Source organism: Physcomitrium patens, chromosome 21 (genome assembly GCF_059467195.1).
Source record: "Physcomitrium patens ecotype Gransden chromosome 21, ASM5946719v1, whole genome shotgun sequence".
Lineage (NCBI taxonomy): Eukaryota > Viridiplantae > Streptophyta > Bryopsida > Funariales > Funariaceae > Physcomitrium > Physcomitrium patens.
Genome location: NC_143430.1, coordinates 12,015,086 through 12,087,174, shown reverse-complemented (window position 1 = coordinate 12,087,174; position 72,089 = coordinate 12,015,086). Strand labels below are relative to the sequence as shown.

The window sequence follows — 72,089 nt, the reverse complement described above, 5'->3', positions numbered from 1 at the left end:
AAAGTAAGGTATAGATGGATGAAGGCTAAGGATAAAGATTTTCATCATATTGGTTGAAGGCCATACCTAATAGGCATTCAACAGGATGTCTATGACCATAACAAAGATTTCAATGACTTTAAAAAGATCATTTTGAAAATCAAAAGCAAGAATTATAAATTTTAGGATTTTAGTTACAATTTGTGTACAAATTTTAGAGGATTTGGAATTAGGATAATGAAGTTATAGCCGTTTGAAGTTAAGGTGTCTTTTTAAGATACACTATTTTTCATTTGAGAATATAAGGAGTTTCATGATAGATTTTGGAAATCAAAAAAAGCAGTTATAAAGATGATTTTAAGATCTACATCTTTTGTGAAGGAATTTTTGTATTTAGAGTTTTTATGAAAAAGTTTTAGAGCATTGAAGATAGCACATGTAATTCAAATGCAGTAAGTGAGATGTTTCATTGATAGTAATAGTCGGAGCCATATCTTGAGTTTTTGAATGAATTTTTGGCTCAAAATTTCTAAAAGTGTGTCTTATTAGATTAAAAAGCTATAAATCAAAGTTTTATGGTATTTGAGTAATTAATTTGTGAGTTATGAAAAAAATTGCATATGGATATATGTAAGCAAGGATTTGAAGTTATTGTTAGGATTTTAGCAATATCTGTCATAGATAAGAACTTGATAAAAGAAAATAAACAAGTAAGACTTTTCTGAAAGAAAGATAAAAAATAGAAATAACTAAATATGTATAATAAGAAAGAAACTAGAATGGCTATTGTCAAAAGACAAGAAAACTAGAGACCGTTGAAACTAGACTAGAAGTAAGAAAGGATTTGACAAGAGTGAAGAAGGCTTCACTCTTACTTCTATATATACTATCTACCTAGGAGCTATGTAGCAACATTCTATAGGACCTCTAAAAACGTGTTGACTTTGAACAACATGTATCTTAACTTGCAAGGCAAGTTTTCTGTGTGAGTGCCACATAGTTAGCTTGTTCTACAAGCTATCAACATATGTGGCACGTGATTAACTTGTTGACCAATTTTCTAACCTACCAATCAAGGATAAATACACGTAAAGTCAAAGCAGCATCTATAAAGCTTTTAAGAAGCTTCTCTAGAAGATATTCTAAAATTAATCTACCTTTACCTACTTCTACCTATTCATATCATCTAAATAAAAATTACAATAAATATATGTCCATGACATTACCTCTCTTCTAAGGACGAGTTCCATGAAGAGCGGTGATCACATATCAAGGAAGTTCAAGATGTGATGAATTATATTTGCAACATACTTTGATTTTTGTTCTCATCGAAGATGATTGATAGGGCCTTTCAACCATCAATAGTGTCCCAAATGAAGGCAGGAAGACCACCCAATTATTTGATCGTTGTTGAAGCCTTTGTAATTTCTTTCAAATAAAATATTTGAAACACTATCAAGAGTTGTTCCTACCTCTAATAAAATCACAAAACATTGGGAGTCCCTTCAAAGGTCGTGATACCAAACGTATTATATCTCGCCATCTATTCAAGGAAAAATATGTCGTTCTTGAGGATCTTCATCTCGATTGCATTATCTTGAAGGTTGTGACAATCGTAATGTCTTGTCTAGCATGTCAGCAAATGAAGGCTCTTGAATCAAATCCGCTAATTATTGGTTCTCTATCTCTTTAGCATCACAACTACAAAGAAACTACAAACAAAGATTGAAAGTAGAATATTATCTTGCCTAGATCTTATTTCTTTTATAGAAAAGGATATCATCTTAATTTTGATGGATGTCATAAATGAAAAGCCTCTACTGCCTTTGTTGCATTTGTAAGATTTTTTTATTGGCTCCCATAGGCATTCACTAATATCATATCCATACTAATGGACAAGATATTCTAATTTATTTTGGTGCCGCCTTGAATCTAAGACTTCTTCGACTTCCAACTCTTCATTATTATCCACTTCTATAAGAGGAGGTAGAGCTTGTCTTCTTTTTGATATGTCTACTATCTTGTATGGTTAAAAAAGAGACATGTGGAATATTGGATGAATTTTCATTGACTCTGGTAGGTATAAATGATATGCAACTAGATTGATTTGTACAGAAATAGAAAATAGTCCAAGCCTCGATAGTCCAAGGACGAGTGATCTTAATATTACGACAAAGTAATCATACCTTGTCACCCATGTGAAATGGTGGTTGTTCCTTTTGATAGACATCCGCATTGATCTTTTGTTGTTCTTGAACTTCTTTTAACTGTGCCTTCATTGTTACATATAGCTCTAATAAATGATTTGCTAAATCTTTTGCCACATGATAATCAGCTTTTGAAAAGTTAAAAGTATCAAGTCATGGATGATAACCATAATTGGCAAAGAAAGGTGTTTATTTTGTAGAAAAATGTACCGTGTGATTATAAACAAACTCTGCCAATGGCAAAAGAGTTGTCCAATCATCTTGTTGGTAGTTGATAATACATCTTAAATATTACTCCAAAATGTGATTAACCTACTATCATGTTGTAACATGACTATATGGTGAAAGATGATAATATGGATTTTATTATAAAAGAGTCAAGTTAAAAGATAAAGAAGAAAAATATGAATAAAAGATAGGGAGGTAATAAATCTTTTCGTAGTAATGCTACCTTTTTTAGAAAAGTAGCTTCTACTTACTTTGTAGGGCCAAAAATAAGGCAAAATAAGGTAGATTGGAAAAATAAATGATATAGACATCTTTAGGAGGAATTTAAGAGTAAATTCTAGTAAAAATTACTTAGAAAAATTAGATGTTGATTCCCAGAGAGGGCCGGTTATGAACTAGGGTCGAAATCAGACCCTGAGGCACAAAACCGAGTCTTGATGACGACTCCGAGAGATTACCAAATACTTTGGCAAATTGGAGAGTAGAGTTTGATAGAAGATTAAATAAGGTTTTTATGGGCATTGATTTTGGATGATATGGAGTTGTTATGACTTTGTAAGAGCTTTGCAAAGTCAAGGTTTATTTTGGATGACTTAGATTTTGTGAAATAAAATAGGATTTACGTTTTGGGTGATTTCAAGGATGTTGTAATAGATCTATGGATGAAATTTTTTGGATTTATGGTTATAGTTGTGTTTAATATGTAATGTGAATTTGAGCTCGATCTAACGGTTAAATTGAAGGATATTAAGGTTTAAGTGGGTCAAGGTCTCAGAAAGTAGAATTTTAGGACTAGTGGGGATTTTTAAGATTTCTTGCAATCTACTAGTAGGATTGGAATGAAACTTATATAAGAGGATATTAGACTTATTTTTCTATGTGTATGAGAATTTTGAGATCAATCGAATTGTGCAAAAGAGAGATATTAGCTCTAGAAGATTGGTATTAAGGTTGGAGAAGGAGGCCAATTAATACTTGAGCACGTTTTTGAGGTTCTCGCCTAATTGGTAATTCGGATCCTTTTCAAAATTTTAGTGATTGTTTTCAACTTAGTTTTTAAGAAGTGTGAAAAATTTGAGTTAAGATCAACGGTTTATTCATTAATTATTGAGGTTTAAATCTATTGTAGGAATTACTAGGGTTTGGTTAGGAATTGGTTTAGGGTTAGGATTTGGATAGGATTTGTTTAGGATTTGGTTAGCATTTGATTTAGGATTTTATTTAGGATTTAGGATTTAGGATTTGTTTAAAGTTTGGTTAAGATTTGATTTAGGATTTGGTTTAGAATTTAGGGTTTGGATTAGGGTTTGGTTTAAGGTTTGATTTAGGGTTTAGAATTTAGTTAGGATTTGATTTAGGATTTAGGATTTACTTAGGATTTGGTTTAGGGTTTTATTAGGATTTATTTAGGATTTAAGATTTAATTAATTTTGGCCTAAAGTTTGAATGAAGTCTAATAGGATTTTAACTAGGATTAAATTAAGATTGATTTGAGATATATTTGAGAGATATTTGTGATTATTCTAATATTTCTTTAAGATTTCTTATTATTTCTTTGAAATTTCTTTGAGGTTTCTTTGAATTTGATTAAGCTTGTTTAGCATTATTGTAGTCCAATTAGAGCATTGTTAGTATTCTATTAGAATTAGGGTTTTGTTATTGTAATTTCTATTCTTCTTTCTATAGCCAAGTACTGAAAGCATTCTCAAGTAAGACTTCACATACTACGACAACGCTCTATTTGTCAATTAGTTTGAGGATGGAATTCCATAGATAGTTTTATATCCACTTTTAGAATCTTGAAAAGAGTCTTCCAAAAGCTTCATATAAATTGGGTTCTCCTGTCTGATATAATATCCTTGGATAATTCATAATAGCAATAGATATTTTTAAGAAAGAGCTTAGCTATTTCTTCACATGTAATAGATTTTGTACATGGTACAAAATATGCTATCTTGGTAAAACGATCTACTATCATGAATATAAAGTTATAAGAACTTGAGATTTAAAGATCCGTGATGAAATCCATAGAAACAAAAGACCATGGTTGTTCTAAAATGGGTAATGGCTGAAGAAGTCTGTAAGATCGATGACGAGAAGTTTTTGATTTTAAGCAAACATCACAAGATTGTACAAAATCTTTGACTGCCTTCCACATTTGGAGCCACCAAAAATCCTTGGATATTAATTCCAAAGTTTTATTGTACTTAAAATGTCATGCCACTGAAAAGTATTGATGAGCTTGAAGAACACATAATTGAGCTTCATCTTCTGGAACATATATGCGTCCCTCAAAATATAGTAGATTGTTCTTGAATTCAAACTTTGAAGTAACATGAGACTTTAAAGGATTTTTCTTAATATTATAAATAAGAAGATTAGAAGACATACTTGACTGAACTTACTTAATGAAAGTTGAATCAATAGTTAGTAATGATTTCATTGCTCAAAGATGAAGATGCTCTATTGAAGTTTGTCTTTACAAGTCAAATGTGTAAATGGAGTGGCAACTTGAGAGCAATCTTTGATGAAGATCTAATAGTAGTTAGGAAATCTCAAAAAATATTCGACATTTCTTTCCATTTTTGGGATCTTTCAATCTATAATAGCTTAAACTTTCTTAGGATCTATTATAAGTCTATCATTTGAAATGATATATCTTAAGAAATTGACTTAAGTAGTGTAAAATATACACTTTCCTATCTTGACATAGAATCTCGCGTCTCTTAGTTTTATAATACATGATAAACATGAAGTTTATATTCTTCTGTATTCTTAGAATAGATTAAGATGTTGTCTAGGTAACAAACAATAAAATCATCTAAAAACTCCTGAAAGACATCATTCATTAGATGTTCGAATAATATTGGTGCATTTATAAGTCCAAAAGGCATGACGTTGTATTCGAAATGTCCATACCTTGTTTGAAACGCAGTCTTGCATTCATCTCTTTCTTTGATGCATACCAGATTGTATGCTCCTCGTAGATCTATTTTTGTATAGATCTTAGCTTGATTCAACTGATCGAGGAGTCTAAATATCAAAGGTAGTGGATATCTATTCTTGATGGTGATTTTATTGAGTCCTCGATAATCGACACACATCTGCAATGATCTATCTTTTTTCTTTATAAATAAAATTCGAGCTCTTGCTCGAGATTTGGAATGGCATGTGAAGTTTTTGACTAGATTTTCTTTAATATACTCCTTGAGTTTAGCCAACTCATTTTGTGATAAATTGTAGACTAATCCAAATGGTGGTTGTCCTCCTTCTTGAAGGTCAATTGAGCAGTGATAGAAACGATGTTTCAGAAAAGTATCTGCATTTTTCTTCTCAAATATATCTTGAAAATCTTGATATTGGCTTGGAATGTCACTTGAAGTTTTTCCACTAATAGAAATAGGTGTGGCATAAATGACATAAGGAGATCCTTCTTATGCAGCATGCAAGAAAGCTCTTGCATCTACAAATATAGATTTAATTGTACTAGACTTATGACTTTCTACTTGATTAACTATGCTCTTAGTTATACTTTCAAAAAAGTCAAGACTATGAGAAGTCCAATCTATTTTAGGATTATATTTTTCTTATCATGATAAATCTAAAATAATTAGATTAGAGAGAGATTTAATAATATTAAATATTATAAAGCTACTATAACCATTAGTTGCTACTTCTATAGGAAAGATTTCATGAGTAATATCTTTTGAAGACAACAGACAACCTATCTATGACTTCTATATGAACAGGTTTAGTTTTCTTCACTAATAGTATGCTTTGTCTTTTAGCAAATTCTTCATCTAAGAAACATGCTGAGGCCCCTGAATCTAACAAGGCATAGGCTTTGTGATGTTTAGGTCCTAAAATGATATTTATCGTAAAACAAGGAGAGGGTTCTCAAGAGAGAATAGGACCTTCACTAGGTGTTGTACAAGGTTCCAGCCGCACGGTCCCTATTATAGCTGGACAAATTTGTTTTCGACATACTATCTTCTTTGATATCCATACTCCTCATTTTATGGTTGCATCGCTTCTTTGGACAATATTGAGTAGTGTGCTTACGTTTTCCATAATATAAGCACAATCCTTCTTGACGACGACAAGTCTTTTCTTGCTCAGTAAGAGGTTTGAAACATATCACATTAATTTGCATATCTTCTACTTTCGAATATATGTATTGAAGAGATGTTGGTATTGCCATTGAATTATAGTAACGTTGAGGTCCACTTGAACGATTCTCAGATCAAAATTCAAAAAGACGATTGTCATACTTCAGTGCAAAGTTAATTGCTTGACTCATTGTTTGAGGATCAAGTAAGTTGAGCATTAATTTTTTTTACCTTATATTGTAATCTATAGAGAAATTGGCTAACAAGTGCAGCATCATCTTACTTGATATCAATTACAAGTTATCAAAACTGTGAAGCATATAATATTACTGATCGATTACCTTGTTACAAAATACAGATCTTATTGGTTGCAACATGAATTGCATCATGTTCTTCTTACATGGATGGAAACTTTGCCTAAAAAGCCTCTAGATTATCTAATATTGAATCTCATCATTCAAAAAAAGATAAAAACCATGATAATGCTGAATTTTAAAAAAGTATATCAATGAATCTAACTTGCGATCTTTGAATTGGATAACTTTGGGATTGAAGTTCAATTACAATTTATATTTGATTGATAAATCTTCTAAACTTTGATTTGGTACCATCAAACATCTTGTGTAGGGTATTTCTAGTTTCTCGAACATTGGAAGGACGCTCTACTATACGAGAAGTGACGTGATTTAGTGCAGATGTTGAAGCAGCTCCAATCATTTCTATATCTTTACTTCCTGCCAATCTTGTTGCTCTTTGTAGGAGTAAATTGAGTTGATGCATTACAAGCATTAACTTCCTCAATTGTTCTTGCATTTATCCCATTGCATTCTTTATTTCAACAAGTTCTGCCATGATAACACTTAAAAAAGAGAAGATGTCTAATATTGCTCAAGACAAATAGAAGAGATGACTTGAGAATAAAGAAAATATTAAGGACAATATCAGTTTAGAAGAGGGTAATCCGCAACTTCTAATACACTTATGTCTTATCAAGAGAAAAGATTAATCCACTCTTAATTAACATTAGACAAAGCTTTGATGTTGTAAGTGCATTCTTATTAATCTGTCATGGACAAAAACTTGATAAAAATAAATAAACAAGTGAGACTTTTCTCAAAGAAAGATGACAAAATAGAAATAACCAAATATGTATATTAAAAAAAAAACTGGAATGGCTATTGCCAAAAGATAAGAAAACTAGAGACACTTGAAACTAGACTAGAAGTAAGAAAGGAATTGACAAGAGTGAAGAAGGCTTCACTCTTGCCTCTATATATATTATCTACCTAAGAGCTATGTAGTGACGTTTTATAGGACCTCCAAAAACGTGTTGACTTTGCACAACACGTATCTTAACTTACAAGGAAAGTTTTCTAATTACTACATAATTAGCTTATTCTGCAAGCTATCAACATGTGTGGCACGTGGTTAACTTGTTGACTAAGTTTCTAACCTACTTATGAAGTATAAACACATGTAAAATCAAAGTAATGTCTATGAAGCTTCTAGAAAGCTTCTCTATAAGATATATTGAAATTAATCTACTTTTACCTGCTTCTACCTATTCATATCATCTAGGTAACAATTATAATAAATATATGTCCGTGATAATATCTCATGATTTGTAAAAAATTTACAATTGAAATTTATTGTGATAGTTTTTAAAAGTACATTAATACTTCATGTAAAATTTTGGTTTGATTTGATGGTTCAATCTTGAGATATGAGTTATTGAAGTTTGAAAAAAATTCACTTTAAAGATATATAAGGTTTTATAATATTTTTATCACATTTTTGGTGATCTTTGGTACTTAGGACTCATGTATTGATGTAATTGCCTCTATAGAGATAATTTTATCTGTAGACTTGGTGTTTGTTTTTATTTTTGTTTGTTTGTTTCTTTTGTTTTGTTTTATTTTGTTTTGTTTTGTTTTGTTTTTTTTTTTTTTTTTAATCTAAAAGCTTGGTTGAGCAATTAGTGACAACCAAAAGTCCATCGTCTTTTTAAGAAAAATCCTCTCTACTACAAAAATAATACATTTAAAACGTCTTAGAAAATAAGAAAAGACTTATCGTCACAAAGAAGGTTTGTACCTATATTGTTGAGAACTTAAGGACATCATTCAATATAGTTCAAAGAATCAATGCAATCATAAAATGAGGAGCATGGTTACTAAAGATGACAATGTATTAAAAAATTAGTTTCTCCAACTATAATAAAGATCATGTAGTTGAAATTTGGTATAATATCTAGTAAGAAACTTATTCTTTCCTTGGATCATTCATCTTATTTCATAATAGAAGTTTTTTTAGAACCAAAAAATCACAAAGTCTTAGACTTATAAGATTCAATAATTTTAACTTGTATAATAGACAAAGACTTTATTAAAAAATAAGAAATATCTTTAGTTAAGAAAACCAAACCTGTACATGTAAAAATAATAGATAATTATTTATTGTCTTTTGGAGATATTATATATAAAATTATTCTTTAAGATGTAACAACTAGTGATTATAATATTATGATAATATTTAATATAATTAGATCTCCTTCTAATCTAATTATCTTAGGATTATTATGACTAAAAAATTATAATCCTTAAATAGACTAGATTTCTTATAACCTTGATTTTATTGTAATTTTATTGAAGATTTTGCTAAGCAAGTAAAAATCCATAAGACCAATATATTCAAATTATTATTAATATATATAAGAGCTTTTATGCATGTTACAAAAAAGGTCAACTTTGCTATATATGCCATATCTATTATTAATAAAAAGAATTTAAGTGGCATTGTAAGCCAAAATCAAGATTATCAAAGTATTTTTAAAAAATTGAATGTAAATATTCTTCCAAAGCATCATCTCTATGATTATTCTATCAATCTTCAAGAAGAAGCTCAACCACCATTTATACCAATTTATAGCATATTTTAAAATGAATTAACTATATTCAAGGAATATATTGATGAAAATTTGGCTAAGAACTTCATATTCTATTCTAAATCTCTAATGACAACTTCTATCTTACTTGTGAAGAAAAAAGTTGGATCTCTATAGATATATGGACTATCAGGGACTCAACAAGATCACTATCAAGAATAAGCATACTCTACCTTTAATTTCAAGAATTCTAAATCAATTAAATCAAGAAAAGATCTATATAAAAATAGATCTAAAAAGAACATATAACTTAGTATGAATTAAAAAAAAATAGAAAATTATATTTTAAACCAAGTATAGATATTTTTAACATAATGTCATGTCTTTTGGAATCACAAATACATTAGTTGTTTTTCAAAATCTAATGAATTATGTCTTTTATGAATTTTTTGATGATTTTTTCATTTATTATTCAAATGTCAATTTAATCTACTTGAAGAATAGAAAAGAGCATGAAGTTCATGTTTGTTGTATATTACAAAAATAAAGAGATGGAAGATTATATGCTAAGATAGAAAAGTGTGTATTTTACACTACTTAAGTTAACTTCCTAGGATACATCATCTCAAACAATAGTCTTATGATGGATCCTAAGAAGTTCGATATTAACATAGGTTAGAAGATTCTAAAAACATTCAAAGATGTATAAATGTTTTCGGAATTTTTTAATTATTATTGAAGCTTCATTGAGAACTTTTCCCAAGTTATAACTTATCTTATAAGTTTCATTAATAAAGACAAACTTGAGTGGAGCAAAGAAGTTGGAGTATCTTTTGTAGCCTTGAAAATTATATTTATTAATATGCCAATTTTGTATTGTATTGACTTTTTTGAAGCATTATTCATAGAAATAAATGCATTTAATTTTGCTTTGGATAATATTTTGTCACAAATAGGAGCAAATCATAAGCTCCATCTACTTGCTTTTCATTCCAAAAACTTTTTAGTAGCCAAGATTAATTATAAGATTTAAGATAAAAAGCTTCTTATAATTATGGATTCAATTCAAAAATAGTATCATTATCTAGAAGGTACTTCTAATCTAATTATTTTATATATATATATATATATATATATATATATATATATATATATATAGTAAAAAATTATATTTAATAAAAAAATGTAACTTTTGATTAATAAAAAATAATTCTCTTGAATTTGGAGCATTTTCATCTTTGAGCAATAAAATCAACATTCATTATTGATTCAACTTTTTTCAAAGAAGTTCAATCAAATATATTCTCTGATTTTCATATTCACAATATTAAGAATAATTCTTCTAAGTCTCATGATACTTCTAAGTTTAAATTCAAGAACAATCAACTTTATTTCAAGGAATGATTATACATTCCAAAAGATAAAACATAATTATGTCTTTTTTAATCTTGTTATGACTTTCTAATAATAAAATATTTTGGATACAATAAGATTTTAGAGCTAATATCAAGAGATTTTTGATAGCCATAAATGTAAAAGATAGTCAATGACTTTGTACAATCATAAGACATTTATTTAAGATCAAATATTTCTTGTCATATTACCTATTCCATTACCTATTTTAAAATAATTATGGTCTTTTGTTTCTATGGATTTTATCATGGATCTTTTAGTCTCAGGTTTGTATGATTCTATATTTGTAATAATAAATTATTTTACTAAGATGGCATATTTTGTACCATATATAAAATCTATCATAGGTGAAGAAATGGCTAAGTTTTTTCTTGACAACATCTATTGCTAACATAAATTGACTCATGATAATATATCAAAAAAGAGGACTCAACTTGTATCAAGACTTTGGAAAATCATTTTCAAGATTCTAATAGTGGATATAAAGCTCTCTTTGGCTTTTCATCTTTAAATTAATAGTTAGAAGGAATATTGTTATGATATAACATAACTAATAAGTAAAAGAATAAAAAAATATTATGTTATAGAAGATCTTATCTCAAAATATTGTAAAATATTATCTTAAAAATATAGATAATAATCAAAAGGTAGTAAAATTAAAAATATAAATATTAAATTTTTTGCAAAGTAAGCTTCTACTTACTTTGTAGGACTATAAAAAAAATAGATTAAAAAAACAAAGACTGTAGACGTATAAATGAGAGAGTTAGAAGTTGATTTTATCAAAAATTATCTCGAGAAAATAAAAATTGATATCCAAAATGGAGTAATTACTAATTAGAATTGATATGTGATCTTAAGGCACCAAAACTGCATACCGATGACAACTTTGGGATTCTTCTACAAATCAAAGAGTAGAATTTGAAAGAAGACTTTAAAAGATTTTTTTGAGCATTGCTTCTAGGCAATTTGAATTTGTATTGATTTTTTAAGAACTTTGCAAAATTAGGATTGTTTTTAGTGAATCTAATTTTGTAAAATAAAAAAATAATTTATATGAGAAAATTTTGTAAGTTTGGTATTAGATCTATAAGTAATAATTTATAGATTTGTATTACAAACATATACATGTAAACCAATAATTATCTATGTGATTAAATAGAAGTAGATAAAAGTAAATAAAAGTAGGTTAATTTCATAATATATTCTATGGAAGCTACATAGACACTGCTTTGGCTTTATAGGTATCTATAATTGAATTTTTAGGTTAAAAACATAGTCAACAAGTTAGCCTTGTGCCACTTGTGTTGGTGGCTTAAAGAATAAGCTAACTATGTCGCATACACATAGAGAACTTGCCATATAAGAGACTAGTCTAGATTCAAGAGTCTCTAGTTTCCTTGTCTTTTGGAAATAGCTATTCCAATCTCTTTTTAATATACATACTTCTTTATTTTTACTTTGTTATACTTATTGATTTATTTTTATGAAGTTCTTGTCTTTGATAGATTAATAAGAATACACTTACAATATCAGAGCCTTGTCTTTTTTTGATTAAGAGTGGATTACTACTTTCTCTTGATAAGACATAAGCATATTAGAAGTTGCAAATTACTCTCTTTTAGATTGATATTGTTCTTAGTATCTTCTTTAATATTCAATCATTTCTTTTATAAGACTTGAGCAAAATTAGATATATTTTCTTTTAAGTATTATCATGATAGAACTTCTTGAAATGAAGAGTGCAATAGTATAAATGCAAGACCAATTGATGGAGTTAATACTTGTGATGCATCAATTCAATTTACTACCACAAAGAATAACAAAAATGGCAAGAATCAAAGATATAGATATGATTAGAGCTCCTTCAATATTTACACCAAAGCATGTCCTTTTTCTTATGGCAGAACATTCTTCCAATACTAGAGAACCAAGAGTTTCTCTACTTGAGAAGTTTAATGACATAAGATCCATGTTTCAAGGATTTATCAATCAAATAAAATTTTTGGTTAAACTTCAATTCCAAAGCTATCCAATTCTAGGATTACAGGTTAGATTCATTGATATACTTCTTTCAAGTTTAGCATTATCATGATTTTTATCTTTTTTTAAATGATAAGATCTAATATTAGATAATTTAAAGGCTTTTTTGATGGTGATGTAATCTGTGAAGTCTTACTTGAGAATGCTCTGAGCACCTGGCTATGGAAGGAAGAATAGAAATTATAATAATAAAACCCTAATTTTAATAGAATACTAACAATGCTCTAATTGGACCACAATAATGCTAAATAAGCTTAATCAAATTTAAAGAAACTTCAAAGAAATTTCAAAGAAACAATAAGAAATCTTAAAGAAATATTAGAATAATGACAAATATCTCTCAAATATATCTCAAATCAATCTTAATTTAATCCTAGTTAAAATCCTATTGGACTTCATTCAAACTTTAGGCCAAAATTAATTAAATCTTAAATCCTAAACAAATCCTAAATCCTAAATCCTAAATCCTAAATCAAACCCTAAACAAACCATAAATCAAACTCCAACCAAATCCTAAACCAAATCCTAATCAAACCCTAAACCAAATCCTAATCCAAATCCTAAATAAAATCCTAACCAAATCCTAAACCAAACCCTAAATCCAACCCTAAACAAACCTTAAACCAAATCTCAATCAAATCCTAAACCAAATCCTAACCAAACTCTAATACAAATCTTAAATCCTAAATTAAACCTTAATCAAATCCTAAATCCTAAATCAAATCCTAACTAAACTTTAAACCCAAAATCAAATCCTAATCCAAATCTTAAATCAAAACCTAACTAAATTTTAAACCCAAAATCAAACCCTAATCCAAATCCTAAATCCTAAACCAAATAATAATCAAATTCTAAATCCTAAATCAAATCCTAATCCAAATCTTAAACCCTAAACCAAACTCTAACCAAACCCTAAACCAAACCCTAGTAATTCCTACAATAGATTTAAAACTCAATAACTAATGAATAAACCGTTGATCTTAACTCAAATTTTTCATACTTCTTAAAAATTAAGTTAAAAACAAGCACAAAAAAATTAAAAAGGATCGGAATTTCCAAATTGATGATAACTTCAAAAATGTGCTCGGGTATTGGCTGGCCTCCTTCTCCAATCTTGATGCCAATCTTCTAGAGCCGATATCTCTCTTTTGCACTGTTCGATTGATCTCAAAATTCTTATACACATAGAAAAATAAGTCTAATATTCTTTCACATAAGTTTCACTCCAATCCAAATAATAGATTGTAAGAAATCTTAAAAACCCTCACTAGACCTAAAATTCTACTTTCTAAGACCTTGACCCACTTAAACCTCAATATCCTTCAATTCAACTATTAGATCGAGCTCAAATTCACAACACATATTGAACACAACTATAACCATAAACTTACAAAATTTCACTTATAGATCTACTACAAAACTCTCAAAATCACCCAAAATATAAACCCTATTTTATTTCATAAAACCTAAGTCTTCCAAAACAAAGCTTGACTTTGCAAAACTCTTACAAAGTCATAACAACTCCAAAGCAACCAAAATCAATACCTATAGAAACCTTATTCAATTTGCTATCAAATTCCATTCTTCGATCTGCTAAAGAATCCTAGAGTAGTCGTCGAGATTCGGTTTTGTGCCTTAGGGTCTGATTTCGACCCTAATTCATAATCGGCCCTCTCTGGGTATCAACATCTAATTTTTTTTAGTAATTTTTACTAGAATTTACTCTTAACTTCTTCCTAAAGATGTCTATATCATTTATTTTTCCAATCTACCTTATTTTGCCTTATTTTTGGCCCTACAAGTAAGTAGAAGCTATTTTTTCTAAAAAGATATCTTTTATCCAAAATTTTTTACCTTTTCTTTTGACTTGGCTCTTCTATAATAAGATCCATATTATCATCTTTCACCATATAGTCATGTTACAATATGACAACAGAGTTTTGATTTATGTATGGAGAATATATTACAATTGATGTTGCAATTATTAAGACCTGTATTTTGTGACAAAGTAATTGATCTCTAATATTATATGCTTTAAAATTTCAACAACATTGAATTGATATCAAGTGAGATGATGCTGCATTTATTAGCCAATTTTTTAATATAAAATTATAATAAAAGGTAAAGAAATTGATATTCAACTTACCTGATCCTCAAACATTGAATCAAGTGATTGACTTTGCTGTGAAGTGTGACAATCGACTTTTTGAATTTTAATCTAAGAGGAAAATAAGTAAGCCTTAACATTACTATAATTCAATGGCAACACCAATGCCTCTTTAATACATACATTTAGAGGTAGAGGATATGTATTTGATGTGATACAATTCAAACCTCTTACTGAACTAGAAAAGACTCATTGTCATTAGAAAGGATTGTGTTTATATTCTAAAAAACCTAAGCACACTGATTAATATTATCTAAAGAAGTGATGTAATTATAAAATAATGAATATAAATGTCAAAGAACATAATATATAAGAAAATAAGTTTTTCTAGCTAGAATAGGAATCGTACGGCTAGAACCTTATATAATATCTAATGAAGGTGATATTCTCTCCTCAGAATCCTCTTCTTATTTTACATTAAATATTATTTTAGGACCTAAACATTACAAAGCCTCTGCCTTGTTAGAATCAAAAACCTTAACGTGTTTCTTAGATGAAGAATTTTCTAAAAGACTTAGTATAACTATAGTGAGGAGAACTAAACCTCTTATCATGGATATACTCATGTAAGCTAGTAATTACATATACAAATAGGTGGAAGTAAGTAAAAGTAAGTAAAAAGAAGTTAATTCTATAGTATTTAATATGAAAGCTTCTTAGAAGCTTCATAGACATTGCTTTGACTTCATAGGTGTCTTTAATTGACTTTTTGGATTAGAAACGTGGTCAACAAATTGGCCATGTGCCACACATGTTGTTAGCTTGAAGATCAAGCTAACTATGTGCCCCACACGTAGAAAAACTTGCCTTGTAAGTCAAGGCATGTGTCCTACAAAGTCAACACATATTAGAGGTCCTATAAAATGTTGCCACATAGCCCCTAGTTAGATAGTATATATAGAGACAAGAATGAAGCCTTCTTCACTCTTGTCAACTTCTTTCTTGCTTCCAGTCTAGTTTCAAGGGTCTCTAGTTTTCTTGTCTTTTGGCAATAGCCATTCAAGTTTCTCTTTCAATATACATACTTGTTTATTTATATTTTGTTACCTTTCTTTGAATGAAGGCTCACTTATCTGAATTACTTTTTCATCGAGTTTTTATCCTTGAAAGATTAATAAGAGTACACCTACAATATTAGAGCTTTGTCTAATCTTGATTAAGAGTGGATTATCCCTTTTTCTTAATAAGATATAAGCATATTAGAAGTTGCGGATTACCTTTTTCTGAACTGATATTGTCCTTAGTATTTTCTTTGTTCTCAAGTCCTTTCTTCTATTTATCTTAAGCAATATTAGATATCTTCTCTTTTTTAAGTGTTATCATAGCAGAATTTGTTAAAATGAAGAGTGCAATGGCATAAATGCAAGAGCATTTGAGGAAGTTAATGCTTGCGATGCATCAACTTAATTTACCACCACAAAGAGCAACAAGATTGGTAGGAAGTGAAGATATAGAAATGGTTGAAGCTGCTTCAACATCTGCACCAAACCATGTCCTTTTTCCTATGGTGGAACGCCCTTCCAATGTTAGAGAACCAAGAATTGTCCTACTCGAGAAGTTTGATGGCACTAGATCTAAGTTTTGAGGATTTATCAATCAAGTGCAACTTGTGATTGAACTTCAACCCCAAAGCTATCCAACTCCAGGATCGCAAGTTAGATTCATTGGTATGCTTCTTTCAGGTTCAGCACTATCGTAGTTTTCATCTTTTTTTGAATGACGAGATCCAATAATAGATAATCTAGAGGCTTTTTTGACAGAGTTTCGATCCATGTATGGAAAATATGATACAACTCGTGTTGCAACCAATAAGATCCGTATTTTACGATAAGGCAATCGATCAGTAACGTTGTACACTTCACAATTTTGACAACTTGCAACTGATATCAAGTGGAATGATGCTGCACTTATTAGCCAATTTCTCTACGGATTACAATATGAGGTAAAAAAATTAATGCTCAACTTACCTGATCCTCAAACATTGAGTCAAGCAATTGACTTTGTTGTGAAGTGTGACAATCATCTTTTTGAATTTCGATGTGAGAACTGTACAAGTGGATCTCAATGTTATTATAATTCAATGGCAACACCAACACTTCTTCAACACATACATTCGAAAGTAGAGGATATGCAAATTGATGCAATACATTTCAAACCTCTTATAAAGCAAGAAAAGACTCGTTGTCATCAAGAAGGATTATGTTTATATTGTGCAGAACCAAAGCACACTGCTCAATATTGTCCAAAAAAATGACGCAATCACAAAATGAGGAGTATGGCTGTGAAAGAAGATAATATTTTAAAAAATGAGATTGTCCAATTACAATAGAGACTGTGCGGCTGGAACCTTGAACAACATCTAGTAAAGGTCCTATTCTCTCCTCAGAGCCCTCTTCTTGTTTTACATTAAATGTTATTTTAGGACCTAAACATTACAAAGTCTCTACCTAGTTAGATTCAAGAGCATTGGCGTGTTTTTTAGATGAAGAATTTACTAAAAGACATAGCATATCTTTAGTAAAGAAAACTAAACCTGTTCATGTAGAAATCATAGATGGTCATCCATTATCTTCTAAAGATATTACTCACGAAATCCTTCCTATAGAAGTAATAATCAATGGTCATAATAGCTTTGTAGTATTTAACATCATTAGATCTCCCTCTGATCCAGTCATTTTAGATTTATTGTCGTCAAAAAAATACAACCCTCAAATAGATTGGATTTCTTGAACTCTTACTTTCTCTAAAAGTATAACTAACAGTATAATTAATCAAGTAGAGAGTCATAAGTCCAATTCAATTATATCCGTATTTATAGGTATAAAAGCTTTCTTGGATGCTGCTATGAAAGAATCACCATATATTATTTATGCCACACCCGTTTCTACTAGTGAAAAGACTTCAAGTGGCATTCCAAGCTAATATCAAGAATTTCAAGATGTATTCAAAAAAAAGAATGCGGATACACTCCCGAAACATCGTCCCTATAATTGCTCAATTGACCTCCAAGAAATAGCACAACCGCCATTTGGACCAATGTATAGTTTATCACAAAATGAATTGATTCAACTCAAGAAGTATATTGAAGAAAATCTAGCCAAGAATTTCATACGCCATTCTAAATCTCGGGTAGGAGCTCCAATTCTATTTGTGAAGAAAAAAGATGGATCATTGCGGATGTGTGTTGATTATTGAGGACTCAACAAGATTACCATCAAGAACAGGTATCTACTATCTTTAATATCTAGACTTCTTGATCAGCTAAATCAAGCTAAGATCTATACAAAAATAGATCTTTGGAGAGCATACAATCTAGTACGCATCAAAGAAGGAGATGAATGGAAGACTGCGTTTCGAACTAGGTATGGACATTTTAAATACAACGTCAGGCCTTTTGGACTTATAAATGCACTAGCAGCTTTTCAACATCTAATGAATGATATTTTTCGAGAGTTTTTGGACGATTTTGTGGTCTATTATGTAGACGACATCTTGATCTATTCTAAGAATTCAGAAGAATATGAACTTCATGTTCATTGTGTGTTACAAAAATTAAGAGATGCAGGACTCTATGCCAAAATAGAAAAGTGTGTATTCTATACTATTGAAGTTGATTTTTTAGATTACATCATTTCAAATGATGGACTTATGATGGATCCTAAGAAAGTTCAAACTATTATAGATTGAAAGATTCTAAAAATGATAAAAGATGTCCAATGTTTTTTGAGATTTGCCAACTACTATCGGATCTTCATCAAAGACTTTTTTCGAGTTGCAACTCTACTTACACGTTGGACTTGTAAAGACAAATCCCAATGGAATCTAGAAGCGGAAGTTGCTTTTGAATCTTTGAAGACAGTGTTTGTTTGTGCATCAATCTTGTATCGTGTTGATTTTTCCAAAGCATTCTTTATGGAAACAAATGCATTAGACTTTGCTCTGGATGCGGTTTTATTACAAATAGAAATAGATGACAAACTTCATCTAGTAGCCTTTCATTCAAAAAAATTCTCAGCAGTAGAAATCAATTATGAAATCCATGACAAAGAATTTCTTGTAATTATGGATTCTTTTCAAGAATGGCATCATTATCTAGAAGGCACTTCCAATCCAGTCACCATATATACAGATCACAAGAACCTTAAGTATTTCATGTCAGTACCCATATTAAATTATCGTCAAGCTCGTTGGAGCATGTCTTTATCAAGATTCAAGTTCATCATTACTTATCGGCCAAGAAAATAAGAAGGTTTGTCCGATGCCTTATCTACACATTCTTATCTTGCACCAAAAGAAGGAGATGCAGCTTTTGAGCAACAAAGAACAGTTCTCTTGAAGCCGGAAGAATTTCATCTTAGAGCAATAAAATCAACATTGACTATTGATTTAACTTTTCTCAAGTAAGTCCAGTTAATATGTCTTTAGATCCTCTTATTCATGATATCAAGAATAATTCTTCTAAATCTTATGAATCCTCTCAATTTGAATTCAAGAATAACCTACTCTATTTCAAAGGACACCTATATATTCCAGAAGAAGAAGTACGTTTACGTATTCTTCAAGCTCATCACAACTTCCCAGTAGCAGGACATTTTAGATATAATAAGACTTTGGAGCTAATATCTTAGGATTTTTGGTGGCCTCAAATGTGGAAGGCAGTCAAAGATTTTGTACAATCATGTGATGTTTGTTCTAGATCAAAAACTCCTCGTCATCAACCTTTTGGACTTCTTCAGCCATTACCCATTCCAGAACAACCATGGTCTTCTGTTTCTATGGACTTCATGACGGATCTTCCAATCTCAGGTTCTGTTATGACTCTATATTCGTGATAGTAGATCGTTTTACCAAGATGGCACATTTTGTATCATGTACAAAATCTATCACAGGTGAAGAAACAGCTAAGCTCTTTCTTGACAATATCTATCGCTATCATGGATTATCCAAAGATATTATATCAAATAGAGGAACTTAATTTGTATCAAGGTTTTGGCATATTTTTTTTAAGATTTTAAAGATGGATATAAACTATCTTCAGCATTCCATCTTCAAACTGATAGACTAATAGAGCATGTTAATCAAGTTTTGGAGCAATATTTAAGATGTACCATTAACTTCCAACAAGATGATTGAACAACTCTTTTGCCATTGTGTCACGGACCAAAAATACAAACAAGAAATCTAAACAAGAAGTTCAAGAAGAAATGACAAGAACTAGATTATCAGATGAGTACAAGAGCAACGCCAAGAGAATTGAGCTAGAGCTTCAAGAGATGTGTTGTCGAGATTGAAGAACTCTTCAGCCTCGACTCCTATATATACTACTGGCCTATGGTTCTAAGGAAGCGCATCAAGAAGCTTCCCAAGAACTATGAAGCTTCTCGAGCAACTACCCAAAAGCTAGGAAGCTTCTCAAGTAACTTCTTAGAATCTACTAGAATATTCTAAGAATCTTCTAGAGCCTTCTAAGGGAATCTTTAGGAAATCTTCAAAGAATCTTTAGGGAATCTTTGAAGAATATTCTAAGAGAATATTCAAGGAATCTTCTGGAAGTTTCTAGAGACTTCTTTTTAGAAGGTTCTAGAAACTTGTCTCTAGAAAGGTCTAAGGACTATGTCCCTAACATCACCTCCTCCTTTAGCTTCGAGGTCTCCGAGAAGCAATGTTATCGTCAGTCAATACCAACGCAAGAAAATGAAGATCTGTCGCATAACCTCTGCTATGAACTCCAATTGTTGTTCACGAGGCAAGTGATTCAATGGTCCTTGAAGCCAACGGTAGTGGCCCACGCCTTCAACTTCTGACCAAGCATGAACCTCCGTGTCTTCATTGTGAAATTGTCCTGCAAATACTCCTTCTAGCTGACCATTGTAGGCAGGCTCGACCTCAAATACAATCACCAGCGATCTGTTGCTCGGAATCCTTCGACGTCGTCGTGGTGCAAGCGGTTCTTCATCTTGCGATCGTCTTCGTGAGCTAGTTGCTTGAGATGACATGACAAGTGTAGTATCTTGGCTATCCATATTCAAAGGCTAAAACAATAAGAACAAATTTGGGCTACTAACAAAGTTCTACGCTATCTTGGAGAGAATGACTACATCAACTATGGATTTTGGTGGTGCTCTCTCCTCTTTTCTGTTTTCTAGATGAGCAAGCTTCAGTAAGAAGCTATCGTCGAACCGGCTTGGGTTTCTCAGGATATCGTCGATGAAACTCCTGTACCTTTTGCGGCGCATTCGCGAGATTTTCGGCCGGCTCCCATGTTCGTTCATTAATATCGTAACCGCTCTAATACACAAAGTATTCTAATTTACCCCGTCTTTGTCGTGAATCCAGGACCTTTTCCACCTCGTATTCTTCGTGGTTCTCTATTTCTATGCTAGGTGGTGGACATTGTACTCTTCCAGGAAAAGACGATTCTCGATAAGGCTCCAACAAAGAAACATGAAAGACAGGATGTACCTTCATAGTAGCTGGTAACTCCAGACGATACGCTACAGGATTGATCTGCTTCTGGATAACAAATGGTCCCAATCTCCGATAGTCCAATTTGTCACATGGCCGCTTGGTCTTAATATTTCGTCGAAGCAGCCAAACTTTGTCTCTAATCGTGAATTTAGGTGCCTGATTCTGAAATTTGTCCGCGGACGCCTTGTAAGATTCTTGGGCAGTTTGCAATTGAAGCTTCAATGTAGTTTGAAGCTGCGAAAGCTCCTTCACCAATCCTTCAGCTGCCGGATTGTTAATCGTTGACGAACTCCATAAGTCAAGCTTTGGATGGTATCCATAATTGGAAAAGAATGGCGTTTGGTGAGTTGACGCATGAAGGGTGTTGTTATATGCGAACTCGACTAGCGGTAGATATGTGATCCAATCATCTTATTGATAGTTGATGGTGCAACATAAATATTGCTCTAAAATTTGATTCACCCATTCTGTTTGGCCGTCCGTTTGAGGATGAAATGCCGAAGAAAGCTTGATATCCACCTTCAATATTTCAAAAAGAGATTTCCAAAACTTTGACACAAACTGGGTTCCTCAATCCGATACGATATCATCTGGTAGACCATGATATCAATACACATTATCAAGAAAGAGTCTTGCTGTGTCTTCGCTTGATGATGTCTTCTTGCAAAGGACAAAATGCGCCATCTTTGTAAGCCGGTCTACGACAACAAAAATACTGTCAAATGAATTCGATGGTGGTAGATCCGTAATAAAGTCCATGGAAACCAAAGACCATGGTCGGCGCGGAATAGGCAATGGCTGTAGAAGTCCATAAGGCCGATGTCGAGGGTTTTTGGATCTTGAACAAATGTCACAAGATACAACAAAATCTTTCACATCCTTCCACATTTGAGGCCACCAGAAATCGCGGGAAATAAGTTCCAAGGTCTTATTGAATCCAAAATGTCCCGCAGTTGGAAAGTCATGACGAGATTGAAGAACTCGGAGTCGTGTTGGCCCTTTTGGGATATACAACCGCTCTTCGAAATATACTAGATCTTCTTCCATCTTGAATTTATCATCACTAGCATGTTGTTTGATATCAAGGGCTAGAGAATCTTCAATGGTTGCAGCCCGTACCTGGTCGAGGAAGTCAGCATCAATTAGTACAATAGCTGCGTTGAGCCGAAATTTCTCTGGCTTCAACAATGTCGTGCACTGTTGATTAAATGCTGCATCTCCAGCCTTTGGCACGAGATATGATCTCCTTGATAATGCATCGGACAACCCTTGTTGCTTCCCAGGCCGATAAGTAATAACAAAGTCGAACCTGGATAGCGACATACTCCACCAAGCTTGACGCCGATTCAACACCCGAGCCGACATAAAATACTCCAAATTCTTGTGATCCGTATATACGGACACTGGATGTGCAGTTCCTTCGAGAAAGTGGGGCCACTCTTGGAAAGAATCTACTATAGCAAGGAGTTCCTTATCGTGGATCTCATAGTTGATCTCAGCAGCAGAGAATTTTCGAGAATAGAACGCAACTGGATGGAGCTTCTTATCTGCGCCCATCTGTGAAAGTACAGCTCCCAAAGCAAAATCCGAAGCATCTGTCTCCAAATAAAAGGCCTTTGTAAAGTCCAGATGTACCAAGATTGGAGCTGTAGTAAATACCATCTTCAAATCTTGAAATGCTTTTTCTGCGATAGGTCCCCATTCGAGCTTGTCCTTACACGTTAACCGAGTGAGGGGGGCAACAACTTGAGAATAATTCTTGATGAAGATCCGATAGTAGTTAGCAAATCCAAGAAAACATTGTACGTCCCTAACCGTCTTCGAAACTTCCCAAGACATGATTGCTTCCACCTTCTTTGGATCCATCTTCAAGCCTTCCGTAGTCGCGATGAATCCCAAAAACTCCATCTCAGTTTGGTGAAATAAGCACTTCTCCAATTTGGCATAGAGTCCTCGCTCCCGTAGTTTTTTGAGTACCAGACGAACGTGCTTCTCATGTTCTTCCTCGTTCTTAGAAAATATCAAAATATCATCTAGATAGATGACAACAGAATCATCTAGATGCTCTTGAAAGATGTCATTCATCATGTGTTGAAAGACCGCTGGAGCATTAGTAAGACCAAATGGCATGACATTGTATTCAAAATGGCCATACCTTGTTCGGAACGCTGTCTTCCATTCATCTCCTTCCTTAATTCACACAAGGTTGTAAGCTCCCCTTAGGTCAATCTTTGTAAAGATCCTTGTACGCCCAAGTTGTTCTAGAAGACCAGAGATCAAAGGCTATGGGTAGCGATTCTTTTTTGTCACCTTGTTGAGACCTCGATAGTCCACGCACATCCGTAGTGAGCCATCTTTCTTCTTCACAAATAAGATTGGTGCCCCAGTTGGCGACTTCGAATGACGGATGAAGTTCTTGGCTAGATTCTCGTCAATGTACTTTCGCAACTCAGTCAACTCCGTCTGCGACAAATTGTAGATTGGTCCAAAAGGTGGTTGTACTCCTTGCAATTCAATGGCACAGTCATAGGATCGATGCTCTGGCAACATATCAGCATTCTTCTTTTCAAAGACATCTTTGAATTCTTCATACTGCTTTGGAATAACCAAAGTTAGAGTTGCATCTTCTCGAGTCGGAGTTGCGAAGATGACAAGAGGTGTATTTTGCTTGGCTTCCTTCATGAAAGCCCTTGCACCTATAAACAAGGATTTGTTTCTAGACATTGTCTTGGCAGATTCCACCTTCAAGGAGTTTGTTGGAAATGTCACTTTCCGCAACTTCCAATCTATCAATGGATTATATCTATCAAGCCAAGATAGTCCCAAAATGATAGGACATGAAGGGGTCTTGATAATATTAAACACAATATTGCTCTCATGGTTTTTAAGACATACCTTCAATGGTTTAGTTTCATGGATAACATTGCCCGAAGACAATGGTCGTCCGTCTATGACTTCTACATGGACAGGCTTAAGTTTCTTTACAAGAGAAATATTGTGAAGCTTGGCAAACTCTTCATCTATAAAGCAAGTGGATGCACCCGAGTCTAATAAAGCATCGACTTGTAGTTCTTGAATACCCAGATGTAAAGGTACCATAAAACAATCTGAAGGTTGAGCTGAGAGAAAGGGACCTTGATTAATTTTGGATGTTGAGATGTCCAGCCGCACGGTCCCTATTGTGGCTGGGCGTCCTTGTTTTCCTACATGCTTGTACTCCTGAGTCTTGTTGTTTGAGGCTTCTGTTTCTTCCGACAATCTACAGCTTTATGGCCCGCTTTTCCGCAATATAAACACAAGTTTTGTTCAAACCGTCGCTTCCTTTCCTCAGCTGTGAGGGGTTTGAAACGTACCGCATCAATTTGCATGGGTTCAGGATCTGTGGAGTGATTCTCTGGACCTTTTGAAAATGTAGCAAATGCTCCATCATTTCTCCAGCTTGATCGTCTTTCTTGTCATAATTCAAAGAGGCGGTTGTCACAAATAATTGCCTGAGATATAAGTTCTTCTAAAGTATCCAAAATTATACTAATATGCTCCAAAATCTCAAACAACTTAGAGATGAATATATTGCTCTAATATTAGAATCAAACTATAGATATATTTAATATGTAATATATATCTTTAGACTCAAGCCAATATTAGCCAATTATATATTTTTGGTAGATGGTTATTCATTAATCAAGCCATATCTAAGTCTATAAATATTTCTAATATTTGAGTAAATAGAAATAAGCTGAAGCACATCATATTAATCAAAAGTAAAGATATGTTGAGTAAATATTATTATCTTTTAGAAACATTGTGATTTTATTTTTTATTTTTTTAATTTTTTAATTAGTTTAAAATACAAGTATATTTGGTTTTTTCTTATAGCTATAAAAATTCTTTTTAATTTGTTTTATATTTAAAAAAACTATTGTAAAAATATACCACAACTTGGACACTTGATTTGTAAGTCTTGTAGTTCTTGTAAAACTTATTATAAATTAATATTTGTAGAAGCAAGAAAAAGACTACTCAAATGCTTTTCAAAATTCTTTTCTATTTAGATCTTGATTTAAATTACTTAAATGGCATATTATAACAACTATGTTGTTGCTTTTTATTCTTAAAAATAAATGTATAATTAAAATAATTAAAATAGGTCTATTTTTTGTATTTAGAATAAATCAAAATTTTAATGAAATTTTTATTTTTGATTGAAAATTTGAAAATCTTTAACTTTTATACAAGAGTAAGTTAGAAGCAACATGTTTTTGTACCTAAGCATTAAGTTTCATATATCATTTTAAAACTATAATTATATTATATGGCAAAATTACATTTTGAAAGTCACTTAGACATCAAACACCTTATTTAAGTATCAAAAGAATATTTTATCATGCTTTCTATATTAGATAAAAGATATTAAAAGATATTAAAATTATTATTATACTTGAGGTTGAAAGAACTATAAGAAGCAAAAAAATTCTATACTATAAAACCAAAATCTACTTCTAAACATAAAAAGAATATTAAAATAAATAAATAAATAAATAAAAACAACAACAACAACAACAACAACAACAACAACAACATGCACACATAAAGTTTGCATATTATTTTTAATATATATATATATATATATATATATATATATAATTTATAATCATTATTTTTAAATATTTAAAGAAATTATATATCTATAAATATATATCCATATACATTTTGGTCTTTTGATTTTTTATTAAAATTTCCTACAAGTGAATTGTATTGATCAATATAAATTAAAAATCTACTATTTTAGCTTTTTAAACTATTTTTTATTATATTTTAATTTATTTTATATTTAGAATATTATAAATAATAATATTATTATGTATATATGTATATAAATATATATATATATATATATATATATATACATGCATTTATTTCAATAGCATTCAATCTTTAGTATAAATGTATAACATACAATTGACTTGATATTATTACAAAGATATAATCAACTTAAAATTTTAAAACGAAAATTCTCTTTACCAATAAATTAAACATCAATATAATTTTTTTGTCTTTAAATTATATTGATGTTTAATTTATTGGTCTTTAATGTTTTACTTTTGTCTTTAATGTGAATATTGAGGATACAATAATTCATGAAGCACATATAAAGAATGCTGGTATTAGTATATATATATATATATATATATATATATATAATAATTATATTGTCTTACAAATTTTTTAGAGTTCAAAAAATATTTTTTAATGAAACAATTCAAACAAATTTACCACGTGTTCTGCTACAAATATTCCATGTTTGACCTAATTTAGGCAAATATTACCAGACGTCAAGTCTCATACTTCTTCAGTATAGCATGGAGTTTTTGAAGTTGTAATTTCACAGTTTGCATTAGTTTCATTAAAATTAATAAATATAAAAACCAGTGAGATAATCACATAATAATACCCAAAGTGATTATATTCAGATTTACAAATTGACAAGTCATAAAGATGTGAACTAGAGTCGGGGAAGATTAAAGACAAAAGTAAAACATACAGCAGTAGAGGGACCTTTTTGTTGTGTCTTCATTATTATCCCACTGTCCAGCGGGCCCCTGGGCGGCTGATCCCTTTTACAGGCCCGATCCGGTCTGCCCGGCTGATCCCGAAAGTTCCTGTCTGCTTGGCGGGCCGGTCCGGATCGGGTCGGGTTGAATCGATTCGGTGCCGGGAAGAAAGGAGGTCCGGAACCAGAGCAGCAGGGAGGTCGGACTGATGCCTGCTCCCCTGCTGCTGCTGCTCCTCCGCGGCCTTCCCCTGCTCCTGCTGTGATACCCTCAGCTCGTCGGCAACTCGGCAACTGTTGCCCGCACGCCGCGACTGTGCCCCAGCAGTAACGATCAGTGGTGTCATGGCTCTGGTTCCTGCAGGAATTTTTTCTCAGATACTTTCCTGCTTTTGCCGCGATTCGATTGAGCCAGTGGGGAGCTTGTTCTAGTGTTCGGAACTAGCCGCGTTGAGTAGGGATTTGAAGACGTATATGCGGGCGTTGCTGTGTTGGGTATGGGAATTACGGGGAGTGGGGGCAGTGTTGTATGAATGCTGTGCACGGGAACGCAGACGGCGATGAGTATGTGGAGAAGAGACCGAGAGGCGAGGTGTATGTAGGGTGCGCGGGTGGTGGTTGGGTGTGCTGGTGGCGTTGGTGGGCGTTGGTTCGTTTGTTCGTTTGTTTTTGGGTTCGTCTTTATTTTTATTTTTGTTTTTGGGTTTGGTGTCTTTCTTATGTGGTGTACGAGAACCTTGAGGGTCGAAGACCGAGAGGTGGAGACAGAGCAGGCTTTAGGGGCCAGGCATAAAAAGAGCAGAGAAGGCGAGCGGCTTATGCAACTACCGGGGAACAGGGTGAACGGTTTGGCGAGCGGAGAAGAAAGAACCCTGAGAAGGAAACCCCAACTACATGTCGATTGTTGCAAACGGAGGTTCCCTCCGCATCCGGGAGGTATGGGCTGATAACCTGGAGGATGAGTTCGAGCTGATACGGGACATTGTGGATGAGTACCCTTACGTTGCGATGGACACGGAGTTCCCCGGGGTGGTGGTGAGGCCCGTGGGTACGTTCAAGAATAGCGCAGAGTATCATTATCAAACTCTTAGGGCAAATGTGGACATGCTCAAACTTATTCAGTTGGGGTTAACGTTTTCAGACGAGAACGGGGTCCTGCCTCGATGTGGCTCCAGAGATTCTTGCGTATGGCAATTCAATTTTCGGGAGTTTAATCTTAGGGAGGATGTGTATGCACATGACTCAATTGAGCTGCTGAAGCAGAGCGGAATCGATTTTCAGCGAAATGAAGAGCGAGGGATCGATTCGCAAAGGTTTGGCGAGCTTCTGATGTCGTCAGGAATTGTGTTGAACGAAAATGTGCATTGGATTACTTTTCATAGCGGGTATGATTTCGGCTATTTGTTGAAGCTGCTCACTTGCCAAAATCTTCCGACAAGTGAGGACGAATTTTTCAACCTGATGCGGACTTATTTCCCCACTCTGTATGATATCAAGTACCTGATGAAGTTTTGCGACAACTTGCATGGCGGGCTGAACCGGCTGGCTGAGACTTTGGACGTGGAGCGGATTGGTCCTTGTCATCAGGCTGGCTCTGACAGTTTGCTTACTTCTCGCACTTTCCGCAAGTTGAAGGATGGCTTCTTTAATGGTTCCACAGAAAAGTATGCCGGTGTTTTATTTGGTTTGGGTTCAGATAATCTCGACTCTTGATTCCACAGTTCAGCTGTCGATTGCCATCTGTGGCTCTTGTAATCACTGCTCATGGACAAAGTCCGTCATTTAAACTTTGCAGCCTCTTACATTAAGCTTTACTCATGGATTGGGACTGAAGATGTGTGATGTTTGTGTCACTCGTGCGTATGTGTACCTTTCTGATGCGTGCTCCACTGGCTCGTGTTGAATTTCGCAGCATGAGCTGATCGTAGCCGCTACTTTGCCTGTCGATGCTCTTCTTGACCTGCTAGTCTTATGAAGCTTCTTGAACACTGAAGTTTCATTCAAACCTGCTAAAATCCATGTGCAGAGCCAGGTGTAGAGCTAGCAATACATCAACGTGTCCCTGTTAACCTAAACCGTTATACTGGTTGTTGGGATTCAAGTGATGAGGACCAGTTGCCAGTCAGCGCTGGTATAAAATTTTGGGATGGAACAAATGGAGTTTTAGTTTGTCTGGAATTTTTTTATGACAGAATCTGATGCGTTGATTTATGTAGTTAATTGAGATTATACTTTATGTTATGTATTTTCCAAGACTTTCTTGTGAAACCACATGTGATTCGGTGGACCCACAGGTCTAGGAGAATTGTATTACAAGTATGTCGTCGTGCAGTTGTTTAGAAATGGAGCACTTGCTGCTTTGTTTCTCACGCACCCAGGTTTCGTTTGAGCTTGTCTTGGTTCTGTAGGCTCAGCATTCTTTGTGGTTTTCTCAGCGAGTGTTAAGAGATTTATTTTTGAAAGCTGTATCTATTACATGGAAAAAATGGGCGGCTAGAAACTACCCCCAATTTTGGAAATGAGGTTGAATATATGATGTTTATCCAAATCAAGAATATGACCAAGTATTTTTTTTCTTTTTTTCTTCATTGTGTGCTAACTAATCTTGGTAAATCAAGGGTGATGAGGGCAGCTCATACATGATGAGTCTAGTGAAGACGTGCCATTTTAAAAACAATGTAGCACATTTATTTTAAAATAATATAAAATGTATATGAGTCTTTTGCTTGTGCAAAGATTAGAATTGGAGATTGAAGACATGCTGAGAATCTTTCTATCCATCCATACTAAAGTCTCTAGCCATTATTCATTCATAACATCTACAAATATATATATAGAGAGAGAGAGAGAGAAAGAGAGAGAAGAAGAAAGTATATGCTCCAAATTTGACTTTGTGAATCATAATATTTGGAATGTTATTCATCCACAACATTGAGTGTAAAGATAATTTTGGCAAAGAAGAAAAATATATGTTTTTATTACTTGGTCTCAAAAAAATTGATCACATAATCATCTAATTCCATTATTCTTTGTGCAAGCTACTTATTACAACTTATGAATGTTTTGCAAACATTAAGACCTTTCTATGACTTACAAAACTTGTTAGTATTTTCATACATGAAATATATTACAAGTTGGTATTATTGTTAAAACACCTATATCATCTTTTTTGTTTGTTTGTTTATTTCTTTTTAATTCTTTGTTTTTTAAATTAATAAAATTATATTTCTTTTAGAAATAAATTTATATTAGTTAAAAAGTTTATTCAAAATATTTCAAGTGTTGTAATGTTTTTTCTTTTCTTTTCTTTTAGAGATATTATACTAGAATTAACTCTATCATAATGTTAGGGTGTATATATATATATATATATATATATATATGTTTTTTTTTTTTTATAATTTTAAAATTTATATGATGTATATATTATGTAACAATGTGTTTTAAACTGAGAAAGGAATATTTAATATATGAAGTTTAATAAAAATATTGTGTGTAGGTCAAACATATAGTTACTTTCAAAAAAACACAAACAAACAAACAAACAAACAAACAAAAAAACAAACAAATCTAAAAATTATATATTTTATTTATAAATATACACGAAATCAAACTTATAAATAATCCATAATCACTATAAACGACTTATCAATGATTTATAACTATTATCAATATTCTTTGAAATGATGAAAGTTAAGTTATAATCATGAAGAGTTTTAAAATGCCCTTATAATAATAATAATAATAATAAGCATTTAAATAAGTTAAAATATGTCCAAAAACTCATTTAGTATTTATACATTCAGCAAAAGGCCATTAAACACCAAAAAAGATAAAAGACATATAATTAAATATAGATATGCATGTGTATGTGTATGGACATGTCTTTACGTGTGTGAATATGTATTTGTATATATAGATGGATATATGAATGCTTAAATAAATATTTTTAAAAACTTAAAAGATGGTTTGTGCACTACGAAGGACTCTACATCTATGGTTTTAGAATTTAATTAGACATCACATCTTTGTATTATATAAATTTTTTTGTTTACTAAGTCATATATATATATATATATATATATACATACATACATACATAAACATATACATACAAGTATGGCTTGTGTTCTCTTGGTACACCCAACTGTCATCAAAGAAAATTATGTTTTCTTTAAATATTTAAAATCAACAAAAATCATTACATTGAGTTGGTAATTTTGAATCTATCAAACTAATCTTATATTCAATACATGGTGTAAGGAAAACAAACATGTTATTTTGTTCTAATTTTATGATAGAGATGGTTGTTTGATTATATTTGTTATTTTTTCATAGAAACTATTTCAGTATCTTGGATGACCTGTTGTGTTATTATATATATATATATATATATATATATACATAAACAAAAAAACAAACAATGTTCTATAATATACTTATATAATAATTTATTATTAATAATATAATAATATTATGAATAATTTATTTGCTTATTTACTTTTTGTATATCATCAAATGCGTTTTTGTTATTATTTTTATTTTAGTGTATTTTATTTCATTTTATCTTATGGCACTATCCAATGCATTATTTTTGGCACAAAAGAACTTAATATAATTAATACATCTAAAATTAAATTATGAATATCATTTTTATTACCTAAAATTTATGATTCTAACATCTAGATTTATTTTATTTTAAAATTATTTTATTTATCTGGATTAAAATACATTTTTTCTAAAGTTTTATTGATTTTAATTTATTAATTACCCCAAGTTTCGATTTAAAAATCAAAAAACCTTCAATTACCATCAATCTATTGTTTATCTATAACTATAAATAATTTCCAAATATTTATTGTATTAAATCTATAATACAAATTGTCAAGACTCAATTACTTCTTGATTCTTTCATTTCTAAAGTATTACATAATATTATAAGGTCCTATTATATTATTCAAGATTTCCTTTAATTATAATATATGCTTTTAGAATTTGATTTTACAATTGATTGGTTTTGCTGAGAATAATAATAATAATAATAAAGTACAATTTCAAATTCACACATATGTTCTAATTATCATGTGCATTTGAAAATAGAAAATAATAAATATAGTCTTTAGAATTTTAAGTGTTGTTTTTACCATTGAATTTTATTTATTTTCATGAATGTATAATTTTTTCAAATATAAATTCTTCAAACTAGACCCAAGTATAGTTTGTAATCAACTTTGTTAAAAATTCTTCTTGCCAGTTGAATAAGATCTTCCTCTATATATTCTTTTAAAAGTAAAACAATAAAACCTGTATGTATTTTCTTATTGAATTTTAAAATAAATAGACAATTCAAAAACAAACAAACAAACAAGCAAATTCGAAATACATACAGTAAGAAAATTCAATGGGGGTACGAAGCACTACATCATTATCTTTATTGATTATATATATATATATATATATATATATATATTACTTAGTATGATATAAAACATAACAACTTTGTTTAATATTCATTTTCAATATATATATATATATATATATATATATATTATATAAAAGCTGCTTTGTAATTCTACAATTATGTTGCAATTGTATCACATAAGGACATACTAAATGATTCTTTTGAGGTGATAAAATAGAATAATTGCAAATATAGTGAAAATTTTATGTGTTACATTCCTCTAGTAATTTCTTTGTGTGCATTTTAGTTAGTATAAATAATTACAACATAAAATGTTATCACTTAAATATCACCAAATCTCTGCCCATTGAAATGGCCATGTGCCGGCACCTCTTCTTGCACTCTAAACTCTTTAAAACCAACAATCCAAAAAGCCATCAATGCATGGCTTCAGCAATGGCCGCCCCCTAAAACAGGTTCTAGAAATTCTTTAACAAAAAAGAACTCCCTCCGGTTATAATACACACATGATGCTCACCTGAAGCACAGCACAGTTGGAATAAGTCCAACATGGTCCGAGCCCCTTTGTTATTAGTTGTTTGTGGACTGAGGAAGGGGCTGCAACAGGGCGTCACTTGATCGCGGACGCGACGCCAGACCACGGACGCGACGAGACACGCGACGACGGGGGGGGGGAGGCCAGCGCGTGACGCGGAGGAATATTCGCAGAGTTCGAAAAATAGACGTGGGGAGGTTGTAGCGATGGATGCTGGAGGCCGAACCTGAGCGACGACGGAACCTGCGAACTGCATAACAGCCTCGGAGCTTGGATGCTGGCTTGATGCCTCTACAGTTGAGTGCTCGTCGCGTAGGCCGTGGCTTGTTGGCATTGTCGCCGTGTGCATGATTTGCGCAGAGCGTAGGGTGTAGTGGTGAGAAATTCCGGTTCGGTGATGCCCAGTGGGTAATGCCGGTTGAGGCGCCGAGATTACTGGTGCCGGGAAGGTTACGAGAGTTTGTTGGTGGTCATCACGGTCGTGGTTTTCATGCTTATCTCGACCTGGTCCGCGTTTTGAGACTGTGGGTTACGGTGGGTCGTAGCTGAGGTTGCGGAGGGAGGCGGTTGGAAGGTGCTGACGACGGCGTGTTGAATTCCGTTTGGTTTGTTGGGCTGAGGCTTAGAGGGGATGTGGTGCTGAGGGGGGAGATGGGTGCGGGAGCGGGAGGTAGGGGAAGTCGGAGGGTCTTGGGATGAGTGGTACCGGTGACGGAGATGGAAATTCGGAGGGCGAGGGCGGCGATGATGGAGACCGTGAGGGAGAGGAGTGAGCGGGAATCGATGGGATCGGAGTTGGAGTCGAGTCGGATGTCGAGGCCGCAAATGCGGTTTCTAGGGCGGTGGTGTAGGTTGAATCCGTTTATTTCCCGGCGGGTGCGGATACTGTGCATCTTGTGTGCATTTACGCTGGTGATTGTGGTGGGCGTGGTGGTATACAGGAGTGGCTTGTCGAACATGCGGCAAGAGATTCGGCTCAAGTGCGAGAATCGGAAAGAAGTAAGACAGCTAATTTTCTTCCCTCTAGAGTTGTAGTAGCCTACAATCCCCTTCCGATGCTTAGTGTGCAGTCAGTTTTTTTAGAGGGATGTGAGTGAAAGGCAAGAGGTAGCGTGGGCGGGTGTCATTTTTCATGCTCGAATGCAGTTTGTTCTTAAGAGAGAAATGATTCTTCTTCATCGGCAGCTGTGTGATTTTATCATTGAGGGTGAACGAAGCGCAAGTACATTCATAGCTGGCCGAGAATTGGTCGCAGCCCCTTTGGAAGCATTGAATGTGTGTAAGCAGATTGGACAAGTGGTCTGTTTACTTGGATTATCGTAGTCTTCAAGACCGCTGGTATGGGCAGGGCGTGAATGATGTAGAATCAATGGTTATTGGAGTCTGGGCGTGTTGAGAACTTTAACTACTAATATATCTCATAGAAGGATTTGTTAGTGTTCTGAGGAGGATGCGTGGCAGCCGAGCGCATATTACTGTTCACAAATGGAAGTTTCGGATGTGTGTCTCATCAAACCCAATTTTCATACCTAATAAGGGTCTACATCTTAGTTCATAGAATATGCTACGAGAATATGTGTCGTCAGTCCTGGGTTTAAAGAATGCGTTTCCCCTTGTGAACCTCCATCTCTCCGTTTTTTTGACTGTCGATGTGCTGAATCATGAGAATTACATCATCATTAGTTGTGATTCCTACGCCAAATGCAATATTGTCATGCATGAGTAAAATACTGTACTATAGAGGGTTTGTGCTTTTGGAATGTACTTTTGGAAGCAATTCTAGCTGTGTAGTGTCAGAGCTCTACGTTTGATGTTGGAAACATCTGTTTCAATTTCACAATTGCAGGTATTCATGTCGGAAGTAGATAACAACTTAGGTGCATCTTTTGTAATTCTTGGATTGCTGACTAGCGTTCCAAACGTGGATCAAGATACATGGATGGCCTTCACAGAGCAGACTGTGTTTCTTCGCCCCCACGTGAAAAGCCTGGTGTACTGCTTGCGAGTTTTGCCACAACAGAAGCAAGCAGTGGAGATGAAATATAATAAGACCATGTACATCAATGTTAACAAAACCATAGTTACCAATTACGCGAAGGCGGAGGAATATACACCTGTTTTCCTTCAATCTGCCAATATTTCCATGTTCATGTTAGATATATTCGGTTACCCTATTTTTCGGAGTTCACTTACGCAGGCCAGAGATTCGGGTAATTTCTCCCTGTCTGCACCTTACGTGAACGAAGGTAAAGAGCTGTGGCGAATGGGATCCTTCTTACCCTACTATGGCGAGGTTGATCCAGATACCCTCAAAACTGTCGAAGCAAGGAGAGCTAGCTGTGTTGGTTATGTGGTGACCGTTTTGAGTGTTCAGGAGGTATTTGGCTCCGTCGTGTCAAGGTTGTTATCTAGCCCTTTTCAGTGCGTGATGTTTGCATGTTATTCTTCAGTAGCCTTCGAAGAACTTACAATATGTTTGTTCGATACTTTTTTTTATTGCAAAATTGCTTGACAGTTGACTGCTGCAGAGTCTCTGCTGTGTCTTCAATTCTGCACCCTCAAACTGCAATTAATGTTTCCTGAAAATGTTCTGAGCTTGCAGATTATGTTTTATATTGGGAAGGTTTAAGTTTATGAGGGAATCAGATATTCTAGAAGTCATTTCTGATACATAGATTGCCTTCCAACCATTCCCTGAAGCGCTCTTACGAAGTGTATCCTTTGGGCAGATTCAAGGATCCAGACCTAGATATTTCTGCCACCGCCAAAGTGAATCCGTCGCTGGGACTTAACGCCTACTACAATTGCAGTGTAGACGCTAATCCTTGTGAAGTTCGGTTTTATGGGAACCATCTGAAATCAAAGGGGCTCGAGGCGGTTGGTGTTCCTTTCTCATATGGGTCGCTGGACATAGAGCTGCAATGCTGGTACAATCACAACATCCGTTTGCACGTCTTGCGGGAGATGATTGCATGGCCCTTGCTTATGTTAGCAATGGTTGTATTTTGCACCGTGGCAGTCTACCTCGTATTGAAGAAAATGTCCGCCGCTGAAATAGATGTTGACAAAAGGGAGAAGATACATGCTCAATTGAGGGCTGCGAAACTGAAAGCGGAGGCTGCGGACACTGCCAAGTCTAGTTTCCTTGCTACTGTTTCACATGAGATCAGAACTCCCATGAACGGTGTAATAGGTAGGATTGGTTGTTGCTTCATCTCCACTTGAATCTTTACTAGGTAATTTGGAACTGAGTCTTTCTTGTCACTAGATGTGCCATGGGCGATTTTTGGTTACAATAATATCCAGGGCTTGAGAAACAGTATCTGAAATTGTTATGATTGTGTACAGGAATGACAAATTTATTGATGGGAACGGATTTGTCGCCGCAGCAGCTTGAGTATGTGAAGATTGCCCAGGCCAGTGGCAACGCTCTAGTGTAAGTATTTTCTTTTACTCTCTGCAATTTCTGTTGTGTAAGTTACGAGATTATAGAAGTTATTCTTTAGTAGCGCCTCAGAATTGGTCCAGTCCGTGATGAGTAGAACTTGTGCATATGTAGGGCTTTGATAAGCGATGTGCTAGATCTCTCCAAGATCGAAGCCGGAAGAATGGAAATAGAAACAGTGCCCTTTGACATACGGGAAGAGTTGGACAATATATTGTCTCTCTTTGAAGACAAAGTATATCAGAAGAAGCTCGAAATTTCAGCTTTGGTACATGATACTGTTCCCCAGTGGTTATATGGCGACCCTGGAAGATTGCGGCAGGTTTTGATTAATCTCGTCGGAAATGCTATCAAGGTGCGGATCTGAATCATGTCATGTATTTTCATGGCTTTGGGTGTCTCATATGATATATGGAATCCTTTCTAATGGACCATATAAACACGTTCTCTAATTTCCGTATATTCTGTGCAGTTCACCAAGCACGGGAACATCTTTCTGTGCGTAAGGCTTGTGGATCCCCAGTTCTTTGCTACTGTCTCTTCTTCGAACGAGCAATTTCTTGACCTTATTGACACAAGACATAGACATAATCCAGAGACAGAATCCGCAGATGGTAGCCATAATACTAGTCTCCAAGGCGTTATGGCCGTTCGCAGCAATTTATTTAGGGCGCGACATCCTAAGATGGCGCCGCCTAGGTTGAGTATGAAACCAGGTCCTTTGAGTACATCAGCATGCGTCGCAGAGTGGAGAAATTGGAAACCTAGTGGCAGTCTAGAATTTGACGAAGTGGCTTGCGTCATATCGATTGAAGATTCAGGAATTGGGATCCCGAAGTTCATGCAAAGCAGACTCTTCGAACCTTTTGTGCAAGCCGACAGCAGTACCTCCAGGGAGTATGGCGGAACTGGCATCGGCCTATCTATTTGCCAGGTTGGACCCAAGCTTGAGCACATCTATGAAAGACTGATTCTAGACAGACGTTGATTTATTTATGCTTGTATTTATATTTTCATGTGTTCCTGCCCTTGATAGTCTGAAATTAGCTTTCAGATCTTTTGTGTTATGCGTCACATTAGGCTTATATTCACTTGGAGGGAAAATGCAATGCGTTAGTGGTCATGTCGGTTTGTCGTGCAAATCGTCACTATTCGAAAGACGAATAATGTTGATACCTTGAGAATGTCGTTCACATTGCTGTGTTGCTTCGATGTTTTGCAGAAACTGGTAAGGTTGACGAGAGGAGATATAACTGTTGAAAGTGAACCAGGGGAAGGCAGCGTCTTCAAGTTTTCACTGGTGTTACCAACCTCAGGTCAAAGAGGCGATTTGCGCAAGCTGGCCTTCACCATGAAGCGCACGCCATCTGACTTAGAAGACGAACGTATTCGTGGTATAAGAGTGCTTCTGGTTGATGCGAATCCTGTGCGGCAGGTGCTGTCTCAAACACCCCCAAAGATTGTTTGTTTTTACTTTTAAACTTGCAGTGCAGATTTAGTTTTTAAATTCGGAGGTGGAGCTTGATGGTGTTCGATTTGTCCGTCCTTTGAGTATTCTGACAAATGTGTTTGGACATGGAGCAGGAAGTTGCAGCAACATATTTGCGAAGAGTGGGAGCACTGATTGAGTACGCTGAGGATGGGAGCATTGCCCTGGAATTATTAACAAGGTAAACTGTTACTACTGCCGACATTAGAATCACAAAACTGTAAACGAGAAAATGAATTACTATGTCGAACATGAAGTGTATATGACATTTGTGTGTGTTTTGTGATGTGCTTCCTTTTTTGCTTGCAGAGATGAAGGGCCTCCATTCCAAGCTGTGATTGTGGATTTGCAAGGCATGGACCATATGACAGCGATTCAGCTGGTGCAACGATTGAAGGAGTCGGTCGTCAATAAAATTCCGGTGTTGGCTCTGTCTATTCCTCCTGAAAGTGAGTTGCAGAGTGAGTTACAAAAAGCTGGTTACCAGCACATCGTCCACAAACCACTTCGATGTAACGCTTTGATATCAGGCCTTCTACAAACTCTGGGGATAGAAGTGACGAATCCTTCCAGGAAACAAAACGCCAACGCTGAGATGCTCGCAGGGAAACGTCTTCTTGTGGTAGATGATAACATGGTCAATAGAAGAGTGGCGAGCTCTATACTTCAACGTAATGGTGCAACCGTTGTCACTGTGAATGGTGGGATTCAGGCAATCAATATTGTGAAAAAGCAAGACGCTGACAAGCAGTTCGACATGATCTTGATGGACATCCAAATGCCAGAGGTACTATGTCTGTGACGTAGGGATCGACTATTTGTTTTTATTTTCTGTCATTTCCAGCAACTATTTCGACTCTTTCTAACTGTGTTAGCACTACCGTCTTTTTGTAGATGGACGGTTACGAAGCCACGAGGCTCATTAGAGAGTGGGAAGTCGGCAAATGTCACCAATGTCAAGCGCTCGAGAGGATCAAATACGATTACCAGGAATTGAAAGAGTGCCCGCACCACCGAATCCCCATAGTGGCTGTCACAGCCGACGTTATGAAGGGCACACATGAGATGTGTTTTAGTGCTGGAATGGACGACTATATACCCAAGGTAAGTGTCAGTATTACTACTCGTGTCTTTCTGTCGTATCATAACATCTCTTCATAGTTTCCATGCTACGGGGTGATCTATTCTTGTACGACGCATAGTATCCCTCAACTCACCGAACTACGAAAGCATTGACCTGACGCAGGTACGGATGTGTTTTTTCTTGTTGTGGTCTTAGCCCTTAGATCAGAAACAATTGCAGCTACTCCTTCAAAGATTCCTCGAACACCGACTTGTCAACTCACCGAACTCATCAGCGAAGTAAGGTGCAGAAATCGATACGAATCGCTGGAAGAAGAAGAAGAAGGAGCAAACCGAGCTGGTACTTGTTGCTTGAATAGCTAGGCACTTAGTGGAGGTTCAAGGATCTAAAGTGACCTAATTCACAGCTCTGCCAAAACATCCTCTGAGAACTTCGTCACATGGTATTTTTACTCCTTACAAGTGACACAATCCAATTGGGTTGTGCTCAGGGATTCATCTGCGTGGTGGTGATTACATACACATATCTCCAGTGCCGATCCCACTTCACGCAACAGCATGAAGACCTATTAATGCTGTTATTGGGGGTAAATTTTTTTCGCTCTCGTCATGTCTAAAGCATGCTAGCTTCAGCACTGCCATGGTGAGGATTAGTCCAGTCATTTCGATCTGCTGGAAACGTGCTCCTCACGGTGGATGGAGAGCTTGATTTTGCTTCTAGAATTGCCAGTTTCTTTTTACTAGTTCTGCGCCAGTCGATTATATCTACAAGGGTTTAGTTTAGAACTCAAGACTGCACGGTTTGGCATCAAAGAAGCTGATGAGGTGTACATAAAGTGGGGTGGAACTAGCCCTTAAACTGACAGTTGACAATGAGCTTCGTCTCACAGATTTTATCATACATTCATTTCTAAAATGCAAAAGAAAATGCCTTTAGTGTTACACCGTTAGCCATCGTGTCATTACAGCGTACCCTCTTAATTGGAAGATGTGGTCAAGGATGACATGGACAAGAATATTTCTTTTGTATTAGATGAACCATTCGAACTTTTACCATTTCAAGGATGAGCAGTATGATGCATAAGTTTTTCAACTAGAATTTTAAGTCCTAATATCTTCTATTTGAAAGTGAAGAGGTTTTGTTTTTGCTGCACAAGAATACTCATGAAGAGTTGTTTGTTAAATCATTTGAAAAGTTGTTTTACCAAGTTTATTTGATCTTAAGTCAAACTTTACAAACTCATGTGTATTCATGTATATGTGAATGTATGTATGTATATATATATATATATATATATATACATATATATCTTTTCTTCAACTAAATGATTTTATATTACCTTAGTCAATGTTGATTTAATAATTTATTTAAATCTGTAGTATGACATTATATGAAGCCTTTGCTTAAAGGTATTGATAACATAGACATGATGTTTTGATCTTGGTCACGTTTGCTGGAAGAAAAGTATACTAGTTGCAAAATTACAAAATGTTTGAAGATTTTTTTTTACATTTCGAAAGTCACTACTAAGGTATTTTGTAATTTAGATAGTTTGCCAGTCTCCTAATCTTTCAAAAGCTTCTAAATGGTATTTTTGCCAACTAGTGTATATGGTGGCAAGGCTAAGATTATTTTTAATCTTATACTATGATCTTGGTTAAAAACTCTTTGGTCTCTTAGTACTTGGCAATAGTCATTCTAATACCTTTTCATCTTATTAATATTTCTATTCTTGGTCTTCTTTCTTTCTTTTCTCTTCCTAATGCATAAGTAAATTGTCTTTTAACAAGCCCATATAAATGCTTGTCCTTGATAGTTCTTTTTAAGATTAGAGTTTTTAATATAAAAATTTTTTTTCTTTCAACTTTGACTAATAAAGATTAATCAAATTGCTAACACAATAAAAATGATTATATAATTTGCAAAGATATAGTAGTTGAATGAATCAAAGCTTCTAGATCACTTTAACTAGTATCAAATTTTAAATATATAAGGATTTATGCCATGAATAGATGCTTATATAGTATTTATTGATTTAAAATAAAGTTATACTAATGAAGATGTTGTCTTATGAGATTTTTTGAAGATCTATTCTATGAGTAGTATCATCAAAAGAAATATTGTCTAAATTTTTATATTATATCTAAAAAGCAGAAAGTAATAAATGAGAGACAAAGTAGATAACTAAATTCTAAAAAATATATTGTGAGAAGAATTAGTCTTAATTATTAATTTTTGAAAAAATTATAAAAGTATTATATGGCACTTCTCTTATTGTTGTGCTTTGGAATTGTAAAAAACATAAAAAAAATTTGTCATAACTTATCTAATAGTCCAATCATTCATAATTAAGTCTAAAAGTCTTTGTTGTTCCAACATTATAATTATCAATATTAAGTCAAATAGGACTTAACATTGTGCTTATATGAAATAAAAACTTGAACAGTTGAAAAAATAGTTCTAATAACATTAAATAATAATTTTATTAAAATTTTACATATATTTTTTATCTTGGATTTATTTGACTTAAATATCTTTATTTTAGAAGATTTAAAGGGCAAGGAGTAATTAATGGAATCATTGAATCATTTATTAAAAATAATTTAATGAAATAATATTATTAAACATGATTATGTATAAAATATATTATTTTTATGATATTTTTAAAAAATTATCAAAGCTAGTCCTTTGTTTAGACCAAGCTAATACACATACCTAAAAGATAGCTTTAAAAGTTTATGTATTAAGTTGAACATAAGATTGATTGAATACAAAAACCATGACTATATAAGATGTATACTTATTTTTTATAAATTTTATTTGTATCAATAAAAAATATCACAATATTTTTTATTTATTAAATATATTTAATCAAACAATGTCTAATGACACTAAATTTACAATAATTTTAGTTTCTTTATGTAATGTAGAAATAACCAAGTATATATATATATATATATATATATATATAACGTTTGTTTTTTCTATGATTTTTGATTTAAATCATGTTTACTATTTTATACTCTATTAATTAGAACTTTTAGTTAAAATAATTGCTAATTTGGTTTTTTTTTCATTGATCTTAGTATTTTTCTTAATCAATACACAGCATAAAAAAAATAAAATGATTATACTTATTTATTTAAGAATTCTATTGTTTGAATTTGTGGTTACATCTTATATTCTAAAATTCAACTCAAATAATCACCTTTCCAATTGAAGCAATTTTGACATCAACTGTAATCCTAAACATCAATCCTTAAAATCAAAACTCTATCCTAATTCTTAGATTGTACCTTTAACTGCCTTTTGCCATCTAGCACAGTACTACCTCATTTTGGGTCTCAAACTGACTACCTCTGATCCTCTAACTAACAACCCAAAACACATAATCTTCACATCCCAACATAACAAAACCTTCTATCGCTAGTTCTTTACCACATCTCACTACTCCTGCCAATCACTTGCCTCCATCTTCTCTTTGCAAGAAAAAAAAAAAAAAACAAAAAAAAACAAAACAAAATAAAAAAACACACACACACACAAGAAAAACACAAAATTACACACAACAAAACAAAACAATCCACAATGCCGCTCAGGAAGATGCCATGGCGGTGGCAGGTCCGCTGTTAGTCGCCTCCAACCTCGTTCAATGAACCTGAATTTCTGGACTACCGCTCAAAACTGATCCACACCTGTATCACTACCCTGGAGAATCTTTCAATGCAGACGCATTGATTAGCTCATTCATCAAAACCATCGTAACAGCAAGAGGGAGCTTGCTTCTATTCTTGTAGTGGGAATTGCTCCCAAGGATAATCAAGCTTCCGACCACTGGTTTCCGGTTCGGCTACGTCCTCCCATGCACTGGCAGCATCTTCGTCAAGCTTTTCCCAACACCCCACTAGGCCATGTGCAGTCTTGTTCGGTGATCAGGGCAACCGTGACATCGTTTCATGTACCAGAGCCCTGAAATGTATATGTCTCCTACACGAAGCCGATTCCAGTCACTCAAGAGCACTAAGTGTAGCTCTCGTTGCACTGGAGCTACAATGCGATCCATCCTGCAATTTCCCTTTCATTTGGTAAAGTGCTGTAGCTGCAGCACAATGCTGAGTTTCCATAGATATGCGTGTTGGCACCCTTCCATACCACTGTATACAATTAGCTCCACTTCGGATTTTTCATTAGGCAGAATAACACGACAATTGAAACCGCCTGCCTTCCAATTGAACAGCCTTCAATAATATGGTTGGGGCTTCGCATTCGTTAGCTATTTGCTCTGCATTGTTAACACCTTTGCAGGTACCCAGGTTCTCGGTTCTCTTCATATCTATGGAAACTCTATAGATATGCAGGTACCCAGGTTCTCGGTTCACTTCACTACGGCAACGCCTTCTTCCAGTACAGCAATCAGCCTTATGCTCTTAAACCGTTGTTTGGGCGAACAAAAGTTTAGATAGAAATGGTCCGGAAATGATAAACAACAAGATCATGGCATGGCTAATTGTATCAAAAAGAATCTCTTACAAAAAGTATCTATTAATGTTTGAATCCCACCTGTCAAATTTTAGTCTTGCTTGCTTGATGGATTCTAACACAGTATACCTTCTTCTTTTGTGCAAAAGTATAGTTTATAGCTAATATGATTACACAGAGGGTAAAATACTTAATATTGTATTTTAACAAAGTGTTGCCAAAGATGAAAAGAGAATGGCCAATATTTTTTTTTAAAAAATAATTACTTTAAGTTTCATTTATCTATTAATTTAGGTGTATGTTTTAGAAGTTATAAACTTCTACACATGAACTTGTTTTAAAGTAATCTCAACTTGAAATATTACAAAACAAAATCATAAATTTAAATATGTATAATTTAGAAATAAGGTTTGAATTTAAAACTGAAGTTATATAAAAATGCATGCTCCGAATTACACACTTAATTATTTATCTTTTATTTTATAAAATGAAACTTTTACTAAAATCACTAAAGAATACCACAAAAACGGTGGATCCTGTCCACTCTTCTTAAAATTTGATAATAGAAATAGAAAAGAGCAAAAGAAATGATTTAACATTTTTCTTTGTAGTAATTGCATTTTCTAATAGATTGTAGAGAACTATATATCTTGATAAAATATGGTGATTTTTAAAATTACAGAGTGAAAAAACATGGTTAATTTTAATATGTGTGGCATTTTTAGAAATAATATGTGGTTAACCTTTTTAATATGTACATATGTGTCAATATGCTCATAATGTGATATTGGCAAAAATAGTTAAGTAAATTACTTTGATAGAATTTGTTGTGTATTTAAAAACAATAAGAATCAATAAAGGCTGATAAGCCTACAAAGATCAAAATAAATATTTTATACTATGTCATTTTTTAAAATATTTATTTTAAAACTATTGATATGAAGTTACTTTAAAAATAGTGTTTGTAAATTTAAAGCCTTTTTTTATTAAAAAATCTATAACTTACAACATGAATTATGACCTTCTCAATAAATGATATAATTTCATAATTTGTGAATAGTTGTCAACTTTTAAGAATATTATAGTTTATTTTTATTATTTAAAAAAATTCAACACATAACACTCTTGTCACTTATGCTATGTAATACCAAAGATCTTGAAAGTCAATTCTAATGGAACCATAATGAACTTCATTCAACAAAAGTTGAAAATAAAATAACCATATGAGAATTTGGTTAAAACATGAGACATAGATTGACAAAATTAGTTTAACTACTAGTTCAAGACAAATGATTTACTCAAAATTACAATACTCATCAATCAATTTGCATCCAATAATTTTAAATTTTTAAAGCAAATTTGCAAACACAACACTTGTAAAAAAAATCATATGGAATGTTCAATCTACCAAAAATCCAACATCAAGTTATGATTTTTTTCGAAGCATAATCAAATATTATAAACGAGGTGAACCTACAAGTCATGAAATAAAAAGTTTTAGAAGAAAAAAATTAAAAAATAAAAATTAAGATTTTGGTGAATTCATTTTTGACCAAATAGGATATGGATATTAAAAAGTGTATAAATTAGAAACTGTTGGAAAAATGGCTATTGGAAAAATGGCAATAAAAAAGTAGCACAATCTTTTTGGTGGTTTTTAAGTCAATTCTAAGAATATGGCCACCAATAGCTCCAATGCTTGCACCATCAAGTGGTCATGTTCTTCCACCCTTAGAAACTTCTCCACTAAGGTCGACTTGAAGGTGAAGAGGAGGGCATAACTTCTCTACTAACATCCACTTGCAGGAGAAGGCGAGTATAAAACTTCTCTACTAAGGTCCACTTCAAGGTGAAGGTGAGGGCAAAATTTCTCCACTAAAGTTAACTTGAAGGTGAAGGCAAGGGCAAAACTTCTCCACTAAGGTCCAATTGAAGGTGAAGGCAAGGACTGAACTTCTGTACTAAGGTCCACTTGAAGGTGAAGGCAAGGACTGAACTTCTCCACTAAGGTCCACTTGAAGGTGAAGGCAAGGGCAGAACTTCTCCACTAAGATCCACTTAAAGGTGAAGGCTAGGACAGAACTTCTCTACTAAGGTCCACTTAAAAGTGAAGGCAAGGGTAAAACTTCTCCACTAAGGTCCACTTTCAGGTGAAGGCGAGGACAGAACTTCTCTACTAAGATCCACTTCAAGGTGAAGGCGAGGGTAGAACTTCTCCACTAAGGTCGACTTGAAGGTGAAGATGAGGGCAGAAGTTTTCTACTAAGGTCCACTTGAAGGTGAGGGCGAGGGCAGAACTTCTCCATTAAGGTCCACTTAAAGGTGAAGGCAAGGGCAGAACTTCTCCACTAAGGTCCACTTAAAGGTGAAGGCAAGGACAAAACTTCTCTACTAAGGCCCTCTTGAAGGCGAAGGCAAGGACAAAACTTCTCTACTAAGGTCCTCTTGAAGGCGAAGGCATGGGTAGAACTACTCCACTAATGTCCACTTAAAGGTGAAGGCAACGACAAAACTTCTCTGCTAAGGTCCTCTTGAAGGTCAAGGCGAGGGGAGAACTTTTTCACTAAGGTCCACGTTGTCGTATTGTAACACGAGTATATAGTGAAAATAAAAAGAAAGGGGAATTTTATTAATATTCAGTTACCTCGAATATTGGGAGCATCGACCAACTCCAGTGCAAATACTGAGTGGTCAGGTTCAGTCACTCCGTTACAGTCAGCCGGGGCATACTGAAATGCTCCATTCGATTCAAATAACGAGAGTCAGCAGGAAGAGAAGGATCAATTCATACGATGGGTTCGAAGAGCCAATTGGATCCAATTTCGAGAATCCAATCCGGGTCCTCTTATCCAATATGAGACCTGAATTGGCCGGTCAACCCAATTACGGGAAATCCAGGTCTTACTACGGGTCTTAGCCAATCCGACGCGAGGACCAATTTGACTCAATTACGGGAACATCCAGGTTACTACTGGACTCTTACCCAATATGGGACTTGAATTGGTCGGGCGACTCAATGTGGTCCCGATTACGGTGTTCGATTCTGTTTCAGGCTGTCTTGTTCTCTGTGCCATTTCAGGGAACGTTGTTTTCGATAAATGGATTTCTTAAAGGTAAAAACAGAGGAGAAAGCTTTGACGACGAGAGCCAATTTCGGATCCAAGCTTGACGGTGGGAGCCAATTCCGGATCTAAGACGGAAGATTGAAGAAATTCAGAGGATAAGGTTAGGGAGGATATAAGTTTGAAGGGGAATCAGGGAAGCAAGGGGTTTTTTCAAGTTTTGGCAAGGTTACTAGTTCGGTTTTCATTGGAGGTTTTTGAAGATCAAAGGGATTAGAGAGAAGAGCTTCATGCTTCGAGTCGGGGAAGGAAAGACATAGAATTTGGATTTTTCTTCTTCGTAGAGTTTTGGGAAGACTGAGGCAATCGCTGCTGAAGTCAGTGTTGTAATGGTGAATCGGGATTTTTAATGAAGTGGGTTTGAATACTTTTGACTGTTTTGTAAAATCAAGTTACGTCTGTGATTGAAGGATTAAAAGGGTGTCTATAGGATTGAGTATGCGGAGTGAATGAAATTTATTGGGTTAATCTAACAAGACAGTCAGTGGATACAAGATCGTAAGTACAAAGCGGTATTGAAGATTAACAATTTGGGTTGTTCAGGGTTCTCTGTAACGTCTAGAGACCTACCGGCTGGGGCAAAAAGGACTTCGATAAGCAGTTGAAGAGCATCCATATAGATTTACAGTACATTGTTGCAGTCGTTTATATTCCAACAGTCAAAACTGATAGACTGCTTGACTATCGGCGAATCTCCATACTACCTTCTACAGCCAGACGCCCGGCGCGTTCTCGAGCAGGAAAGCACGTAATGCGAAAAAAGTTGTGAACCCCACGTGAAAGCTTGAGGTGGAAGGTATTGGATTTTAATTGATTTTATCTTTATTTTTATGGAAAATGAAAATAAAAATTTTGAAGGATTTTTGGGAGGAGTTCCTGGTGGGGAGTCTTCTAAAGGACAAGGTATGCACATGGATCCGTCTATTGCTAGTTTGTTTCAAGCCTTCTCATTGTCAATGCAGCAACAGCAAAGCAATGATCGAAAGGAAGCTTTGGCAACCAAAGCATTGCAAGCAGTGGTCAATAAAATTGATCAATTTGATGGGAGGAATATTTCAAGGTATTTAAGATGTTATGTTCGTGAAATGGAATTAAATCGGGTTTCTGAGAAGAAAATGGTTGCACTATTTGGACTTGCCACGATACCGGAGATAAGAGACCACATTACATCGATTACGGATCGTTATGGGAATTCATGGGAGGATTTTTCACATGCATTGAAAGACGAATATTTCTTGGAAGATGCTGATCGCGTTACTAAGAAGCTGTTTCTGGGATGGATTGAACGGCCCAATAAGAATTTGCAAGCAACAGAGCTACTAAGGAAATTTGAGAGGCAGTACTCTCAATTATCGAAGGTAGAAAAATTGACATTGGAGTCGAACAAAGTTGATGTATTTCTTCAAGCTGCTGATGGAGAATTGCAAGAGAAATTAGAACCCCTTCTTGAAGACAAAGAAGAAGATGAAGGATTGACAATGAAGTGGAAGAACGTTGAAGATGCGGTGGGGTTGCTTACAAAAAAAGAAAGGAGGAAGGATAGGAGTAATATTCCGAAAACAGTACAAGCACCCAAAGCTCCAATACGTACAACACCACCAACAATGCCTACAGTTCAACCTTCGACATCCTTGTCAAAGAAAGTCGATATGGGTATAGAAGAAATTATATGAGGAATGCGAGATCTTCAAATCAAATTAGCAAGACTTGAAGAGAATACTTCTATAAACAATTCGAAGAATGTTTCAAAACAAAGATATGTACAAAGATGCATTTGGTGTGATGATGCTTCACACACTAGAAAAGATTGCAATGAATTTAATAATATGATACGGCAGGGAATTATTTGCTGGAAAGATGAGAAGATAGCATTGAAAGATAGGGAGGATCTTGTTCAAACCAATTTTGGTAAGGGAGGAATGAGAGCATTGGTTCAAGATTACTTAAAAGAGCATGAAACAGTAGCACGAGAAAGTGCAAGTTATGGTGCTAGAGTAGATGATGAAATTGGTGGAAGTACGGAAACTAGTGAGTTTTGGGCTTCTGCCGTTTCTACAATGCAAGAAGGAAAATTACCTTTAGAAGCGTTATTGAGAACTGCAGCTACAATACGAGGTAGAATAGGTTGGGAGGATCCTGTTGAGTCTCTTTCAGTTCATGCATATATTGCTAAGAGCCAACATGAAGCTTTGATGGAAGAAAAAAGACGAGGAAATTTTGATGATACTAGAGAAGGAAATTCTTTTAAGAGGCAAACTTGAGGAGACAAGGCTCGAGAGGCAGCTTCACAAGAATTGCCTGTAAAGGATACCTCAGTATCATTGGAAGAAAAAACAATGGAGACAAAAGATAAGGGCAAATCAATTGCTTATAAGCTACTTTCTGACATTGAAGCGGCAACAAATTTGAAAGGGGTGTTGGAAGAACGTATATTGAATGCTAAGGTGGAATTCACATTGAAAGAAGTCTTCGGAATTGCAAAGAAGGAGTTTCATGATGTTATCATTGACAGCATTAAGCAAAAGAGGCAATCAATGGGCGAAACTGGAATGAGTCATGCTATTGATGCAAGAATATGTAGAGATGAAGAAGAGGTTGATATTGGTTACAAGCAACCAACAAATGAAAAGAATGGGTATAATCAGCGAGTACATTTCGAAGATTCTAGTGATAAGGAAATGGAAACTTTGAGCCATTATACTCGAAAGCATTGGGCAAAGGCAACTACTGAGGTATTGGTGAAAGTAGGAGATATAGAGGAACCAATAGTTGCTTTGGTGGACCATGGTTCTGAAATAAATCTCATGTCTAAAGATCTTTATAAGAAGCAAAAATGGCCAATTGATATAGAACATGGATGGGCAATACGAGCAGCTAATAACACACGCGACGAATTATATGGAGCTTGTCCAGATGTCAAAATTCGGATTGGGGATGTTGCGACGGAGCAACATTTCTTCGTTCAAGATACAACGTCTTATCTGTTGATTTTAGGACAACCTTATATCACGACAACACGGATGGAAACAAAGGTACTTGACGATGGTTCTACTTATGCAAGGGTACGGAGCGAAGATGGGAGGAAAGCTGTACAATTTCTAATAGTACCTCCTAACCATGAACGGAATCGAGATAGGTTGAGGGAGAAACCATTGCCAAAGATTGTTGAAGGATTTAAGGATTTTGGGGAGGTACCACTGTAATGCGAGATTATGGAGGTACAAAAGAGGAGGTACTCTCGCGAGATGAAGGTGCCTTTGATGAGAGTTTTATTGGCATATTCGAGAATGGAAATATTATGTATAAGAAAGTTGATGATTTTAAAAGAAAAGAAAGAAAAATATTATATAATATTGAAGGATAATTACGCAAGATAGGTACATTGCAAGATGATGAGAGGATTTTGGGTGTTTGTGAAGAAAATGGACTGGAAGATTCATTGGAATTGATTACATCTATTGGGTTAGGGGATAATGATAAGATTGTTGAGATTCATTCGAGAGAGGTTTATACCATGCTTGAATCTTTTCAAGTACGAGAAGTCACAGTAGAGACGAGATATAAAATGGCAGATAAGAAGGTAAAGCTTGTTGCCGGACCATTACAAGAGCATTCTAAAGAACAAATGGGAGAAGCATCAAAAGAAGCAAGTTTAAGAGATCCAATGAGTATTGGACATCAGTTTACTGAAGAGACTTTTGAAGAATTGAAGATTGGTTCTGATGGTTCTTTATTGCCGGAGGAAATTACTTGCTTCAAAAAGATGTTGGCTAAACAAGGTAGATCGTTTGCCTTCGAATCTCATGAAATTGGGTGTGTGGATCCAAATATTATAACACATATGGTTATCTTCACTGTATCGCATGTACCTTGGAATCTAAGACCGATTCTTGTACCGAGGGCACATTTACCTAAATTGGTGGAACTATTGAAAGAAAAGATAAAGATGAAAATATTGGAACCTTCATTTGCGCCGTATTCTAGTCGATGGTTTACGGTACCTAAGAAGAATGTGTCACTACGATTTATTCAAGATATGCAGCCGGTGAATGCTGTAACTGTCAGGAATGCAGGAATTGGATCTATTGTGTATGAATTTACTAAGGCGTTTGTTGGAAGGGCGATCTATTCAATGGGTGATTTGTATTCAGGTTATGATGAATTTCAACTTGCCGAAGGAAGTAGAGATATGACAACGATGAGGACACCGCTTGGATTGGTTAGAATGTGCACTCTTCTTCAAGGCGCGACCAACTCAGTTGCGCATATGATGAATGGGATGAATAAGGTATTGAGAGATTTTATTCATGAAAAGACTATACCTTTTCTGGATGATGTTCCTATAAAAGGGTGCAGAGAAGGAGACAAGGATGAAACTTTAGATACGAGGGGGTGTTGTAGATATGTTGTTGATCATATACAAGATTGTGAAAAGATTTTAACTCGGCTTGGAGAAGTTCATCTTACATTATCGGGTATGAAGTCCGTATTTGGAGTACGAGAGGTTGTAATTGTTGGACATTTATGTGGATCTTACGGAAGAAAACCAAATCCGACTAAAGTTGATGCAATTGGAAGGATGAAAGAGGATTGTGATTCTTTAACAGAGGTTCGCAGGTTTTTGGATGCATGTGTATTTTATCGAATCTGGATCCCTCATTTTGCTCACATAGCGGATCCATTATATCAACTGTTACGCAAGGGTTACCAATTTAAATGGGAAGAAAGGCATATTCAGGCAATGTAAATATTGAAGAAATTATTGATGTCACCTCCAATATTGAGGAAGGTTGATTATAAGTGCAATAGACTAGTGATTCTTACTGTGGACGCTAGTCCAATTGCCATTGGATGGACTGTGGGTCAAGATGATTCAAATGGGAGTAGATTTGCAGTTCGATTTGGGGCCAAAGTTTTAAGTATTCGTCAGCGTGCATATTCACAAGTCAAAAGAGAACTTTGGGGAGTCGTTTCGGCTATGAAAGCTGAAAAGGACTATTTGATTGGGGCAATAGTAGTAATTGAAACAGATTGCTTGCCATTGCTTGGAATGGTTATTAACTGTTGAACGCCAGATATTGCAATGTTGAGATGGATTGCTTATATTAAGTCACTAAATCCAGAATTTAAGCATATCACTAGGAAGTACAATTTAGTAGCAGACATGCTATCTCGAGCAAGATACGAGAGGGAGGACGAAATGGTTGAAGACATTGATGATGTCGGATTGAAATTCTATTCAATATCAAATCTCAACAAAGAAGACAAGCTATTTCTTGAAGAATCTTATGAAGGAGAATTATTGGATATTGGTCATTATTTGAATACCTTGACTAAGCAAGGGAATTGGTCTACAGAAAAATTCAAACAAATAAGAAAAAAAGCATATGGATTTTTACTTCGAGATGGATTCTTATGGAAGAGACCGAAGAAAGGAATTGGGATGCCACAGCGAGTGATAGGCAAAAAAGAAGAAAGACTAAAATTATTAAAGGGGTTTCATGATAGTTTATGGGCAAGGCATAGAGGAATCTGGGCTACTTTTGCTAAACTCAAGGAACGATATTGGTGGAAAAATATGTATCGAGATGTGCTCTCATTTGTAGAGTCATGTGAAATCTGTCAATCGTATTCTAATATCCGACATCGAGATGGTCTTCATCCTACATATCCTCTGGCTATTTATTTTAAATGGGTTGTTGATTTGGTTATTATGCCGGTTGGGTTATGGCAGATGAGATATTTGGTTTTAGCTCGTGAAGATTTATCAAATCAAGTAGAAGGAAGAGCATTGAGGATAAAATCTACAGAGGGGATTTGTAGGTTTTTGCTTGAAGATGTCATTTGCCGTTACGGGTGCATAGGAAAAATCACTGCAGATCGTAGAGAATTAAATGTACAAGAAGCTCGTAAGTTCTTTGAAAGATGTGGAGTTAAACTATCATTGACTACTGCTTATAATCCAGAAGGGAATGCAAAAAGCGAACAAGGTCACCTACCGATTGTGAAAGCATTGGTTAAAGCTTGTAATGGGAAAGTTAAAGAGTGGCCACGGCTTTTGTCATTTGCATTATGGACTGATTGAACAACACATAGCTCGGTGACAGGATATATGCCAGTAGAACTTATGACAGGTCAAAAACCAATTATGCCGATTGAAGAAAGGGTACTTACTTGGAGTATGCTACCATGGGAAGATGGATTGATAAAAGAAGAACTTCTGGCTATTAGGATTCGACAATTGGAGCAAAGAACGGAAGATGTCCAGATAGCATTAGGAAGGTTAAAAAGAGCAAGGTTACAAAACAAGGCACGATTCGATAAGCAACATCGATTGAGACCAAAAGCAATCGAGGAAGGTGACTGGGTACTTGTTTATGACAATAGTCTGGATAATCAACATAGTACTTTGCGGAAATTTTCAAAACGTTGGTTTGGACCATATGTAGTAACGACTGTTCATGATAATGCGACTTACTCATTACGGGAGTTAGATGGTACAAAATTGAAAATACCAATTGCAGGGAAGTGAGTAAAAATATTTAAACGAAGACACGCAGAGATGAATATGGAAGACCTTAATGAAGGTATAGAGATTCCGCAGCAAGAAGATGAAAGTGATTTGGATAATGAAGGTGACGAAGAGGAACTGGACAAATACGTAGAGGATATATTCTGAATCAAACAGCAATTGGGTAAATTGGTGCATACCGGAGGATGCACAGGTTCAGAGGAGGTGGATGTCGTGTTGTAACACGAGTATACAGTGAAAATAAAAAGAAAGGGGAATTTTATTAATATTCAGTTACCTCGAATATTGAGAGCATTGACCAACTCCTGTACAAATACTGAGTGGCTAGGTTCAATAACCCCGTTACATTCATTCGGGGCATACTGAAATGCTCCATTCAGTTCCAATAACGGGAGTCAGCAGGAAGAGAAGGGCCAATTCACACGATGGGTTCGAAGAGCCAATTGGGTCCAATTTCAAGAATCCAATTCGGGTCCTCTTATCCAATATGAGACCTGAATTGGCCGGTCAACCCAATTACAGGAAATCCAGGTCTTACTACGAGTCTTAGCCAATCCGACAGGAGGACCAATTTGATCCAATTACGGGAACATCCAAGTTACTACTGGACTCTTACCCAATATGGGACTTGAATTGGTCGGGCGACTCAATGTGGTCCCGATTACGGTGTTTGATTCTGTTTCAGGCTGTCCTGTTTTCTATGCCGTTTCAGGGAACGTTGTTTTCAGTAAATGGATTTCTTAAAGGTAAAAACAGAGGAGAAAGCTCTGACAGTGAGAGCCAATTTCGGATCCAAGCTTGACGGTGGGAGCCAATTCCGGATCTAAGACGGAAGATTGAAGAAATTCAGAGGATAAGGTTAGGGGGGATATAAGTTTGAAGGGGAATCAGGGGAGCAAGGGATTTTTTCAAGTTTTGGCAAGGTTACTAGTTCGGTTTTCATTGGAGGTTTTTGAAGATCAAGGGGATTAGAGAGACGAGCTTCATACTTCGGGTCGGGGAAGGAAAGACATAGAATTTGGATTTTTTTCTTCGTAGAGTTTTGGGAAGACTGAGGCAATCGCTGCAGAAGTCAGTATTGTAATAGTGAATCGAGATTTTTAATGAAATGGGTTTGAGTACTCTTGACTGTTTTGTAAAATCGAGTTATGTCTGTGATTGAAGGATTAAAAGGGTGTCTATAGGATTGAGTATGCGGAGTGAATAAAATTTATTGGGTTAATCTAACAAGACAGTCAGTGGATACAAGATCGTAAGTACAAAGAGGTATTTAAGATTAATAGTTTGGGTTGTTTGGGGTTCTCTGTAACATCTAGAGACCTACCGACTGGGGCAAAAAGGACTTCGATAAGCAGTCGAAGAGCATCCGTATAGATTTACGGTACATTGTTGCAGTCATTTATATTCCAGCAGTCAAAACTGATAGACTGCTTGACTATCAACGAATCTCCATACTACCTTGTACAGCCAGACGCTCGGCACGTTCTCGAGCAAGAAAGCACGTAATATGACAACGTAAAGTTAAAAACAAGGGCAGAACTTCTCTACTAAGGTCGACTTAAAAGTGAAGGCAAGCATAAAACTTCTCTACTAAGGTCCTCTTGATGGTGAAGGCAAGTACAGAACTTCTCTACTAAGGTCCACTTAAAAGTGAAGGCAAGGACAAAACTTCTCTACTAAGGACCTCTTCAACGCAAAGGCAAGGGCAGAACTACTCCACTAAGATCGACTTAAAGGTGAAGGCTAGGGCAAAACTTCTCCACAAAGGTCTACTTAGTAGTCAAGGCAAGGGCAAAAATTCTCCACTAAGGTCGACTTGAAGTTGAAGGTGAGGGCTGAACTTCTCCACGAAGGTCCACTTAGAGCAAAAGGCAAGGGCAAAACTTCTCCACTAAGGTCCACTTAAAGGTGAAGGCAAGGACAAAACTTCTCTACTAAGGTCCTCTTGAAGGCGAAGGCAAGGGCAACACTACTCCATTAAGGTCTACTTAAAAGTGAAGGCTAGGACAGAACTTCTCCACGAAGGTCTACTTAATAGTGAAGGCAAGGGCAAAAATTCTCTACTAAGGTCCACTTGAAGGTGAAAGCGAGGGCTGAACTTCTCCATGAAGGTCCACTTAATGGTGAAGGCAAGGGCAAAACTTCTCCACTAAGGTCCACTTAAAGATGAAAGCAAGGAAAAAACTTCTCTACTAAGGTCCTCTTGAAGGTGAAGGCAAGGGCAGAACTTCTCCACTAAGGTCCACTTAAAGGTGAAGGCAAGGACAAAACTTCTTTGCTAAGGTCCTCTTGATGGTGAAGGCGAGGGCAAAACATCTCCACTAAAGTCCACTTAAAGGTGAAAGCAAGGGCAGAACTTCTCCACTAAGGTCGACTTAAAGGTGAAGGCAAGGAAAATACTTCTCTAGTAAGGTCTTTTTGAAGGTGAAGGCAAGAGGAGAACTTCTCTACTAAGGTCCTCTTAAAGGTGAAGAGAAGGACAATACTTCTCTACTAAGGTCCTCTTCAAGGTGAAGGCAAGGGTAGAACTTCTCTACTAAGGTCCACTTGAAGGTGAAGGCGAGGGCAAAACTTCTCCACTAAAGTCTACTTGAAGATGAAGGCAAGGGCAGAACTTTTCCACCAAGGTACACTTGAAGGTAAAGGCAAGGACAAAACTTCTCTACTAAGGTCCACTTAAAGTTGAAGGTGAAGGCAAGGACAGAACTTCTCTACTAAGGTCCACTTGAAGGTGAAGGCGAGGGCAAAACTTCTCCACTAAAGTCTACTTGAAGCTGAAGGCAAGGACAAAACTTCTCTACTAAGGTCCTGTTATGAGTGAAGGCAAGGACATAACTTCTCTACTAAGGTCCACTTGAAGGTGAAGGCGAGGGCAAAACTTTTCCACTAAAGTCTACTTGAAGGTGAAGGCAAGGGCAGAACTTCTTCACCAAGGTGCACTTGAAGGTGAAGGCAAGGACAGAACTTCTCCACTAAGGTCCACTTAAAGTTGAAGGCAAGGACAAAACTTCTCTACTAAGGTCGTCTTAAAGGTGAAGGCAAGGGCAGAACTTCTCCACTAAGGTCCACTTAAAGGTGAAGGCAAGGACAAAACTTCTTTGCTAAGGTCTTCTTGATGGTGAAAGCGAGGGCAAAACATCTCCACTAAGGTCCACTTAAAGGTGAAAGCAAGGGCAGAACTTCTCCACTAAGGTCGACTTAAAGGTGAAGGCAAGGACAATACTTCTCCACTGAAGTCTACTTGAAGATGAAGGCAAGGGCAGAACTTCTCCACCAAGGTACACTTGAAGGTGAAGGCAAGGACAGAACTTCTCTACTAAGGTCCACTTAAAGTTGAAGGCAAGGACAAAACTTCTCTACTGAGGTCCTCTTGAAGGTGAAGGCAAGGGCAGAACTTCTCTACTAAGGTCCACTTCAAGGTGAAGGCGAGGGCAAAACTTCTCCACTAAAATCTACCTGAAGCTGAAGGCAAGGACAAAACTTCTCTATTAAGGTCTAGTTATGAGTGAAGGCAAGGACATAACTTCTCTACTAAGGTCCACTTGAAGGTGAAGGCGAGGGCAAAACTTTTCCACTAAAGTCTACTTGAAGGTGAAGGCAAGGGCAGAACTTCTTCACCAAGGTGCACTTGAAGGTGAAGGCAAGGACAGAACTTCTCCACTAAGGTCCACTTAAAGTTGAAGGCAAGGACAAAACTTCTCTACTAAGGTCGTCTTGAAGGTGAAGGCAAGGGCAGAACTTCTCCACTAAGGTCGACTTAAATGTGAAGGCAAGGACAAAACTTCTTTGCTAAGGTCTTCTTGACGGTGAAGGCGAGGGCAAAACATCTCCACTAAGGTACACTTAAAGGTGAAAGCAAGGGCAGAACTTCTCCACTAAGGTCGACTTAAAGGTGAAGGCAAGGACAATACTTCTCTAGTAAGGTCTTTTTGAAGGTGAAGGCAAGAGGAGAACTTCCCTACTAAGGTCCTCTTAAAGGTGAAGAGAAGGACAATACTTCTCTACTAAGGTCCTCTTCAAGGTGAAGGCAAGGGTAGAACTTCTCTACTAAGGTCCACTTGAAGGTGAAGGCGAGGGCAAAACTTCTCCACTAAAGTCTACTTGAAGATGAAGGCAAGGGCAGAACTTTTCCACCAAGGTACAGTTGAAGGTAAAGGCAAGGACAAAACTTCTCTACTAAGGTCCACTTAAAGTTGAAGGTGAAGGCAAGGACAGAACTTCTCTACTAAGGTCCACTTGAAGGTGAAGGCGAGGGCAAAACTTCTCCACTAAAGTCTACTTGAAGCTGAAGGCAAGGACAAAACTTCTCTATTAAGGTCCTGTTATGAGTGAAGGCAAGGACATAACTTCTCTACTAAGGTCCACTTGAAGGTGAAGGCGAGGGCAAAACTTTTCCACTAAAGTCTACTTGAAGGTGAAGGCAAGGGCAGAACTTCTTCACCAAGGTGCACTTGAAGGTGAAGGCAAGGACAAAACTTCTCCACTAAGGTCCACTTAAAGTTGAAGGCAAGGACAAAACTTCTCTACTAAGGTCGTCTTGAAGGTGAAGGCAAGGGCAGAACTTCTCCACTAAGGTCCACTTAAAGGTGAAGGCAAGGACAAAACTTCTTTGCTAAGGTCTTCTTGAGGGTGAAAGCGAGGGCAAAACATCTCCACTAAGATCCACTTAAAGGTGAAAGCAAGGGCAGAACTTCTCCACTAAGGTCGACTTAAAGGTGAAGGCAAGGACAATACTTCTCCACTGAAGTCTACTTGAAGATGAAGGCAAGGGCAGAACTTCTCCACCAAGGTACACTTGAAGGTGAAGGCAAGGACAGAACTTCTCTACTAAGGTCCACTTAAAGTTGAAGGCAAGGACAAAACTTCTCTACTGAGGTCCTCTTGAAGGTGAAGGCAAGGGCAGAACTTCTCTACTAAGGTCCACTTCAAGGTGAAGGCGAGGGCAAAACTTCTCCACTAAAATCTACCTGAAGCTGAAGGCAAGGACAAAACTTCTCTATTAAGGTCCAGTTATGAGTGAAGGCAAGGACATAACTTCTCTACTAAGGTCCACTTGAAGGTGAAGGCGAGGGCAAAACTTTTCCACTAAAGTCTACTTGAAGGTGAAGGCAAGGGCAGAACTTCTTCACCAAGGTGCACTTGAAGGTGAAGGCAAGGACAGAACTTCTCCACTAAGGTCCACTTAAAGTTGAAGGCAAGGACAAAACTTCTCTACTAAGGTCGTCTTAAAGGTGAAGGCAAGGGCAGAACTTCTCCACTAAGGTCCACTTAAAGGTGAAGGCAAGGACAAAACTTCTTTGCTAAGGTCTTCTTGATGGTGAAAGCGAGGGCAAAACATCTCCACTAAGGTCCACTTAAAGGTGAAAGCAAGGGCAGAACTTCTCCACTAAGGTCGACTTAAAGGTGAAGGCAAGGACAATACTTCTCCACTGAAGTCTACTTGAAGATGAAGGCAAGGGCAGAACTTCTCCACCAAGGTACACTTGAAGGTGAAGGCAAGGACAGAACTTCTCTACTAAGGTCCACTTAAAGTTGAAGGCAAGGACAAAACTTCTCTACTGAGGTCCTCTTGAAGGTGAAGGCAAGGGCAGAACTTCTCTACTAAGGTCCACTTCAAGGTGAAGGCGAGGGCAAAACTTCTCCACTAAAATCTACCTGAAGCTGAAGGCAAGGACAAAACTTCTCTATTAAGGTCCAGTTATGAGTGAAGGCAAGGACATAACTTCTCTACTAAGGTCCACTTGAAGGTGAAGGCGAGGGCAAAACTTTTCCACTAAAGTCTACTTGAAGGTGAAGGCAAGGGCAGAACTTCTTCACCAAGGTGCACTTGAAGGTGAAGGCAAGGACAGAACTTCTCCACTAAGGTCCACTTAAAGTTGAAGGCAAGGACAAAACTTCTCTACTAAGGTCGTCTTAAAGGTGAAGGCAAGGGCAGAACTTCTCCACTAAGGTCGACTTAAATGTGAAGGCAAGGACAAAACTTCTTTGCTAAGGTCTTCTTGACGGTGAAGGCGAGGGCAAAACATCTCCACTAAGGTACACTTAAAGGTGAAAGCAAGGGCAGAACTTCTCCACTAAGGTCGACTTAAAGGTGAAGGCAAGGACAATACTTCTCTAGTAAGGTCTTTTTGAAGGTGAAGGCAAGGAGAGAACTTCTCTACTAAGGTCCACTTAAAGGTGAAGGCAAGGACAAAACTTCTCTACTAAGGTCCTCTTCAAGGTGAAGGCAAGGACATAACTTCTCTACTAAGGTCCACTTGAAGGTGAAGGCGAGGGCAAAACTTCTCCACTAAAGTCTACTTGAAAGTGAAGGCAAGGACAAAACTTTTCTACTAAGGTCCTCTTAAGGTTGAAGGCAAGGACATAACTTCTCTACTATGGTCCACTTGAAGGTGAAGGCGAGGGCAAAACTTCTCCACTAAAGTCTACTTGAAAGTGAAGGCAAGGACAAAACTTTTCTACTAAGGTCCTCTTAAGGGTGAAGGCAAGGACATAACTTCTCTACTAAGGTCCACTTGAAGGTGAAGGCGAGTGCAAAACTTTTCCACTAAAGTCTATTTGAAGGTGAAGGCAAGGGTAGAACTTCTTCACCAAGGTGCACTTGAAGGTGAAGACAAGGACAGAACTTCTCTACTAAGGTCCACTTAAAGTTGAAGGCAAGGACAAAACTTCTCTACTAAGGTCATCTTGAAGGTGAAGGCAAGGGCAGAACTTCTTCACCAAGGTGCACTTGAAGGTGAAGACAAGGGCAAAACTTCTCCACTAAGGTCCACTTAAAGGTGAAGGCAAGGAAAAAACTTCTCTACTAAGGTCGTCTTGAAGGTGAAGGCAAGGGCAGAATTTCTCCACTAAGGTCGACTTAAAGGTGAAGGAAAGGACAATACTTCTCTAGTAAGGTCTTTTTGAAGGTGAAGGCAAGGAGAGAACTTCTCTACTAAGGTCCACTTAAAGGTGAAGAGAAGGACAAAACTTCTCTACTAAGGTCCTCTTCAAGGTGAAGGCAAGGACAGAACTTCTCTACTAAGGTCCACTTGAAGGTCAAGGCGAGGACAAAACTTCTCCACTAAAGTCTACTTGAAGGTGAAGGCGAGGGCAAAACTTTTCCACTAAAGTCTACTTGAAGGTGAAGGCAAGGGCAGAACTTCTTCACCAAGGTGCACTTGAAGGTGAAGGCAAGGACAGAACTTCTCCACTAAGGTCCACTTAAAGTTGAAGGCAAGGACAAAACTTCCCTACTAAGGTCGTCTTGAAGGTGAAGGCAAGGGCAGAACTTCTCCACTAAGGTCGACTTAAATGTGAAGGCAAGGACAAAACTTCTTTGCTAAGGTCCTCTTGACGGTGAAGGCGAGGGCAAAACATCTCCACTAAGGTCCACTTAAAGGTGAAAGCAAGGGCAGAACTTCTCCACTAAGGTCGACTTAAAGGTGAAGGCAAGGACAATACTTCTCTAGTTAGGTCTTTTTCAAGGTGAAGGCAAGAGGAGAACTTCTCTACTAAGGTCCACTTAAAGGTGAAGAGAAGGACAAAACTTCTCTACTAAGGTCCTCTTCAAGGTGAAAGCAAGGGCAGAACTTCTCTACTAAGGTCCACTTAAAGCTGAAGGCAAGGGCAGAACTTCTCCACTAAGGTCCTCTTAAAGGTGAAGGCAAGGACAATACTTCTCTAGTAAGGTCTTTTTGAAGGTGAAGGCAAGGAGAGAACTTCTCTACTAAGGTCCACTTAAAGGTGAAGGCAAGGACAAAACTTTTCTACTAAGGTCCTCTTCAAGGTGAAGGCAAGGGGAGAACTTCTCTACTATGGTCCACTTGAAGGTGAAGGCAAGGGCAAAACTTCTCCACTAAAGTCTATTTGAAAGTGAAGGCAAGGACAAAACTTTTCTACTAAGGTCCTCTTAAGGGTGAAGGCAAGGACATAACTTCTCTACTAAGGTCCACTTGAAGGTGAAGGCGAGGGCAAAACTTTTCCACTAAAGTCTATTTGAAGGTGAAGGCAAGGGCAGAACTTCTTCACCAAGGTGCACTTGAAGGTGAAGACAAGGACAGAACTTCTCTACTAAGGTCCACTTAATGGTGAAGAGAAGGACAAAACTTCTCTACTAAGGTCCTCTTCAAGGTGAAGGCAAGGACAGAACTTCTCTACTAAGGTCCACTTGAAGGTCAAGGCGAGGACAAAACTTCTCCACTAAAGTCTACTTGAAGGTGAAGGCAAGGACAAAACTTCTCTACTAAGGTCTTCTTAAGGGTGAAGGCAAAGACATAACTTCTCTACTAAGGTCCACTTGAAGGTGAAGGCGAGGGCAAAACTTCTCCACTAAAGTCTACTTGAAAGTGAAGGCAAGGAGAAAACTTTTCTACTAAGGTCCTCTTAAGGGTGAAGGAAAGGACATAAATTTTCTACTAAGGTCCACTTGAAGGTGAAGGCGACGGCAAAACTTTTCCACTAAAGTCTATTTGAAGGTGAAGGCAAGGGCAGAACTTCTTCACCAAGGTGCACTTGAAGGTGAAGGCAAGGACAAAACTTCTCTACTAAGGTCTTCTTAAGGGTGAAGGCAAGGACATAACTTCTCTACTATGGTCCACTTGAAGGTGAAGGCGGGGCAAAACTTTTCCACTAAAGTCTACTTGAAGGTGAAGGCAAGGGCAGAACTTCTTCACCAAGGTGCACTTGAAGGTGAAGACAAGGACAGAACTTATCTACTAAGGTCCACTTAAAGTTGAAGGCAAGGACAAAACTTCTCTACTAAGGTCCTGTTATGAGTGAAGGCAAGGACATAACTTCTCTACTAAGGTCCACTTGAAGGTGAAGGCGAGGGCAAAACTTTTCCACTAAAGTCTACTTGAAGGTGAAGGCAAGGGCAGAACTTCTTCACCAAGGTGCACTTGAAGGTGAAGGCAAGGACAGAACTTCTCCACTAAGGTCCACTTAAAGTTGAAGGCAAGGACAAAACTTCTCTACTAAGGTCGTCTTGAAGGTGAAGGCAAGGGCAAAACTTCTCCACTAAGGTCGACTTAAATGTGAAGGCAAGGACAAAACTTCTTTGCTCAGGTCCTCTTGACGGTGAAGGCGAGGGCAAAACATCTCCACTAAGGTCCACTTAAAGGTGAAGGCAAGGACAAAACTTCTTTGCTAAGGTCTTCTTGATGGTGAAAGCGAGGGCAAAACATCTCCACTAAGGTCCACTTAAAGGTGAAAGCAAGGGCAGAACTTCTCCACTAAGGTCGACTTAAAGGTGAAGGCAAGGACAATACTTCTCCACTGAAGTCTACTTGAAGATGAAGGCAAGGGCAGAACTTCTCCACCAAGGTACACTTGAAGGTGAAGGCAAGGGCAGAACTTCTCCACTAAGGTCCTCTTAAAGGTGAAGGCAAGGACAATACTTCTCTAGTAAGGTCTTTTTGAAGGTGAAGGCAAGGAGAGAACTTCTCTACTAAGGTCCACTTAAAGGTGAAGGCAAGGACAAAACTTTTCTACTAAGGTCCTCTTCAAGGTGAAGGCAAGGGGAGAACTTCTCTACTATGGTCCACTTGAAGGTGAAGGCAAGGGCAAAACTTCTCCACTAAAGTCTACTTGAAAGTGAAGGCAAGGACAAAACTTTTCTACTAAGGTCCTCTTAAGGGTGAAGGCAAGGACATAACTTCTCTACTAAGGTCCACTTGAAGGTGAAGGCGAGGGCAAAACTTTTCCACTAAAGTCTATTTGAAGGTGAAGGCAAGGGCAGAACTTCTTCACCAAGGTGCACTTGAAGGTGAAGACAAGGACAGAACTTCTCTACTAAGGTCCACTTAATGGTGAAGGCAAGGGCAAAACTTCTCCACTAAGGTCCACTTAAAGGTGAAGGCAAGGAAAAAACTTCTCTACTAAGGTCGTCTTGAAGGTGAAGGCAAGGGCAGAATTTCTCCACTAAGGTCCACTTAAAGGTGAAGGCAAGGACAAAACTTCACTGCTAAGGTCCTCTTGAAGGTGAAGGCGAGGTCACAACTTCTCCTCTAAGGTCCACTTAAAGGTAGAGGCAAGGGGAGAACTTCTCCACTAAGGTGGACTTAAAGGTGAAGGTAAGAACAATACTTCTCTACTAAGGTACTCTTGAAGGTGAACGCAAGAGCAGAACTTCTCCACCAAGGTCCACTTGAAGGTGAAGGCAAGGACAGAACTTCTCCACTAAGGTCCTCTAAAAGTTGAAGGCAAAGACAAAACTTCTCTACTAAGGTCCTCTTAAAGGTGAAGGCAAGGGCAGAACTTCTCCACTAAGGTCCATTTAAAGGTGAAGGCAAGGACAAAACTTCTCTGCTAAGGTCCTCTTGAAGATGAAGGCGAGGGCAAAACATCTCCACTAAGGTCTTCTTAAAGGTAGAGGGAAGGGCAGAACTTCTACACTAAAGTCGACTTAAAGGTGTAGGTAAGAACAATACTTCTCTATTAAGGTCCTCTTGAAGGTGAAGACAAGGGCAAAACTTCTCTACTAAGGTCCACTTGAAGGAGAAAGCAAGGACAAAACTTCTTTACTAAGGTCTACTTGAAGGTCAAGGCAAGGGTTGAACTTCTCTTGTAAGGTTCAATTAAAGGTTAAGACAAGGACAAAACTTTTCTACTAAGGTCCATTTGAAGGTGAAGGTGAGGACGAAACCTCTCTACTAAAGTCCACTTGAAAGTGAAGATAAGGGCAAACCTTCTCTAGTAAGGTCCACTTGAAGGTGAGAATAAGGGCAAAACTTTTCTAGTAAGGTCGACTTGAAGGAGAAGGCAAGGACAAAACTTCTCTACTAAGGTCCACTTGAAGGTGAAGCCGAGGGCACAACTTCTCCACTAAAGTCTACTGGAAGGTGAAGGCAAGAGCAGAACTTCTCCACCAAGGTCCACTTGATGGTGAAGACAAGGACAGAACTTCTCTACTAAGGTCCACTTAAAGTTGAAGGCAAGGACAAAACTACTCTACTAAGGTCCTCTTAAAAGTGAAGGCAAGGACAGAACTTCTCCACTAAGGTCCACTTAAAAGTGAAGGCAAGGACAAAACTTTTCTGCTAAGGTCCTCTTGAAGGTGAAGGCGAGGGCAGAACATCTCCGCTAAGGTTCACTTAAAGGTAGAGGCAAGGGTAGAACTTCTCTACTAAGGTCGACTTAAAGGTGAAGATAAGGACAATACTTCTCTACTAAGGTCCTCTTGAAGGTGAAGGCAAGGGCATAACTTCACCATTAAGGTCCACTTAAAGGTGAAGGCAAGGACAAAACTTCTCTACCAAGGTCTACTTGAAGATGAAGGTGAGGACAAAACCTCTCCACTAAAGTCCACTTGCAGATGAAGACAAAGGCAAAACTTCTCCACTAAGATCCATTAGAAGGTGAAGGCAAGGACCAAACTTCTCTACTAAGGTCCACTTGAAGGTGAAGGTGAGGACAAAATCTCTCCACTAAAGTCCACTTGAAGGTGAAGATAAGGGCAAAACTTCTCTAGTAAGGTCCACTTAAAGGTGAAGACAAGGGCAAAACTTCTCTACTAAGGTCCACTTGAAGGAGAAGGCAAGGACACAACTTCTCTTCTAAAGTCTAGTGGAAGGTGAAGGCAAGAACAGAACTTCTCCACCAAGGTCCACTTGATGGTGAAGACAAGGACAGAACTTCTCTACTAAGGTCCATTTAAAGTTGAAGGCAAGCACAAAACTACTCTACTAAGGTCCTCTTAAAGGTGAAGGGAAGGGCAGAACTTCTCTACTAAGGTCCACTTAAAGGTGAAGGCAAGGACAAAACTTTTTTGCTAAGGTCCTCTTGAAGGTGAAGGCAAAGGCAGAACATCTCCGCTAAGGTCCACTTAAAGGTAGAGGCAAGGGCAGAATTTCTCTACTAAGGTCGACTTAAATGTGAAGGTAAGGACAATACTTCTCTACTAAGGTCCTCTTGAAGGTGAAGGCAAGGACAAAACTTCTCCTGTAAGGTCCACTTAAAGGTTAAGGCAAGGACAAAAATTTTCTACTAAGGTCCACTTAAAGGTTAAGGCAAGGACAAAACTTGTCTACTAAGGTCCATTTGAAGGTGAAGGTGAGGACAAAACCTCTCCACTAAAGTCCACTTGAAGGTGAAGATAAGGGCAAAACTTCTCTACTATGGTCCACTTGAAGGTGAAAGCAAGGGCAAAACTTCTCTAGTAAGGTCCACTTGAAGGTGAAGGCAAGAATAAAACTTCTCTACTAAGGTCCACTTGAAGGTGAAGGTGAGGACAAAATCTCTCCACTAAAGTCCACTTGAAGGTGAAGATAAGGGCAAAACTTCTCTAGTAAGGTCCACTTAAAGGTGAAGACAAGGGCAAAACTTCTCTACTAAGGTCCACTTGAAGGTGAAGGTGAGGGCACAACTTCTTGACTAAAGTCTACTAGAAGGTGAAGGCAAGGGCAGAACTTCTCCACGAAGATCGACTTAAAGGTGAAGGCAAGGACAGAACTTCCCCACTAAGGTCCACTGAAAGTTGAAGGCAAGGACAAAACTTCTTTACTAAGGTCCACTTGAAGGAGAAGGCAAGGACAAAGCATCTCTACTAAGGTCCACTTGAAGGTGCAGGCGAGGGCACAACTTCTCTACTAAAGTCTACTGGAAGGTGAAGGCAAGGGCAGAACTTCTCCACCAAGCTTGACTTAAAGGTGAAGGCAAGGACAGAACTTCCCCACTAAGGTCCACTTAAAGTTGAAGGCAAGGACATAACTTCGCTCCTAAGGTCCTCTTGAAAATGAAGGCAAGGACAAAACTTCTCTACAAAGGTGTACTTGAAGGTGAAGGCAAGGGTTGAACTTCTCCTGTAAGGTCCATTTAAAGGTTAAGGCAAGGACAAAACTTTTCTACTATGGTCCACTTAAAGATTAAAGCAAGGACAAAACTTGTCTACTAAGGTCCATTTGAAGCTGAAGGTGAGGACAAAACCTCTCTACTAAAGTACTCTTGAAGGTGAAGATAAGGATAAAACTTCTCTACTATGGTCCACTTGAAGGTGAAGGCAAGGGCAAAACTTCTCTAAAAAGGTCCACTTGAAGGTGAAGATAAGGACAGAACTTCTCTACTAAGGTCCACTTAAAGTTGAAGGCAAGGACAAAACTTCTCTACTATGGTCCTCTTAAAAGTGAAGGCAAGGACAGATCTTCTCCACTAAGGTCCACTTAAAGGTGAAGGCAAGGACAAAACTTCACTGCTAAGGTCCTCTTGAAGGTGAAGGCGAGGTCACAACTTCTCCTCTAAGGTCTACTTAAAGGTAGAGGCAAGGGGAGAACTTCTCCACTAAGGTGGACTTAAAGGTGAAGGTAAGAACAATACTTCTCTACTAAGGTACTCTTGAAGGTGAACGCAAGGGCAGAACTTCTCCACCAAGGTCCACTTGAAGGTGAAGGCAAGGACAGAACTTCTCCACTAAGGTCCACTTAAAGTTGAAGGCAAAGACAAAACTTCTCTACTAAGGTCCTCTTAAAGGTGAAGGCAAGGGCAGAACTTCTCCACTAAGGTCCACTTAAAGGTGAAGGCAAGGACAAAACTTCTCTGATAAGGTCCTCTTGAAGGTGAAGGCGAGGGCAAAACATCTCCACTAAGGTCCACTTAAAGGTAGAGGGAAGAGCAGAACTTCTACACTAAGGTCGACTTAAAGGTGTAGGTAAGGACAATACTTCTCTATTAAGGTCCTCTTGAAGGTGAAGACAAGGGCAAAACTTCTCTACTAAGGTCCACTTGAAGGAGAAAGCAAGGACAAAACTTCTTTACTAAGGTCTACTTGAAGGTTCAGGCAAAGGTTGAACTTCTCTTGTAAGGTCCAATTAAAGGTTAAGATAAGGACAAAACTTTTCTACTAAGGTCCATTTGAAGGTGAAGGTGAGGACGAAACCTCTCTACTAAAGTCCACTTGAAGGTGAAGATAAGAGCAAAACTTCTCTAGTAAGGTCCACTTGAAGGTGAGAACAAGGGCAAAACTTTTCTAGTAAGGTCCACTTGAAGGAGAAGGCAAGGACAAAACTTCTCTACTAAGGTCCACTTGAAGGTGAAGCCGAGGGCACAACTTCTCCACTAAAGTCTACTGGAAGGTGAAGGCAAGAGCAGAACTTCTCCACCAAGGTCCACTTGATGGTGAAGACAAGGACAGAACTTCTCTACTAAGGTCCACTTAAAGTTGAAGGCAAGGACAAAACTACTCTACTAAGGTCCTCTTAAAAGTGAAGGCAAGGACAGAACTTCTCCACTAAGGTCCACTTAAAAGTGAAGGCAAGGACAAAACTTTTCTGCTAAGGTCCTCTTGAAGGTGAAGGCGAGGGCAGAACATCTCCGCTAAGGTTCACTTAAAGGTAGAGGCAAGGGTAGAACTTCTCTACTAAGGTCGACTTAAAGGTGAAGGTAAGGACAATACTTCTCTACTAAGGTCCTCTTGAAGGTGAAGGCAAGGGCATAACTTCACCACTAAGGTCCACTTAAAGGTGAAGGCAAGGACAAAACTTCTCTACCAAGGTCTACTTGAAGATGAAGGTGAGGACAAAACCTCTCCACTAAAGTCCACTTGCAGATGAAGACAAAGGCAAAACTTCTCCACTAAGGTCCATTAGAAGGTGAAGGCAAGGACCAAACTTCTCTACTAAGGTCCACTTGAAGGTGAAGGTGAGGACAAAATCTCTCCACTAAAGTCCACTTGAAGGTGAAGATAAGGGCAAAACTTCTCTAGTAAGGTCCACTTAAAGGTGAAGACAAGGGCAAAACTTCTCTACTAAGGTCCACTTGAAGGAGAAGGCAAGGACACAACTTCTCTTCTAAAGTCTACTGGAAGGTGAAGGCAAGAACAGAACTTCTCCACCAAGGTCCACTTGATGGTGAAGACAAGGACAGAACTTCTCTACTAAGGTCCACTTAAAGTTGAAGGCAAGCACAAAACTACTCTACTAAGGTCCTCTTAAAGGTGAAGGGAAGGGCAGAACTTCTCCACTAAGGTCCACTTAAAGGTGAAGGCAAGGACAAAACTTTTCTGCTAAGGTCCTCTTGAAGGTGAAGGCAAGGGCAGAACATCTCCGCTAAGGTCCACTTAAAGGTAGAGGCAAGGGCAGAATTTCTCTACTAAGGTCGACTTAAATGTGAAGGTAAGGACAATACTTCTCTACTAAGGTCCTCTTGAAGGTGAAGGCAAGGGTAGAACTTCTCTACCAAGGTCCACTTGAAGGTGAAGGCAAGGACAGAACTTCTCCACTAAGGTCCACTTAAAATTGAAGGCAAGGACAAAACTTCTCTACTAAGATCCTCTTAAAGGTGAAGGCAAGGACAAACTTCTCTGCTAAGGTCCTCTTGAAGGTGAAGGCGAGGGCAGAACTTCTCCACTATGGTCCACTTAAACGTAGAGGCAAGGGCAGAACTTCTCCACTAAGGTCGACTTAAAGGTGAAGGGAAGGACAATACTTCTCTACTAAGGTCCTCTTGAAGGTGAAGGCAAGGACAAAACTTCTCCACTAAGGTCCACTTAAAGGTGAAGGCAAGGACAAAACTTCTCTACCAAGGTCTACTTGAAGGTGAAGGTGAGGACAAAACCTCTCCACTAAAGTCCACTTGTAGATGAAGACAAAGGCAAAACTTCTCCACTAAGGTCCATTAGAAGGTGAAGGTAAGGACCAAACTTCTCTACTAAGGTCCTCTTGAAGGTGAAGGCAAGGACAAAACTTCTCTACTAAGGTCCTCTTGAAGGTGAAGGCAAGGACAAAACTTCTCCTGTAAGGTCCACTTAAAGGTTAAGGCAAGGACAAAAATTTTCTACTAAGGTCCACTTAAAGGTTAAGGCAAGGACAAAACTTGTCTACTAAGGTCCATTTGAAGGTGAAGGTGAGGACAAAACCTCTCCACTAAAGTCCACTTGAAGGTGAAGATAAGGGCAAAACTTCTCTACTATGGTGCACTTGAAGGTGAAAGCAAGGGCAAAACTTCTCTAGTAAGGTCCACTTGAAGGTGAAGGCAAGGACAAAACTTTTCTACTAAGGTCCACTTGAAGGTGAAGGTGAGGACAAAATCTCTCCACTAAAGTCCACTTGAAGGTGAAGATAAGGGCAAAACTTCTCTAGTAAGGTCCACTTAAAGGTGAAGACAAGGGCAAAACCTCTCTACTAAGGTCCACTTGAAGGAGAAGGCAAGGACAAAACTTCTCTACTAAGGTCCACTTGAAGGAGAAGGCGAGGACAAAACTTCTCTACTAAGGTCCTCTTGAAGGTGAAGGCGAGGGCAGAACTTCTCCACTAAGGTCCATTTAAAGGTGAAGGCAAGGGCAGAACTTCTCTACTATGGTCTTCTTAAAGGTTAAAGCAAGGACATAACTTCTCCTGTAAAGTCCTCTTGAAGATGAAGGCAAGGATAGAACTTCTCCTCTAAGGTCCACTTAAAAGTGAAGGCAAGGACAAAACTTCTCTAATAAGGTCCTCTTGAAGGTGAAGGCGAGGGCAGAACTTCTCCATTAAGGTCTACTTAAAGGTGAAGGTTAGGCCAGAACTTCTCTTCTAAGGTCTACTTAAAGGTGAAAGCAAGGACAAAACTTCTCTACTAAGGTCCTCTTGAAGGTGAAGGCAAGGGCAGAACTTCTCCACCAAGGTCGACTTAAAGGTGAAAGCAAGGGCAGAACTTCTCTACTATGGTCTTCTTAAAGGTTAAAGCAAGGACATAACTTCTCTTGTAAGGTCCACTTAAAAGTGAAGGCAAGGACAAAACTTCTCTAATAAGATCCTCTTGAAGGTGAAGGCGAGGGCAGAACTTCTCCATTAAGGTCTACTTAAAGGTGAAGGTTAGGCCAGAACTTCTCTTCTAAGGTCTACTTAAAGGTGAAAGCGAGGACAAAACTTCTCTACTAAGGTCCTCTTGAAGGTGAAGGCAAGGGCAAAACTTCTCCACTAAGATCTACTTAAAGGTGAAGGCAAAGACAAAACGTTTCTACTAAGGTCGACTTGAAGGTGAAGGTGAGGACAAAACCTCTCCTCTAAAGTCCACTTGAAGGTGAAGATTAGGGCAAATCTTCTCCACTAAGGCTATTTTAAGGTGAAGGCAAGGGCAAAACTTCTCTATTAAGGTCTACTTGAAGGTGAAGGTAAAGACAAAACTTCTCTACTAAGGTCCCTTTAAAGGTGAGGGCAAGGACAAAATTTCTCTATTAAGGTCCTGTTGATGGTGAAGGCAAGATTTGAACTTCTTCTCTAAGATCTACTTAAAGGTTAAAGCAAGGACAAAACTTCTCTACTAAGGTCCACTTGAAGGTGAAGGTGAGGACAAAATCTCTCCACTTAAGTCCACTTGAAGATAAAGATAAGGGCAAAACTTTTCTAGTAAGGTCCACTTGAAGGTGAAGGCAAGGACAAAACTTCTCTACTAAGGTCCACTTGAAGGTGAAGGCGAGGGCAAAACTTCTCTACTAAAGTCTACTGGAAGGTGAAGGCAAGGACAGAACTTCTCCACCAAGGTGCACTTGAAGGTGAAGGCAAGGACAGAACTTCTCCACTAAGATCCACTTAAAGGTGAAGGCAAGGACAAAACTTCTCTACTAAGGTCCTCTTGAAGGTGAAGGTGAGGGCAGAACTTCTCCACTAAGGTCCACTTGAAGGTGAAGGCTAGGGCAGAACTTCTCCAGGAAGGTCTACTTAATAGTGAAGGCAAGGGCAGAAATTCTCCACTAAGGTCTACTTCAAGGTGAAGGCAAGGGCTGAACTTCTCCACAAAGGTCCACTTAAAGGTGAAGGCAAGGACAAAACTTCTCCACTAAGGTCGACTTAAAGATGAAGGCAAGGGCAAAACTTCTCCACTAAGGTCCACTTAAAGATGAAGGCAAGGACAAAACTTCTCTGCTAAGGTCCTCTTAAAGGTGAAGGCGAGGGCAGAACTTCTCCACTAACGTCTACTTAAAGGTGAAGGCAAGGGCAGAACTTCTCCACTAAGGTCGACTTATAGATGAAGGCAAGAACAAAACTTCTCCACTAAGGTCCTCTTGAAGGTGAAGGCAAGGGCAAAACTTTTCCACTAAGGTCTACTTAAAGGTGAAGGCAAGGACAAAACTTCTCTACTAAGGTCCACTTGAAGGTGAAGGTTAGGACAAAACCTCTCCACTAAAGTCTACTTGAAGGTGAAGACAAGGGCAAAACTTCTCTACTAAGGTCCACTTGAAGGTGAAGGCAAGGACAAAACTTTTCTACTAAGGTCTACTTGAAGGTAAAGGCGAGAGAAAAACTTCTCCACTAAAGTCTATTTGAAGGTGAAGACAAGTGCAGAACTTCTCCACCAAGGTTCACTTGAAGGTGAAGGCAAGGACAGAACTTCTCTACAAAGGTTCACTTGAAAATGAAGGCGAGGGCCGAACTTCTCTACTATGGTCCACTTGAAGGTGAAGGCAAGAGCTGAACTTCTCCACCAAGGTCTACTTGATGATGAAGGCGAGGGCATAACTTCTCCATTAAGGTCTACTTGAAAGTAAAGACAAGGGCAGAACTTCTCCACTAAGGTTCACTTGAAGGTGAAAGTAAGGACAGAATTCCTCCACTAAGATCCACTTGAAGGTGAAGGCAAGGGTAGGTAGGACGGATTTGGGCATTTGGTTGTCAACTTCCCATGCAAATGACTTGATGAAGTTGGGCCCATTCTCACTGTAGAGCCAATGCAAAGTTCCTACAGAATTATCACATAACATTGAGCCTTGTAGATATCAACCTTAAAGTAGGGTGGTTAATAATAACTAAGCTTAATGCTATGTGGCTATTCTACATAGGTTCTACCTAGGCCTTTCTTCTCCTCTTTTTTTGTTGTCTCTGTTAGTATCATTTGGTGGGGATTGTGTTGTGGCCACATTGGCCCATGTGCCATGCTACGACACCATCCATTGGAATAGTGCAAGTATTGATGTCTATTGGTGGCAATGCTCTAAAAATTTATTGCCTTCAGATGGCATATATGTCAATTTTAGTACACAAATATCA

At 36.8% G+C, this 72,089-nt stretch overlaps 2 protein-coding genes across 2 annotated transcripts; both read left to right on the top strand.

The window, feature by feature from the left end:
* Positions 1–27,228: 27,228 nt before the first annotated feature.
* Positions 27,229–28,863, top strand: LOC112274510 (putative CCR4-associated factor 1 homolog 6). The gene has a single exon (XM_024504098.3). The coding sequence runs from the start codon at positions 27,944–27,946 to the stop codon at positions 28,760–28,762; it is 819 nt and encodes a 272-aa protein (XP_024359866.1). The 5' UTR covers positions 27,229–27,943; the 3' UTR covers positions 28,763–28,863.
* Positions 28,864–33,566: 4,703 nt separating this feature from the next.
* On the top strand, positions 33,567–40,085 carry LOC112274342 (putative histidine kinase 6). Its single transcript, XM_024503761.3, has 11 exons — positions 33,567–34,005; positions 34,853–35,406; positions 35,736–36,199; positions 36,355–36,442; positions 36,566–36,806; positions 36,924–37,385; positions 37,674–37,886; positions 38,036–38,121; positions 38,250–38,727; positions 38,835–39,044; positions 39,220–40,085. The coding sequence occupies exons 1-11, from the start codon at positions 33,724–33,726 to the stop codon at positions 39,304–39,306; spliced, it is 3,165 nt and encodes a 1,054-aa protein (XP_024359529.1). The 5' UTR covers positions 33,567–33,723; the 3' UTR covers positions 39,307–40,085.
* The last annotated feature ends 32,004 nt before the right edge of the window (positions 40,086–72,089 follow it).

Excerpts from the sequence above, each read along its gene's own strand:
- LOC112274510 (XM_024504098.3), top strand. The coding sequence starts at position 27,944 with ATGTCGATTGTTGCAAACGGAGGTTCCCTCCGCATCCGGGAGGTATGG.
- LOC112274342 (XM_024503761.3), top strand. The coding sequence starts at position 33,724 with ATGGAAATTCGGAGGGCGAGGGCGGCGATGATGGAGACCGTGAGGGAG. Across the intron at positions 36,807-36,923 it reads TCGTCGGAAATGCTATCAAG|TTCACCAAGCACGGGAACAT; the intron begins GTGCGGATCTGA and ends TATTCTGTGCAG. Across the intron at positions 39,045-39,219 it reads TGGACGACTATATACCCAAG|CCCTTAGATCAGAAACAATT; the intron begins GTAAGTGTCAGT and ends TTGTGGTCTTAG.